At 50.0% G+C, this 66,150-nt stretch overlaps 3 protein-coding genes across 12 annotated transcripts; all 3 read left to right on the forward strand.

The window, feature by feature from the left end:
• Nucleotides 1-13,586: 13,586 nt before the first annotated feature.
• Nucleotides 13,587-36,213, forward strand: CHD4 (chromodomain helicase DNA binding protein 4). 5 transcript variants are annotated; one of them, XM_080612405.1, is made up of 40 exons: nt 13,587-14,238; nt 14,532-14,692; nt 16,637-16,764; nt 16,957-17,148; nt 17,545-17,663; nt 18,092-18,333; nt 18,417-18,544; nt 18,682-18,817; nt 19,293-19,474; nt 19,599-19,838; nt 20,776-20,979; nt 21,086-21,291; nt 21,541-21,672; nt 21,975-22,071; nt 22,445-22,636; nt 22,724-22,924; nt 23,902-24,039; nt 26,908-27,029; nt 27,154-27,327; nt 27,634-27,775; nt 28,243-28,374; nt 28,485-28,602; nt 28,806-28,930; nt 29,223-29,460; nt 29,632-29,804; nt 29,965-30,145; nt 30,222-30,332; nt 30,485-30,591; nt 30,674-30,807; nt 31,329-31,473; nt 31,664-31,829; nt 32,208-32,317; nt 32,556-32,691; nt 32,946-33,023; nt 33,140-33,277; nt 33,374-33,482; nt 33,808-33,940; nt 34,868-35,063; nt 35,168-35,343; nt 35,434-36,213. In XM_080612405.1, the coding sequence occupies exons 2-40, from the start codon at nt 14,596-14,598 to the stop codon at nt 35,449-35,451; spliced, it is 5,796 nt and encodes a 1,931-aa protein (XP_080468531.1). In that variant the 5' UTR covers nt 13,587-14,238; nt 14,532-14,595; the 3' UTR covers nt 35,452-36,213. The 5 variants fall into 5 exon arrangements, with proteins under 5 accessions (XP_080468531.1, XP_080468532.1, XP_080468535.1 ...); XM_080612406.1 differs by having other exon boundaries at nt 30,503-30,591; XM_080612409.1 differs by having other exon boundaries at nt 30,506-30,591.
• A 1,278-nt stretch (nt 36,214-37,491) lies between these two features.
• NOP2 (NOP2 nucleolar protein) lies at nt 37,492-44,701 on the forward strand. Of its 2 annotated transcripts, XM_080613813.1 has the most exons (16): nt 37,492-37,624; nt 37,708-37,753; nt 37,837-37,925; nt 38,863-39,125; nt 39,413-39,456; nt 39,618-39,781; nt 40,409-40,608; nt 40,699-40,788; nt 40,873-40,960; nt 41,057-41,197; nt 41,373-41,512; nt 41,788-41,877; nt 42,338-42,460; nt 42,542-42,639; nt 42,733-42,863; nt 42,972-44,701. In XM_080613813.1, the coding sequence occupies exons 1-16, from the start codon at nt 37,522-37,524 to the stop codon at nt 43,223-43,225; spliced, it is 2,064 nt and encodes a 687-aa protein (XP_080469939.1). In that variant the 5' UTR covers nt 37,492-37,521; the 3' UTR covers nt 43,226-44,701. The 2 variants fall into 2 exon arrangements, with proteins under 2 accessions (XP_080469939.1, XP_080469938.1); XM_080613812.1 differs by having other exon boundaries at nt 40,699-40,960.
• A 5,743-nt stretch (nt 44,702-50,444) lies between these two features.
• On the forward strand, nt 50,445-60,246 carry IFFO1 (intermediate filament family orphan 1; the record flags this gene model as incomplete). 5 transcript variants are annotated; one of them, XM_080612892.1, is made up of 9 exons in its annotated part: nt 50,445-51,142; nt 56,087-56,147; nt 56,234-56,329; nt 56,575-56,724; nt 57,618-57,802; nt 58,275-58,401; nt 59,082-59,174; nt 59,362-59,492; nt 60,128-60,246. In XM_080612892.1, 9 exons carry the CDS (start codon nt 50,445-50,447, stop codon nt 60,228-60,230), a joined length of 1,644 nt encoding a protein of 547 aa, XP_080469018.1. In that variant the 3' UTR covers nt 60,231-60,246. The 5 variants fall into 5 exon arrangements, with proteins under 5 accessions (XP_080469018.1, XP_080469017.1, XP_080469019.1 ...); XM_080612891.1 differs by having other exon boundaries at nt 58,275-58,395; XM_080612893.1 differs by having other exon boundaries at nt 57,642-57,802; nt 58,275-58,395.
• Nucleotides 60,247-66,150: the final 5,904 nt, after the last annotated feature.

Here is a 66,150-nt window from a genome sequence, read left to right on the forward strand (position 1 = left end):
TATGCTGCTGCTCTATTCCCTCCATGCTGTCCTTCCTCATGACATTTTCTAGACATGCAGTCTGAAAGTACTAAAGAAAACTATTCTCTTCCAAAAACCTGAGGCACTTTGCACCAAAAACATGATTCAGCTAGGAGAGCAACTCCCCAGGGACACCAAAACATGGGATGAAGCTGATTACACCTGCCTTTCCAGCACTTCTTTCTGTCCTTGGGTTGACTTCTGTAGCTCTCTGGTAGGGGGTAGCCTTCACCAATTTAAAGAATAATTTAAACCAAAGCAAAATGAAAATCAACTGTTTCCTACTGGCTTGGGTTTAGCACAGAGATGGCATTAGTGGTCCTAGGAAATAACCTCCTCAGCGCTGATGGTTTGATCCGGCTGAGCTTTGTACTGCTTTTCGGGCCTGTCTGGCCCAGCGGACTGGTGGGTGGGGATCTCAGTTTGACAGACAGCTCTTCCTCATGCAGCTTCTGGTAGCTGCGGAGTGCTGTGGAGGGTATTGTCCTGCTTTATGTTCCAGATTGCCAGGGTTGCCTGTGAGACATCAGACACTGCACTGCAACAAAGCCTGAAAAGAACAGGAAAGGCTTTGAGACCTGCTGGAGAAGGTGCTTGTGCTCATCACCAGAGGAGCATTTTGAGATGCTGACAGCACGATGACCCTACCAATAACACACAGTCTTCATAGCACTGTCTTTGTGCTTGGATGCCAGGGAAAATGTCCAGAACAGCCTTTTGTCTCAGCTCTTTGGCCTCATGCCACAGTGACGGATGTTTTTGGAAGCTGAGATGGGGCTTCGCTTGTGTCTGAACCTGCAGCCACTTGGAGCTTACAGCTTCCCAATCTCACAAGTTGATACTCTTTGTCCTGCACCATACCTGCATCAAATACACCTCAAGTTCCTTCCCCAGATAGCTTAGGAAGTGATTCCTGGGCTATACTTTTGAAGAGGAAGCTGGTCAAGGGAAGTTAGCATCTTTCTTATATTTTGTTGCTTCCACAGCTTCTCCGGCGGGATGGGGAATGGTGCAGAGAAGGAAAAGAAAATAAAAATCTCAAGCATCCATAAAAAGGGGCAAATTACAATTATAAAAAGGGGCAAATTACAATTACAAAAAGAGAGATTCCACTCGGCTGTACATGCAACTACTGCAGGGTAACCTGGAAACTTTGTTGGTAAGGTGCAGTGTCCCTATTTTGGGTGGCTGGTAGAGTTTATTTGGCTGTTGATGAAATAATGGTTTTAAAGATGATAACATAAGTACTTGAAGACCAATTTTAATATCTGACATTGCTCCTATATGCAGCTTTGCAGGGTTTCTTAATGCCTTCCTTGTTTCTAGGTCAAGTCTAGGTGACTGCATCTGCCAGCAAACATACCAGGTGTTGTTATAAAGACAGAAACACATCTGGAACGGCACACCTTGTAGGGCTCAGTCACTCTCAGCCTGTCCCACTTCATCCTCCGTGGCATCACAGTTTTTGAAGAGGATGAGTAAAGAAGAATCACAGACTTCAATGATTCTGGATGAACTGCATCCAGCTCTGGCATCCCAGTCATCTGCCCCATCAGCAATTCTGGTAAAATTGCTTATAGCCTGGGAAGTAGGCCAGTGTGGAGGGCAGGTATGGTATCTGTAAGTGGAATTGGGCAGAGCGTGTAGGAATTAGGAAGAGGTACAGCACAGACCTTGGGAGCACCTCACCCTTTTTTATATAAACAGCTTTCTATCTGGTCTGCTAACTCCCCCCCTGCCCTCTCCCCTCCCCCCCCCCCAAAAAAAAAACCCCAAACAACAAACAATAAAAGTTGGGTTTGTTAATCAAGGACTTAAACTATGAGTCTTCATAAATGAGTCTTCACTCATGTGGTTCAGTCTCCATGGCGTCACCGAGGAGTCTGGAAAGGGAGCAGATGAGGATGTGGGGACCAGGAGGGATGCTCTTTTGCCCATAGGATGGTCACAGGATGCCATTTATCAGGTGGTGAAGAAAGCAGATCTTTTTTTTAGGAGTAACATATGCTTTTTCATATGGAGAATGGCAGCTCAGAAGCTGCTGTAGAATCCCCTTCATCTTACTCTCTCTTTTTTTAATTTCTCTCCCTTAGCTCTTCAAGGTAGCAGTGCTGCCAGCCTCAGCATTCCTGAATCATGACTCAGGAATGATGAGATGAAGGAACCTGAGGGTTTGCTTATGCCCCTAGAACAGGATCGATGCTGGTTCTTGCGTGGTCAGTTCTTTGCCCACCCTTCCACCTCAAATCTCCTTGCTCAGTTATCTGAGCGCTCTTCCTGCTCTTTGGTCTGTCACAGCTTGTTATTTCCTATCTCCAGGAAGGGTTGTTACACCCTTTCCACCACTTCTAGCTCCTCTTTTCTCCTCATTTCACTAGCTCCTTACTCCTCTCGCCACAGCTCCCAAGCCTAGTGTGCTTGTTCAACATGTCCATCTTCCCTCTCTCTAGGCCTTGCTTCACCTACGGCTATTAGTCTTGACCTTTTTTTAACCCTGTGTACTCTGATTTTCAATCTAGTAATGTTTTCCACACAGTCAAGGCTCTTTTCTCCCACTTTCACCCCTTCATTTTCCAGTAACTCCTGTCTTAATCCCCACACCAGTTCTAGTGTCGTTACGCTCCTTGCCCTCATCTATTCCCTGTGCTTTCCATCCCCAAGGACTTAACTGTCCTTCTTGCACTGAGCTGCTTCTCCTTCACCTTGAGTAGTGTCACCCTGATGCGAGGACAGCTCTCCTTCATGCACTTCAGCTTCCTCCAAAGCAGGTAGGCTGGAGCTGTTCATAGGAAAGGGCTGTTCTTTTTAACATACAGTTTAATGGTCTAAACCAAAATGTGTTTTCCTTTTTTTTTCCCCGAGTAAATTAAATGAAGCCATATTTTAAGAGAAAAGAATATATAAAAAATCAGATGTAGGTAGACAGCCAAATGGAAAATTTCAGCTCCAATCATAAAAGTTATAAGCCATTCAATGTTTTAGAGTGGGAATGCCCAGACAGTCTAATTCCAGCTCTGCTGTTAAGTCTCTCCTTCCAAAAAGCTGCAGTTTGAACCTGCCACTCTGGGATCAGTTACATCACTGTCTCTGGTAGCTTCAGAATAAGGCGGGAACACAGCATTTGCTTTGCCTTAGATCATGCCTTCTCAAAAGCTTTGTCTGAATTGTAAGGCAGATGGAGACATGACGTCTGATAGCTGGAAACAGTTACTTTACAGTCAAAGCCTGCAATATTTCTGTGGGAAGAGAGAAGGGCAAACCTGGAACCTGTAGTTTTGCGTATGGTTGGTCTGTTAGCATTGTCACCAGTGTAAATAAACCCATTTAGAAACAGTCTTGTTACACCTCTAAAAATGGCTAATGTGGACATGTTCAAGCCTTGCCTAAGATGGACCATTTCAAATTGGTATAATTAATTTGGTGAGTTCTTAAAGCAAAGAATGAGGCACCTGTTAACTTAGTGCAATCAACCAGAGAGCCTTCAGGCTGGTGTGGCTCGCTGCCTGGGACACTAATGATGCTCCCGTGCCTGCCTGCAGCATGCAGGTGCCCAGTGCAGCTACTGCCCCTGCAGCAATACAGCTCCCGCTCCCCAGGGCAGCACTTGCGCTGTTTCTCTGTGAAAGGTGCAAGACAAAAGCTGCATGGCACAGAACCTGCTGTGGGGGGCTGAGGAGGACTGAAGAAGAGGAAGGAGGGCATACAGAGAGGAGGAAACCAGCTGTGCAGGCAGGCCCTGAAAAGTGGGGTGCCCTGTCAGGGCTGAGGTTGGACTAGATTCCTCAGCTCAGACCTCCTCCTCCTGCAGCTGTTGTGGCATGAAGTGCTGGACTTCATACTGAAGCAGGCATCAAGCATGCACAATTTCTGCTCTGTCACTAGAGCTGAGAGATAAACAACTACTACTGCGCTAGGTCAGCAGTGGACAGCCAGGGGACAAGAGCATCAAACCTGCAATGACTCCCACAAGTGCACAGAGCGTGTACTCAAACCACAGATCTATCCAATTAAAGCCAGGCTCAGAGCAGTTTAAGTTCCTCCTCTTCATTAGGTGTTCTCAGTGTTTTACTAAGCAGCTGTAACGTCAATCTAAATGTGTCACGTGCAGATGGTGTAGTACGGACCACATGTTGCAAACTAAAGCTCTGTGTTAGCTCAGCTTGACACAACCTCGCTTGTGCCTTCGGTAAAAGAAGCAAAAGACAGCTCTCTTCACGAGGGCCCGGGCTGGAGACCTGCTTTAGCAAGTGCCCAAGTACATGGAAATGTGAAAAACAGCAAAAAAGAAGGATTCTCAAAAGGACTCAGCACTGCCAGGCTCCAAGTCTAGAGCTCCTTTCTCCAAGACCAGAGCTCCTTTCTCCAAGACCATGGAGTGCTGAGTGCATTTGCCTGCTTGCTTGTTTCTAACTGATGCCAGATCATTTGCAAACGAAATGTATGACAGGCAGAAGAAAATGCGCAGCACTTTGTAGGCTGCATACTCCGCCGCAGCCCTGCACTCCCCTGCAGACGCTTTCCCTCCTGCTAACAGTGCTGCTGCAGGGGCACTCTCTGTAAAACACACAGCTTGCCAGGGGGCTCCTGCATCCACTGCTGGAAAGCCAACAGACAAAAGGACCACACCTCGCCAGCACTGCCAGTGCCGGTAACTGGCAGCCACTGGGTACACAGCCACAGCCGTGCTCCTGGCTGACCCCTTGTCCGGTTCACCCGGATGAGGACCAATAGCCTTCACCGTGAAGCAGCAGCAGCAGTGGGTTTCTCCCTGGGAAATCAGAATCCTTCCCACCTTTCATCGCAGTGGTGTCCAAACTTGCTGCTGCTCTAAACCTCAGCCCCGTGTTTGCTCTGTGGGGACCTGACTGAATGGATGCGTACCACCCTTATAGCACCAAGGGAATGCCTCGCTGCCATGCCACCGCCTATTCCTGCTTCCCAGTCCACCTAGGAACTTTAAATACACAGTCGGTCATTCTGGAGCCTCTGTTCAGGATATGGGAAATCACAGGGGTTTGGGGTTTGTGTTCTTCTCTGCATACAAACCTTTTGCATGTTGTTATTTCAGCTTTTGGGGTTTACGCTTTCTATTCCTCCCTTAGATATTGAGACACTTTTGCTGGCTTTAGCAAAAGTGGAAGTGCATCATTGGAAGTGCAAAATCATACTTGTAAGGATGGGTGGTGTGTCCAGTAAAACCACCAAGCAGCTACAAAGGCTACCGTGAGCAAGTAATAAACATTAAACACAACAAAAAAGCCCAAAAGCAGCAATGAAGCTGAAAGTAAAACCTGAAGGTGACAGTAAAAACTGTGTTCAGAAGTATTCACACTCATGTGAGCAGAAGGCAAGATGAGGAGTTATCTTCCATAGCAGATGTGTGATAATGCAGATGCAATTAGATAGCCATGCTTTCCATGAGCTGACCAGAATGTGGCATGCAGTGCCCACGGGTGAGGAGCGGGAGCCCTTTCGAACAGCAGCATAGCACCCACCTAAGGTGTCCACAACAGCAGTGCCAGCACAGCCCCAGGCCCCACGGCAGTGGGGGCTCTCTCCAGACCAGGAGTGGCCACATTGAACCTTGCCATTGAGCCCCAAGATGTGTTGCTTGCTCTGGCTCTGTGCTTTCCTGCAGATCCAAAGTGGCTGTGGGACAGTGGGCAGCGCCTGGGCAAGGCCAGCAGACGCTTGCAGAGGGCTGAATGGGGCAGGCACCGGGACAAGGGGCATCCCAGGCAAGGCTCTGCAAGGGCCTGGGGCCAAGGCTGGGGCGGCAATGGGGCCGGGGACACAGGGAGAGGGTGAATCCAGTGCAGAACCAGGCGGCAGGGCCAAGGCGAGGCAGTGCCAGGGGGTTGTGGGGAATGGAGGAGCCTGGCCAGGAGAAGCAGAGCCGAGCCGAGCGGAGCCGAGCCGGGCAGCCGAGGTCCAGTTAAGGGGGTCAGGCCTCAGCCGCGGATATTATGGGATGCTGAGGCCCGCGGGGTGTGTGTGTGTGTGCACGGGGTGAGGGCAAGCGGAGGGTATTATGGGATGGCAAGCCCGTCTGCGGCGGGGGAGGGCGAGCCAAGCCGCGACTATTATGGGATGGCGAGGCCTCCCGCGACCAGAGGGGGGCAGGTGGGTGGCGGGGAGTATTATGGGATGGCAGACCCTGCTTGCCGCCGGGGGAGTATTATGGGATGAGGATGCCCCATAAGGCGATGGGGGGGGGGGAAGAGAGAAGCAGGCGGCTATTATGGGATGGCAGGGACCGCGCCGCAGCCGGCGTGAGGGGAGTATTATGGGATGGCTCCATTCCCTGCGCGTGTGACCAGGGCGACTATTATGGGATGCCTCTGTACCTAGGGTGTGCTGCCTCCCTGGGAAATATTATGGGATGCGGCAGACAGACAGAGGAGGGAGGGAGGGAGAGGGGGGTTATTATGGGATGCCGGTGCGGAGCTGCCGCCTCAGTCACCCCTTGCACTATGGCCCCGTTGCCCCCGTCCCGCCGCCTGCCCCTTCACTCCCCCTTTCCCCTGCCCCATTGCAAGTCATAACCGATAAAGCCGGTGGGGTATTATGGGCTGGCTGCTCCAGCAGTGTGGGGACTGGGGGGGTGGGGTGGGGGGGTGGTTGCTATGGAGCGTTTCCCGTGGGTGGCTATTATGGGATGGACTCGCCTTTGTGAACTATTATGGGATGCGGCCGCCTCGGCAGGGTGGGGCCGCCCAGGAGGGCTGTGGGGACCTCAGGGCAGTGCGGGGAAGCGGGAGGGGGCAGACGCCGTCGGACACGGGCAGAGACAAAACCGCGGTGGGGACCGCGGCTGCCACCGCACGTGGGTTCCGTGGAAAGCCGAGGGTGGGTCCACGCCTCCAGCAGTCTGCGGGCTTCTGCTGACTCTCAGGGCAAATTGTGTTGCCTGTGTGTTTGAGGCCGGGGAAGAACACACAGTCCTGAACTGAGGCTTCAGAGCTTCCCAGTGACTTGCAGTAGCTTAAACCAGTGCTGGGCTCCTCAGGACAAGGAAGACAAAGAGCTAGTGGAGAGAGGCCAGTGGAGGCCACAAGGATGCTCAGCGTTCTGGAGCATCTCCTATGGAGAGACTGTGGGAGCTGGGTCTGGTTAGTCAGAGAAGAGCAGACTGAGAGGGGATCCCATCAATGCAAATCAGTATTTCAGAGGCAGGTTTCAGGAGGATGGTGCCATACTCTTTCTGGTAGTGCCCAGCAACAGGACAAGGAGAGGTGGCGATAAACTAAAACACAAGTTTCACCTCAACATAAGGAAGAACTTCTTTACACTGAGGGTGGCAGAGCACTGGGACAGGTTGTCCAGGGAGCTGTGGAGCATCCCTCTCTGGAGACATTGAAACCCACCATTGACATGTTCCTGTGCGAGCTGCTCTGGGATTAGACCTGGTGATCTCCAGAGCTCTCATCTAACCCAAATGACTCTGTGAAACATTGGTCCCAAATGTATCTTCTTCAAGAAAAAAACTTGCCACATAAGTCCATGTGTCAGCTGGGAGCTGGCAACTTCAAGAACCATGCCCATTCATGGCACAGAGCAAGACCCATCCCCAAGTAGTCCGTCTCAGGACCTGGTACGTGACCGCTGTTTTCTGCACTGAGGACACAGCCCAAGAGTTACCTGCTTGGTTGTTGCCTGTTAGGACTCAAGAGAAAACCTCATCCAGACACTCATGGCTCTAGCAGCTTTGCAAACCTCCAGCTGGTTTTGAGCTAAAGGTGACTTGGTAGGTATCACCACTGAGATTTGAGCTCTGTATGTCCTTTTCCTCTCAAGCAAGCCTGAGTCTGTCAATCCTGCTCAGCAGCTGTGGGGTTCACACCCAGCCAAATGGGGTACACAACCTCTAGGTTAATTTGCACCGTTCCCTGTAGCACAGTTGTTGCTGGGTGCAGTGCTGGAAATGCCTCTCCCAGATCCAGCTGAAGGTAGGAAATGAAAGAGAATTCTGTCCCAGCCTGTTTTTTCAGTATTTCTGCTAACTGAGATCAAGAGAAGATGTTTCAGTGATTTTTGCTAGCATGCACCGGCATTAATATAAGATGCAAAACCAGGTATCATGGAATTCTAAGGCGCTTTAGAAAAATAGAAACCAAAAAATGGTAACTAACAATCCTTAATTTTTCTTGTATTGCTTCAAGCCTTCATTATTCACGGTATACAAAATTCTATGTTGCAATTCTGTGTCTGGTAATGTTGCAAAGACAAATTTTTACAATTGCAAAATAACATTTGTTTCTTACTAAGTGCCTTTATCTTCAGGAAAATAAAGGTGAAGATAAACATGGAAAATTCAAACCTGAATGTCTCGTGTCTGGCAAAGTTCTGAGTAACTGAAAACAAACTTGTGATGGAAAATGTCGAGCAACCTTAGCTATAGGTGCCAGTACCAAGATGTGGTGTTTTTTAAAGCAAGCAAACTAGCAAAGCATACAGAGATAGAGATCAGCCGTTCAGATTTACAGGGGGCTGATCAATCCCCAATCTTCTCTATCTCTCCCCACGCCTCAGTTCTCTGCCGCTAGCACTGCCTCATGCACCATGCACGTCTGGCTGACACTGTGCAGCTCTGCCTGCATGGCAGTGCCATTCACCCTGCCCCCTCCTTCTCCTGACCGAACAGGAGACGAGGCTCATGATGAGCACAGAGCGAAGTCTGAACTGCTGCTCTTCTAACGGGAAGTAGATGCAGAGTCATGCTTGCATATGGGCAGCCCTCACCTAGGTGGCTGTTTGAGACTGGATCTGCTGTTGATACTTAGAATGTTGTTCCCAAAAAAGAAACACGCGTGGTTCGTTCAGTGGTTCTTGATCTTATCCTTGTTGTATACTCCCAAATTCTCCGTGTGCACGTCTGTCTCTGCCTCCTGTTCCAGTGGTGTTTTTTTGGTGCAGGAATAGCTTCTTGGACATGACAGGAACAGCTCTTGTCTCTTTCCTGCAAGATGAGGAGACTTTCTTGTGTTATTCCATGTCTGACACCAAAGCAAAGATACTTCCATTGTGTTAAATAAGATCCCACCTCACTGTGAAAAACAAGCAAAAAAATAGAAGGGGAGGGGGACATGATGAAGAAAGCAACAATAAAAATGTATCATTTAGATCCATTAGATCCATTAGCTTGCTATGGAGATTTTGCAGAAATTTGGAAGTGGAGAAGAGTATTCAGGGCAGAAGAAAGAGCTTTTTTTGTGTTAGGGAAGACTTGCAGAATTTAGGACAGTTGCTTTGGCTGGTATGGGGGACACAGGATCCTCACGGCATAGTTTAAAATGGGGGGGAAGAGGGTTGAAGAGACACTGACTCTGGGACAACAACTGAATATTGAGTGAATGTTTGGACCTGTTTCTTACTAATTACAAAGTAGGAGTTACTTATCTGGGACTTTGATACCTCTCCCTCTCAAAATGGTCTAAAGCAAAATTCTCTGCCTTACCAAAGAGAAACAAAAGGCAAGCCTTCTCAGAAATCCTGAGAGCCTCGAGGTTACTTGGCAGAAGCTGTAAGACCTCAGCTCAGGGTCACAGCAAGCATCGGTATGACCAGGAGAGCTGCTGAATAGAAAACACAAGGGGTAAGTCCATTCACATGAGCTACAAATGGTCAAAACTAGGTTAAGAGAAGAAGTGAAATGTACCTGCAGCCTTTGAGGAACAGCATCACATTTACAGATACATCGGATGATAGCAGTCTTACACAGATACTGAAAGATATTTTTTCATGTTACTGGTTGTATGTAACCTGACAAAACAGATATTACAGTCAGGCTAGAGCAATCCTCAGTCAGAGGAACAGCAAAAGCGAAAAAGGGTAAAACAGGTATGTCTGTATCCTAGAACCCAGCTGAAGCAATACAGTGGCACCCTCACAGCGTCCAGCACCTAAACCCATTAACACCTCTGCTTTATTATTAGACATGAAAGGAGCTAACAAAAAATAGCTTGAGAGACCATAAACTGAGCTTTCAGATCACATTGTCTGCAGTACCAGCAAGTCATGCTTGTAGTCTGTTATCTGTGTTCTAGACAGTTGAAGCTAGCTTGGAAAGTCACCCTTCATTCCAAAATGCTCTGGAGTCTCTTCCTGCCCCTGCCTCCCCGCCCCGGCCCTTGCCTCCTTCACAGGGCAGCACTGAAATATTCTGGATGGGGGTTTTTGGCCTGCATCCCCTCCTGAGGGAGAGCACCAAAGGAGTACGAGGGTCATGCTTTGCTCTCCTTGTTACTTTGGAGAAACGTGTCTCTGTCAAAAGTGAAACTGAGAAAGGGCTGTGGGCCTGATAAAGGCCTGGGCAGGAGAGGCTGCCTGTGGGGTGGAGGAAGGTGGGGCAGGGACCTGGACCCTGGGCGACTCACCATGCACAAAACCACAGAAATAACTGAAAGGCTGGGCCAGCACTGGGGCTGTGGGGATACAGAGCCCTCTTCGCGCAGTTGTCCTTGGAAGCACAGCGGGGGGGGGGGAGGGTGTGGAGAGTCCTCTGATTCGTTTGGATTTCCCTAACAAGGGTGCAGCACTGACATGAAGGGATGTTGCAGGCATTTTTCCCCAACAGAAGTGTGCTGTGGGTTTGTTAGGGGCACTGACACTCATCAGTGGGTAGGGAAGATTATATTACACAGATCTTGCTGTAATTGTTTCCAAGCCAAGTGCTATAAACTCAGAAGATTCAGTTAAACCAGGTAAGTAATCAAATGGCAGTAAGGTAGGGCAACTTCCAGGTTTAATGCAGCCAAACAACTGGAAATCTGTTTCATGGTGTTACCATCAAAGGAAAACATTTAGAAGTCTCTTTTTTTTTTTTTTTTTGAAATCCATTTAATCTACTTGGACCTCACAAACACAAAAAACCACCTTAATCATAATCACTTATATCCTGTATGGATCTTTCTTTTACAGTGAAAATTAAGGCATTTGCTGACAGAGAAACTTGAGTTACAAAGAAAAAGTAGGTGGAGGTGAGGTGGGGAACCCTGGGGGCATTCATGATAAAAATGTGCTAAAGGGTCATAAAAAGAGGGGTTTGAGGGAAGAGGTGGCTAATTGGGAAGCTTGGCTCTTTCGTGACCAAAGTGCTACCAGTTGCTTAACCGTTAGGAAAGAGATAATAACTCCAGAATATAACTCTGCCAGCAACAGTGTCAGGCTGTAGAGGCAGCCCTAGTGACTAACCCCCTTCAGTCATAGCATCATAGAACAAACTCAGTTGGAAAAGACATTTAAGATCATCAAGTCTAACCCACATCGTAACTCTTGCCATGTGGCCAAACCGCCAGAAGAGAGGTGTACACACTGAGTCCAGTGGTTGCTGGTTGGAGCTAGACTGCTCAGCACAGGGAATTCAGTGTGGCTGTCCACATGGCTCCCATTAGGATTACAACTGTCAGCACACAAAGGAGGGAATGAAGTCCTGCCAAGGTCCACGTGAGTTTGGTGATGGTGTTATTCACCATGTGTGTTTGTAGTGCTGTTATGCTTGATCCACATGGAGGGTGAATAGCTTTTTCTCTGTGGGATAAACAACAGCAGTCATTCAGGTGAAGGTACACAGACAGGGATGGTGCACATGTGTGTACCATGGTTGGGTGGAGGGTCAGTGGGATTTCTATGCATGCCAGAAGGTGGGTAACACAATGGTGTTTTGAGACATCAGTCTGGTCTTTGCCAGTGAGGGAGGAAGGACACGCATGGGAGAGGCAGCTGCCTGCGCATTTCGTGTTGCAGGACTGGGCCAGAGCACATGGCTTTGATGGGCACATGGGCGGGATGGAGCTTGATGGTACCTCAACAGACGGGTGCTGGCGCTAGGAGGTGGGCCATCAGGGGCTGCACATGCAGCTAGGGGAGAGCTGGCCAGTAGTCCGAGACACTCCAACACTTGGCAGAGGTGAGAGGATGGTGTTATGGAATACTTGCATGACCGGTGTACATGTGGACACATTTTTGGTGTGGTTTGGCAGACACAATGTGGATCATGTTGCAGGATCTGTGAACGACCCTTTGCAGTCTGTAACTGTAAATCCTCTGCTCGTATTCTGGGATGGATGTTTCACTGCGTTGGGACAAAACGTGCATGTGAACCACCAGGCATGGGACAGCGGAGCTGTTTGTGTGAGGAGGAACCTCACATTGACACCCAATGCTTTACCAGGAGAGATGGACAGGACTGTGCCTCTTGGTTGAGATTAACAGTGTTACTACAATGCTAAATGAGGGATATGCAGTATTATAGGATGTGATTTTAATGGGAAATTAATGATACAGTTGCACATGCAAAATTGGGGTATATTTATACCTATGGAGAGCTCATGTCTGTATAAAAGGATGAATCTCCTGGCAGAGGGCCTTGGTGAGGAGCAGTGTGCAGTGCTATGTGAGAGGGAGGGATGAAGTACACAGCAGCACCGTACATCCCTGAGGCACCGATAGTTCTGTAGGTACCAGCCGTTAGGAGAGGAAAGGCCTGGCCCTGTATGCAGAAGGGAGACAACAGAAGTTACCCGTGGTGGCTGTGCTGCGGGTGGGGATAGATAGCCTTGGAGCAGCCCTGCAGCCCCGCGGGCAGAGCGTGCGGGATGGGGCATGGCACAGGAACAGGAGTGAGCGGAGCACTCAGCCCCAATATTGGGTGCCACCGGTGGGGGCTCGGCGGAGGGTGGTGCCCGCTGCGGGCCGCCAGGGCCCTGTGTCAGCGAGCGGGCGTGCGGGCGGTGCGCAGGGGCCGGGCGATGCCAGAGCGCTCCGGGCTGCGTGGCTGGCCCCGTGCCCCGGGACCTTGACGGCGGCGAAGAGGGCGGCGGGCCGGGAGGGGTGGGGTGGGCGACAGAGGGTAATGGCAGGGGGAGGGGTGGCGGGCGACGGAGCCCCCTGGGGTGCGGGGCGGGCGGCCGCGAGTATTATGGGATGCCTGGCTGGACGGTGGCTCCCGGCGACTATTATGGGATGCCTGCCTGAGCGGGGGGGGGGTGGAGGGGGTGTATGTGTGACTATTATGGGATGTGCGCCCGGGGTGTGACTATTATGGGATGTTCTGGGGGATATACAGTGTGCCCCCCGTCCTCCTTCTCCCCACCGCCGCAGGGGGGTGTGCCTATTATGGGATGGCAGGCCGGCCGGCACGCGCGCGGGCGAGGGGCCGAGCCGCGAGGGGCGCCCTGCCCTGGCGCGGGGTCCCGGGTGCGGGGGGGGGAAGGAGGGCGAGTATTATGGGATGCCGGAGCGAAGGGGTGCGAGCGTGGGGAGTATTATGGGATGTTTCTCAGGGGGGGTTGGGGGGCTTATTATGGGATGTTCCCGGCGGGAGGGGTTATTATTATGGGATGCCGGGCCGGGCAGTGAGTGGGAAGTTCTGAAGGGAGGGAGGATATTATGGGATGTCTCGGGGGGGGTGGTTGCCGAGGAGATAGGGGCGTGGCCTGTTGCTGGGGTCCGGGGGCATATTATGGGATGGAGGCGGGAGCGGGGCGTGGCCTGGCCGGGTTTTTTCCCCTTTAAGAGGCGGTGCCGGGGTCGGAGCCATTTTCCCTTCAGCAGCAGCAGCGGCGGTAGTGGTGAGAGCGGAGCCGGGGTCTGGTGGTGGGTGAGGAGCCGGGAGGGGACGAGGGCGGGAAGGGCCTCCTGCCGCCTCTCGGGGTACTCCTGCGGCCGGCCACCCCCCCCACCTCCGCAGGACGCGCCGTTAGCTCCCGGCCGCAGCTTCCCCCCCCCAGGGCCGCGCTGTGCCCGTGCCCGGGCGGCCGCAGGGCATTTCCCCTCCCCCACCTGGTCTCGCACCGTCAGTCCCTGCCGCCCGTCCGGGGGGGGGATCGGCCCCTCGCCGCACGCTAGCCGGACTGCCCCGGCCCCGCCCCGCGCCCCCGCCCGGCAGACGCTGCCCCCTCCCGCCGCCCCCGCCCTGCAACCCCGCTCCGGGCGGGGGAAGCCGGGGGTGCGGCGGGCAGTGGAGCGGGGCTGCGCCGCGGGCGCCGCCGAGCCAGCACTACCCTTTGTGTGGGGCCGCCGGTGGAGCTGGGCGACGCTGTCCGGCCTCTGCGGCCGTGTCAGCCCGGGGCCGACGCACCAAGTTGGAGCGGACGAGCTGGGCAGTGCCAGTTCCGCCGCACCGGGCCCCGCGTGGGCTGCCCCTTCCTCCGTGAGGCGGCTCGCTGACGGCGTCCCGGTGGCACAAGGTCTTCTTTGGAAGCCTTCCCTGCCAAGGTAGCAATAACCGAGGGCAGCTGGCTAAAGGGGATGGGAGAATTTTCCTATAGGACAGCTGTTTTGGCTTCCTCGCCAGGGATGAGTTGCTGACTCAGGTTAATATCTAGTATCTTCAAAGCCTGCTTCATCACAACTCTCAGATGATACTTGCTGCCAGTGTTTCTATTATCTGTAGGCTCCAAATCCAGTGAAGTTGCTGTCTAAGCTTTCTCATGGATCTTGGTAGCACTAATGCTTGCGAAAACGGAGTTAGGTTTGCTGTAACTTTCTCTTTTTTCTTTTCAATGAAGTACTGGCTTGACTGGTGAGAAGGCGACACCCTGTGTAAGCCCAGGCCTCCCCCAGTTGGAGGACATGGCATCGGGCATTGGATCTCCATCACCGTGCTCAGGGGGCAGTGATGATGATGAGATGGAGATCCTATTGAACAATGCTATCCCCCAGCATCCAGGTATGGAGAGCATGTAGGGCGTGTATGTGAAGTGGGGGTAGTGCTGATCTTAAGCTGAATATGTGCAATACACTGTGTGCTGGGGAATGTCTTTTTATTTTTTTTACTACAAGTTACACACATGGCTTTGATAACTGAGTCCCAGGGTTACTTCAAAGTGTGAGGCTTATGGCTTTATGTCAGGTGGAGCTGACTTTGTTCCAAGGTTGTTGGAGCCTGTGTTCTGAGGAGGTGTAAGGGATGGAGGCAGAGTGTCCAGTTTTGATGGGATACCAAAATGCCTGCAAGTGTTGTATTTTATGACTGAGGAGGGGAAAGGGGGGAGTATGTAAAAGGGCAGGGTGCCTGGCTTGCTTTCATCTGGGAGCTCAGACCGGCTGACATCCAGAGCAAACTGCCCTGGGCTGTTGCATGACCCACTTTCGTTCACCACACCCAATTATTGAGGTTTCTTGTGGCTCTTGCTCGGTGCTATTTGCTCACCTTTGTGTTTCTTGTAGTCTTTGTACCTTGCTTTTTCCCTCATGTTTACATCCTCATCATCAACGTGAGACTTGAGTTGGAAGAGCTCTGGGTACTCTTCTGCTGGGATTTTTGTTCTTGTTGCTGCTGTGGTTGTTGATGGCTTGCTCTGTGGATCTATATCTGGATTCTTTGCTTCCTTGTGAAAAGCGATAATGTCTGTCCTGATGTGCTGGATTGTAAGACAAGGTTGAGTTTTCCTACTAACTCGTGCTGTAGTGTCTTTGTCACATGTAAGAGAAATGTTGCACTGGAAGTGGGAAATGGTATTGTCTGCTTTGGCTTATTTTGTTTGGTGTTTTTTCTTAAAGCTTTAACACTGGGGTTTTTTGGCATCTATAAAACCTTAGAAGGGGACTGTTAGTAAGCCTTGTAAGGAAAGTCTTGGTGAAGAAAAACTGTTAAAATCCCTGCAAACTAGAGAGTTTTAGGTAATATGCTGGAATGGATGGGACACTAGAGGCTGTAAATCAGAACTTGGGGGGAGAAGAAGAGGTGGGATTCCTGAAGGACCTGGCGTTGCAGGACTATGGTAGTGAAGAGATCTCTACCGATTGGGAATATGGCAGCAGCCAGGTGTGGGACTCCAGGTTCTGAGAGCTCAACCTGTGCAGCTTCAGCCCTGGCTGTGGTAGCTCATCTGACCTGTGGCTTCCTCCATCCTGCCCAGCTCCTGTGGTCAGGAGGCCATTTTCCCTTGGAGGGAGAAGGAGTGACTCTGGCTGTGTGCGGTGGGCGGGGCGGCAGGGAGGGCGGGTGGCTCCTGCAGGCTGCCACAAAGGGAAGGGCTCTGTGGCTGCCCCTCGTCCCAGGGGCAGGCAGGGAAAGGGGGGCAGTGCAGATGAGAGCTGGCATGCATTCCTCTGGCTGGGCAGTGAGCTTGCTTAGCTGTTGGTGCAGAGGGAAGGGCTTGGGGGAAGGCTGTGTCAAATCTGGACTGGAATAGAGTTGCTGAGTAACAGCTTTCCTATGGAGGAGGAGAAGTAGTGGCTTGCTGGCCTCTATTTTGCATGTGGCTGTATGATGCTCTATACTGCTAAATAGTGAGTTTCTTTCCTGGAGATCCGTGTACCGAAATGCCATCCTAGTCAGATTCTCAGATGTGTTCACCATTATGTCTCCTTTAGAATAGATGGCCACATCTATCATTTTTCCTCTTCTTGTTGGATTATGGCAAGATCCAAGTGCAGCTCTGCTTGGAGAAGGAATATTGTGGAGATAGGTGGCCTTGGAGGGAAGGGGAAAACTGTATACAGTGGTAACTTAAGATTTCTTGGCATCTGTTGTGAACAGTAACAAAGTAAGCAGTTGTCTACTTGCTACATACTTACATAGAAGTGTTCTGGGATCTTGTAAGAAGTGGCTATGCTGTAGTGCATAGATGGGGTTTGAATATGAGACATGTCATCTCTTTCCCTCCAGAGCCTGAAGAAGAGCCAGAAGAAGAGCTTCTGTCAGAGGCTGACACCCCCAAAATCAAGAAGAAGAAGAAGCCCAAGAAACTAAAGGAACCCAAAGTGCCCAAGCTCAACAAGCGTCAGAAGAAGGAGGTAAGGAAAAGAATGCCTGAGGTCACACTCTAAAATGTGGATATATGGGGTGAGTTTGCCTTCTGTTGTTGTTGGCCCATGGCAGCAATTCTTTGTATGAACCCTCTCAAGCTTGGGGAGAGTGTGCTGTTTAGTGCTTATCCAGGGTATTTTCTCACAGCTACCTGATCTTCTCTCTCCCTCCCTCCCCAGCTGGGGGACAGCTCTGGTGAGGGGAATGAGTTTGTGGAGGAGGAAGAGGAGGTTCTGCGCTCTGACAGCGAGGGCAGCGACTACACACCTGGGAAGAAGAAAAAGAAGAAATTAGGGCCGAAGAAGGAAAAGAAAAATAAAGCCAAGCGCAAGGAGGAGGAGGAAGAGGAGGAAGAAGATGATGACTCAAAGGTGAGAAGCTACCCTTGCTGACTGACTGCATGCTCCTTCTTCCCATGTATCTGATTTTGGGGATCATTGTGCTTTCAATTTAAGATGGTATGTGGAGTTGGGACTGTTAAGTTTCTTCTTCCTCCACTAGACCTGCTTGACTTGACCATTTTCGCACCTTGCATTCCTTCTCTTCTGCCTTAAACATGCCTAGGATGTGTGTTGAATCCAAAGACTTTTCCCACCTCCACTGATGTTCTATTGAGGATGTGTCATATGGTGGTGATAAGTGGACAGGAGGGGAAGAATCCCCTGGTCCTGACACATTGGGTCTTCTGTGGATGTATGGAAGTTCAGATCTTTCCTGGAGCGGAACTAGAGCTTTTTCTCACAGTTGCTGTGATTCTTTTTGCATAGGAGCCGAAATCATCTGCTCAGCTCTTGGAAGATTGGGGCATGGAGGATATAGATCATATCTTCACAGAGGAGGACTACCGCACTCTTACCAATTACAAAGCTTTCAGCCAGTTTGTCAGGTAAACTGCAAGCCTATATTTGGAAGGACTCAAGCAAAAAGAGAGATGGGACAATGACTAAGTTCCTTTGGCTTGAAACTCAAGACACATTAGATGCACCACTGTCCTACCTAGCGAAATATGAGGCAACAGTGAAATAATTGATCCACATAATTTTTTTGTTTTAGTGTTGGAGATGATGAAAGTCCTCATGCCCTGTCCCCCTTCTTCCCTAGTATGCTAAATTCTGTTTCACCTTCCAACCCCCTGAGTATTTGCATCCTCCACACAGAGTGAAGGACGGGAGTGAAGAGACTCATTGACTGTTGAGATCAGAGATTAGAAAGGAATGTGGTTTGAGATAGAGATGTTTATGGGGGTGGCAGGGAGGAATAATGATTTGGATTTCAGGGTGGTCTGGTAACTTTTCTTTCTTTAAATGTCCGCAGGCCACTTATCGCAGCCAAGAACCCTAAAATAGCAGTGTCGAAGATGATGATGGTACTGGGAGCCAAATGGAGAGAGTTCAGCACAAACAACCCCTTCAAGGGAAGTTCAGGTGCATCTGTGGCAGCTGCTGCAGCTGCAGCTGTTGCAGTAGTGGAGAGTATGGTGACAAATGTGGACACTGTCCTGCCACAACCCCCTGTAGATGTGCCACTCAGGAAAGCCAAGACGAAGGAGGGCAAAGGTGAGATGAAGAATCTGACAGGATGGTAGAAGGTGAGTGGTGTCAAGGCAGTAATCCTGACTTGTAGGCTCCTCTGTTTCCAGGTCCTAATGCCCGGCGGAAGCCAAAGGCCAGTCCTCGTATTCCTGATATCAAGAAACCTAAAACAAAGAAGGTGGCACCTTTGAAAATAAAACTGGGAGGATTTGGTTCCAAGCGTAAAAGATCATCAGTAAGTGATGCTCCTTCCTTGACCTCCTGAGGAGGAGGTGGTGATGTGCTAGAAATTCTGGGATGCATGTCTCATATCTCTTTGCTGTTTCCAGTATGCGTGCCTGAATAGCACAGTGTTTTTCTTATCTGCCTCAGAGTGAAGATGATGATCTGGATGTGGAGTCAGACTTCGATGATGCCAGCATCAACAGCTACTCTGTTTCAGATGGATCTACAAGCCGTAGTAGCCGCAGCCGCAAAAAACTCAAAGCTGGGAAAAAGAAGAAGAAAGGTATGGACGTTTAGCTGTCAGTTGGAGACAGCAGCGCAGCTAAGTGTGTGGAAAGATTACAGAAATGTCTATGCAGAATTTTATATTTAACAGCATACTTGAGGGAGGAGAATTGTTAAGCAAGAATCTGATACTGTTTTTAATAGGAAAAGGTTTTCAGTTGTTTCAGCACTGTGTCTATTCCTCTGCTAAAGGTGAGTTTTCCTCACTTCAGTTACACTGTTAATTTCATAAGTGGAAGGCACAAAGGAGCTTACTTTACTCCTGTTCTAGCTCTTGCTCCTAGCCCTGTTTACTTAAGTAAAACAAGAATAGTTCTGGATTCTGGATCTTTATGTTACTATGTTGGGAGAGTATTATATATTGTGTATATATATTATATATGTTTATATTATACTTTTGGGAGAGTATTATCCCTTACTATTGGAAGCCTGTACCTGTGAGTTGTATTGTAACTCTTCACCATCCTTTGCAGGTGAGGAGGACTCCACAGTGGCTGTGGATGGCTATGAGACTGATCACCAGGACTACTGTGAGGTGTGCCAGCAGGGAGGAGAAATTATACTGTGTGATACCTGCCCTCGTGCCTACCACATGGTTTGCCTGGACCCAGACATGGAGAAAGCCCCAGAGGGCAAATGGAGCTGCCCACACTGTGTGAGTACTGGATTCCCCAAACTGCGCAAGAGATGATAGAGGAGTGTAAAGTGACGCGGGGTTGCCTTTCTCCTGTAATAATTGCAGTTGTGCCATTTGGTTTTCTGATTTCCCTCTCCTATAGGAAAAAGAGGGCATTCAGTGGGAAGCAAAGGAGGATAACTCTGAAGGTGAGGAAATCCTGGAGGATGTTGTGGGGGATGCTGAGGAAGAGGATGACCATCATATGGAGTTCTGTAGGGTCTGCAAGGATGGAGGAGAGCTGCTGTGCTGTGATGCCTGTCCTTCATCTTACCACATACACTGTCTGAATCCCCCATTGCCAGAGATTCCCAATGGAGAGTGGCTGTGTCCTCGCTGCACTGTGAGTTTCTGCTAGTACCGTTCTACTGCAGGCAATGATCAATCTAATCGCTTTGGATCATTTTATTTTCTGGGGGAGACTTAGTTTTCTGAAGACTCTTACCTCCTCTCACACTTTTGTTATAAAATATCAAGGCCTCGCTTTCTGTGCCTGGGTCACACCTTGTCAGTTGGCTGCTTTTTCCAGCCAGCAGGAAGGACAGGATTACAGCCATTGAGTCTCATGGGGTTTGCCCTTGTGCAGAGTAGTTGGGCAGTTTTGGGTCCAGAATGACAAGGCTCAGTTTTCTCAGATCCTATATGTAGAAGCAGGAGAATGAGTGCAAGCAAATTCAGTGATTTTAAAATATATTTTAAAGTAATGCAGAGCCAAACACTTTACTTGGACTGTAAACTTTATAATGCCAAGCGCTGTCTTAGTAGGTGGTTGGCAGAAATGTCACGCCTTTACAGAAAGCTCACGAAGTATTATAAATGGTGTTAGGTGCTTTCAGTAAGTGATTTTAAGATGATGAACACAAAAGCTGCTTCAGGATGTATCCATAGGCTGGGCCAATAATTCTAAAGCAAAATACTTTTTGTACAAAGTTCCCTTGGGACTTGTGGCTGGATATATTACTGGGGCTCACCAAGCATAGCAATTTCTGTATTTCATGTAGAATTTCTGAATTGCTGTGGCCCTGGGGAGACAACTGAATTGAGATTCTGAATTCAGTTTGGGGTTTGTCAGTCCTAGAAAAAGAAGACAAACTAGGGAAGGTTCAAACAAATGCTGGAGATAAGAGGATGAAACCTTTTAAGTCCAAAAAGCAAATTCCATCTGCATAGTAAAGCTATAGTTAAGGAAAAGAACTGTGACTCTGTGCTTCTATTTCTCAGTGTTTGTGTGTTGCAGAGTATGTACACTTTGATGTAACAAGCTCTGTTTAACTTTTCAGTGCCCAGCCTTGAAAGGGAAGGTGCAGAAGATCTTGATCTGGAAATGGGGTCAGCCACCAGTTGGCCCACCACCACCACGTCCACCCGATGCTGACCCTAATGCTCCACCCCCTAAGCCTCTGGAAGGTCGGCCAGAAAGGCAGTTCTTTGTCAAATGGCAGGGCATGTCCTACTGGCACTGCTCTTGGGTCTCTGAGTTGCAGGTAAGTGGAGAACTTTAACCACACCGTGTGGCTGGTTAGTTGAGGGGAAGTATTTTGGATAGTTAGTGGGGAAAACGCCTACTAACTGCTTCTGTCCCTATTCCAGCTGGAGCTGCACTGCCAGGTCATGTTTCGTAACTACCAACGTAAAAATGATATGGATGAGCCTCCCTCAGGGGACTTTGGAGGGGAAGAGGAGAAAAGCCGAAAGAGAAAAAACAAGGACCCCAAATATGCTGAGATGGAGGAGCGCTTTTATCGATACGGGATCAAGCCTGAGTGGATGATGATCCACAGAATCCTTAATCATAGGTAGGGGACGTAGCAAAGAGGATTTTCCATAAAGACCTTGAGTAGGGCTAAGGGAGAGTGAATGAGCTAAACTGCATTATGACTGGGGGAAACAGTGGGAGTTCACTTGTTCAGGGGAAACATTGAGTATGACAGAGTTCTTTTGTTTCTGTTGCTTCACTAAGGGATCCTTTCCTTCTCTCCCATTGGAGTGGATTGGGTGAATATTGTTGTTTCACTGTACTTAAGACTTACTGTTTTTTATCACAGTGTGGATAAGAAGGGGAATGTCCACTACTTGATCAAATGGAGAGACCTACCCTATGATCAGGCATCCTGGGAAAGTGAAGATGTGGATATCCAAGATTACGACCTCTACAAGCAAGCCTATTGGAATCACAGGTAAGAGAAATATCTAGAGCTTGTGTTCTTTTCCCTTCTTTCAAGAGAAAACTAGAGTATTTCAGTCCCTAGCACTGGCTGGATTAATATATGGAGATACCCAAGAAGCATTACCTTGTTGGTGACTTCTTATTCCTTTCAGCAAGCGACACAAGGTACCTTGTGTCTCTGCACCAGTTCATGAAGGTTCCAGTTGTTTTCTCCTATTTGAGTCATTGCCCTCCTATCCTTTGCAATAGTTTTCCCTTGATCTGTTACAAAAGCCATTAAACTTGCATGTTCTTGGAACTGTCTCTGCATAGGGAGCTGATGAGAGGTGAAGAGGGCAGGCCTGGTAAGAAGTTAAAGAAAGTGAAGATGCGTAAACTGGAAAGGCCCCCTGAAACTCCCACAGTAGATGTAAGTTACTGTTTTTATTGCTTAGGAGCCATCTGATACATCTGCTTATTTTGAGGAGGGAGCAGGTAGATGAGAAAGTGGAGGCTAAAGAGCATACGGTTTAGAGTTTCTTCATGGGCTGAAGAACAAATGGGTTCTAGAGCCTTCAGGCAAAGGCCCACCTTCTCCTTTGGGTGAGACACTGGCTGACTCTTGGTGAAAGGCTGTAACAAAAAAAAAGGTTTTGGGTGGACATTTAGGAGTCTTATCTGCTGATTTTTTTGTCTGTGAAATCTCATCAGCACTAGGGAATATATGGGTGACTGGAAAAGGGAGTCTTGGTAGCTGTCTAGCTAAGGTACAAGATACCAACTTTTCTTTCTTTGAACTGTAGCCAACAGTGAAATATGACCGGCAACCAGAGTACCTTGATGTAACAGGGGGGACTCTGCATCCCTACCAACTGGAAGGACTGAACTGGCTGCGCTTCTCTTGGGCCCAGGGCACAGATACAATCTTGGCAGATGAAATGGGTCTGGGAAAGACTGTGCAAACAGCTGTGTTTCTATATTCCTTATACAAAGAGGTGAGAGCTGGGAGGTTACTGTCCAGGTTGATTCTGCCTGCGTTAGTGGTTGTATTCATCTGATGCTCTTACTGACTCTATTTGTAGGGCCACTCAAAGGGTCCCTTTTTGGTGAGTGCCCCACTGTCCACGATCATCAACTGGGAACGAGAATTTGAGATGTGGGCCCCAGATATGTATGTAGTGACCTATGTTGGGGATAAAGACAGCCGGGCCATCATCCGGGAGAATGAGTTCACTTTTGAGGATAATGCAATTCGTGGAGGCAAGAAAGCATCCAGAATGAAGGTACAGAACTCTGAGGGAACACAGGCCTGAACTGAAGGAAGAGATGCACTGCCCTGGCTTTCGGCAGTTGAGATTCAGATATTCTGGTGTCCCTGGGAACTGATCATAATTGCAGTTTCCAAGGGGAAATAACTGCAAATCGATGACTGGTGGGCGTCTAGACTCTTGCTCTAGACTATTTAACACTCCTACTAGTCTGAACTAATTCGATGCTGGAAAAAGAGGGTTGACTTAAGGTAATACTGACCGTAGGCAAGTCTCTCTTTCTTCTAGTTAATCTGTGAAGTTGTGCAGCACTTCTGCAGATCAAAGGCAATGTCAGAATTGCCATTCTATGGAAAAGATAAATATACAAGAAGTATGAACTTTCTAATCTGAAGAACTTGCTGATAGTGAGGCCATACCTAGACATCTGAGAAATTGCATTCTGTGCCCAGACAGGAAGGAAGAGCCTGATCTAGATTGCTAATGTTTGTAGAATTTTAGTCTTGCTAGTAAAAGCAAGATGGGAGCTAAAGCTTTTCCAGTGGCAGAGATAGGTAAGAACTCATTTCCTTACCTTGAAATTGAACTGCATTAAGTATTCATAATAACTTAAAGTTCCGTGATGAACTGCTAATCTTTTTAAGTCTTAGTTTTTTGATGAGCCAGTCTTCTCCAAATCTCATTTCCCTACTGTGCTTCTCTTCACTGCTTATTTCTTAAACTTCTCTGTTACGATATTTGGCAGCTGCCCAGAAGTAGCAGGTACTGAAGGGGTTGAGGAGACTCTTGTGTGTTGAGGGTAATGAAGGATTAAAAGGCTAGGATGGTTTAGGTAGCATTTTGAATCTTGTGACAGGAAACTGGGGATGTGAAGAGTGATGTACTGTTTGACCAGGGCTCGCCAGAATAATTTGATGGAGAAATACTGCATCTGCTTGGTTCTGGGGCTTTCCCCTATCCCCTTACCATGTTCCTTTCTGTTTCCTTTGCAGAAGGAGGCTGCTGTGAAGTTTCATGTGCTTCTCACCTCCTATGAACTGATCACAATTGATATGGCCATACTAGGCTCTATTGACTGGGCCTGTCTCATTGTGGATGAAGCTCACAGACTGAAGAACAATCAGTCTAAGGTACCAGAGAAGCATAGATGGCTTATAGGCATGGCATATGTTGAAGGGGGGGATGGTCAGGGAGCATTCGGAAGATTAGATAGCTGCTTCTAAGCATGTAAGTTTATCTGTCAGCTCTTAGTCCATAGTAAGTTTGATGTGTTTATTTAAAAACCAAACCAAACACAGCCTTCATTTGGAGATTAACTATCACTGGCAACAACTTCACTTTATCACTGGTTAAAACAGCCTTCTCTAGGTGAATAGGCACGTGGTACGTGCTGGAAAAGAGGAAAAACCTGGATGTTGTTGGTACTCTGAAATACAAACTGGCTTCCTTGAAAGCAGATCATGTATCTGCAGCACCTCTATTCTGGAAAGGTTTACCATACTGAGCATAAAACAGGTTGCATGAGTACAGTTATCCAGCTTCCAGAGTAGGCCTCCTCTCTGCATTCATCTAGATTTGTAGGAGAACTAATTGGATGTTATAGAAATGGGAGAGGTGGGAGAAATGGGAGAGGTGGGCAAGGGTGTTCAAGAATCATAGAAGCATAGAATAGTTTGGGTTGAAAAGATATTCAGAGGTCATCCAGTTCCAACATCCCTGCCACGGGCAAGGACACCTTCCACTAGATGTGGTTGCTGCAAGCCCATCCAACCTGGCCTTGAACACTGCCAAGAATGGAGCATTCACAGCTTCTCTGGGCAACCTGTGCCAGTGCCTCACCAACCTTACAGTGAAGAATGTCTTCCTAATCTCCAGTCTGAATCTACCCTCTTTCAGTTTAAAGCTATTCCCCCTTTTCCTACCCTTACATGCCCTTGTAGAAAGCCCCTCTCCAGGTTTCTTGTAGCCCTTTAGGCACTGGAGCTGCTGTACGGTTTCCCCAAAGCCTTCTCTTCTCCAGGCGGAGCCAACCCCAACTCTCAGACTGTCTTTATAAGAGAGATGCTCAAGCTCTTTGATCATCTTCATGGTTGTTTTCTTCTGGAGTTGCTCTACCAGTTACTCCACCTCCTTATGTTAGGGGTCTCATAGCTGGACACAGTACTCCAGATGGGGTTTCACAAGAGCAGAGAGGGGAGGAGAATCACCTCTCTCAACCTGCTGGTCACACTCCTTTTGATGCAGCCCAGGATGCAGTTGGCTTCCTGGGCTGCAAGTGCACACTGAAGCCAGCTCGTGTTGAGCTTCTCATCAACCAACACCCCAAAGTCTTTCTCTTCAGGGCTGCTCTCAATGTATTCTCTGCCCAGCCTGTATTTGTGCTTGGGTTGCCCTGACCAAGGTGCAGAGCCTTGTGTTTGGCCTTGTTGAACTTCATGAGGTTCACATGGGTCCATTTCCCAAGCCTGTCAAGAAAATGCCTGGGTAGATGCTGAAAGCTGTATAGGTGTTTTTGTATGAGGCTGCACCTTAACTGAGCTTGTTTGAATACAGTAGACCTGACTGTTCTTTCTTAATCCCGCCCCTCCCTAAGTCCTTGTGCCTTAATTCTCTATTATTGATTTATCTGTCTTCAGCTGGGTTCTAGTATGCCAAAAACAATTGTTGTTGGAAATCTGATTTTATAGGTTCTTGGTGACTGTGTAAGACAAAATTGCGTCTTGATTTCTTTTTGTTTAAATGGCTTTAGCTTTCTGGATCTTGGCGTGAGGCATCTTTCAGAAATGTCACAGCTGTGTTTGCAGTCCAGTTTCCAGATCTGTTATTTTTTTATTGTGGGCATTAGACTGGATGCCACTGTATGCTTAGCATTGAAATTATTGGAAGTAGTAATGAATGCTTACTATTAATATTCATTAATAGAGAAAGGATGTAAAGGCTCAAGGTTACACTATGACTAATAGCTACAATTGGTTGTTTACCAAGACTATTAAGTCTGTGTCTTTCTAGAGCAGCTTCCTGTCCTGGTAGGTGTTTGGCTGCAAGACAGGTCAGATGCTTTTTGACAAAGTGCAGTTATCTGCTAAAGTTTTGCTAATATAATCAGTAACTTCCATATTTGATTCCAAAATAGTGTTTTGGGTTGTTGTTTCTTTTTCTAGTATTACTATGTAGAAATATAAAACCCCATGGAAGTCATGAGAAGGATGCTTCTGGTGTGATAACCAAAACTGAAGTGGTGATGGGTTTCTCTTTGAGGTTTTATTTTTTTGTTATTGTTGTTGTTTGCCATCTAGTACAAGCTACTTTCAAAAAGCTTGACTTTATATTTGCTAAGTGTAAAGGAAGCAAAGAAATGGCCATGTTCATAAATAAATTATGGTTTTATTGTCAATTTGTGCTGGTGAGCATGGTACCCTTGTGCTTTTCAGTTCAGTACTTTATCTGCTCGCTACCTCTGTCTGGAATTCCTTCATTGTGAAAACCAGCACAAATTACCTTAAAGACACATTGGAAAACTCTTAGGTCTTTCTCTCCTCTGCTTGTTCAGAGCTCTGGAACATTGCCCAGATTGATATGAATGGGAAGAATGACTTAGCTATTTCTAGAATTCTCAAGTTGTAAGGATGTGGAACACTAATTTAGCAAGAAAAAGTAGGTAGCATAGCAGTCTGGAAATGATTGGTGGTCTCAGAGCTTGTAACTTGAAAGAGTAAGAATAGCCTACTAGCACCTGATGGTTTGTAGGGCTTGCTGCAGTCACATTTTAGCTATGCAGAGCAATGATCCAAATGAGATCAGTCTAGTGACCCTGACTGGAATGTGAGCTACTTGGAGCTCTTGTCCAAACAGCTGATGTGATCTAAACCGTACCCTAGCTTGGTTGTCAGCATTAGGGGTTTTTTTTGTAGGCCTATGACTTAATAAGCCTCTGATATATTTGTGTGTGTTTTTTTCCTCCCATCGCTACTATTTCTTCCCTGCTCTCTACTTCACAGTTCTTTCGTGTGCTGAACGGTTACTCCCTCCAGCACAAGCTGCTGCTTACAGGAACTCCCTTGCAGAACAACCTGGAAGAACTGTTCCACCTGCTGAACTTCCTCACGCCAGAGAGATTCCAGTATGTCTTGCAGTGCAAGCTGGCCTGCCTGTTTTGTCACTCTGTTCTGTTCCTTGTGGGTTTCTTCCCCTCTCCCCCCTCCTTTTTCCTTTGTGGCTTTTGCTGAGTGTCTGTTTCTCTGCAGTAACTTGGAGGGCTTCCTAGAAGAGTTTGCAGATATTGCCAAGGAAGATCAGATCAAGAAGCTGCATGACATGCTGGGCCCACACATGCTGAGGCGTCTCAAAGCTGATGTTTTCAAGAATATGCCATCTAAGACTGAACTCATTGTCAGAGTGGAATTGAGCCCCATGCAGAAGTGAGTATGGGGATGAAGAGAGTACCTGCTGTTGTTGCTCTGCTCTTCTGTTTCAAAGAGGATGTTGAAATAGCCTCATCCTCACTATAGGGCTTTCTGCACAGTGGATAGGAGGAAGATTTCCTGCTGCCACTATAGCAGAGGGTGTACTAATCCTGTGCTTTGATGTAAGGAATAAAGGGACAGTGAATGCCAGTGGCAGAGCCTAGGTAGCTGGCTGGTAATGCCAGGAGCTGTGCAGAGTTTAGCAAGAGAATGTGTTAGTCGTTCTCCTGAGGGGTGTCTGAGCTGTACTTTTCTTTTCAGGAAGTATTATAAATACATTCTGACAAGAAACTTCGAGGCACTGAATGCACGCGGTGGTGGTAACCAAGTCTCCTTGCTCAATGTTGTTATGGATCTGAAGAAGTGCTGCAACCACCCCTACCTCTTTCCTGTGGCTGCTATGGTATGTCCAGTTACTCTATACAAGCAAATTCCCTGCTAGCTGTTACCAGTGAGCCAGTTAGCTCCCTCGTGAAGCATAGAGGGGTTCCCCTTCCCCTCTTCTATTTTTTCTTTCCCATCCTGTCTTTATGTAGACCCAGCATGCAAGAAAACCTTTCTTTTTTTTCAGTGTCTTTGTATGACAAGTAGAAGCTATCTTGTGACTCATGCAAGATGATGAAGACAGTAAAAGTAGGGACTAAGTCAATAAGAAAGACAAGGGCACCTAGGAGTCAATTTGAAAGAGAAGAGGCAAAGGGTAGCACTAATGTTTCGTATAAGTAGTGCTGTACATTGTGGTTGTGCCAAGCTAAGTAATGATGTGAGTCAGCATCTGATGAACACTTCTAAGGACTAAGAGCAAGCTACATCCCTTCAAGCAGTTTTCTTCTCCCACCCTATACTACTTTTCTTCTCTCCTTTTCTCAGGAAGCTCCAAAAATGCCAAATGGCATGTATGATGGTAGTGCTCTTATTCGAGCCTCTGGAAAGCTGTTGCTGCTCCAGAAGATGTTAAAGAACCTTAAAGAAGGAGGTCACAGAGTGCTCATATTCTCTCAGGTATATGGGGAAAACCCCAAAGGCTGGGAGTGCTTTTTCTGAGAAGGGATCCTGTTGATCTGGTATCCTGTTGTTCCTCACTCTTTTGTGGTGATGTTTTTGATATGCAGATGACTAAAATGTTGGACCTTCTAGAAGACTTCTTGGAACATGAAGGGTACAAATATGAGCGGATTGATGGAGGAATCACAGGGAACATGCGTCAGGAGGCTATTGATCGCTTCAATGGTATGGAGTCTCCTCCCTTCTTTGCAGAAGGAAAACTGTCGCCTTGTGTGCACTTTGCAGTCACCAAAGGATTGTTGTAGCCCAACTCTTCCATTGCTCTCCTGGAATGTTTAAATTAGAAGTGATTCCTCCTCAGGTGATGTGTGTAAGATACAAATAATGCACTTGCCCTTGACTACTTCTGTTCTCTTCTTTCATTTAAGCTCCTGGTGCTCAGCAGTTCTGCTTTCTGCTTTCCACTCGAGCTGGGGGTCTTGGTATTAACTTGGCCACAGCAGATACTGTGATTATTTATGATTCAGACTGGAACCCGCATAATGATATTCAGGTGAGTCTGAATGAGACCACTTGCTATGGAGTAATCCTCATGATGAGAGGAAACAAAATCATCAGGAGGACTGAAGGAGTGCAAGACTTCCCCTCTAGAAATATGCAAAATTAGAGCAGTGAGGACGGGTAGAGATGGGAAGTGAAATAGTGGAGGGTTCTTCCAGGGGCCTGCCTTCACTAATGTTAAGAGCAAGCATGAAGGCAGCTGGGAAAATTGTTGGAGGTAGGTGGGGTGTATCAGACTACTACCTGTGTAGCTCTAGACTGTTCTGAGCACATCTCTTTTCTAGGCTTTCAGTCGTGCACACAGAATTGGACAGAACAAGAAAGTGATGATATACCGCTTTGTGACAAGGGCCTCAGTGGAGGAGCGTATCACTCAGGTGGCCAAGAAGAAAATGATGCTAACTCATCTGGTAGTGAGACCAGGGTTGGGCTCCAAGACAGGCTCCATGTCCAAACAGGAACTTGATGACATTCTCAAATTTGGCACTGAAGAGCTCTTCAAGGATGAGGCTACTGAGGGGGGTGAGTGCCTGGGAGTAGAACTGAAAGAGGTGGGGAGGTCTGGCTCCTTACTTAGCAAGTGACTGTAGGCACAGTGCTGATTATAGCTCTACAGAGAGGTTTAGGGTGGCATTCCCTTTCCTTGGATCCTTGGAGATCCACACAGCAACTGTACCTATGCTCTTCCCTCAGGGGATAACAAAGAAGGTGAGGACAGCAGTGTCATCCACTATGATGACAAAGCAATTGAGCGTCTGTTGGATCGGAACCAGGATGAAACAGAAGATACTGAACTTCAGGGCATGAATGAGTATCTCAGCTCCTTCAAGGTGGCTCAGTATGTGGTTCGTGAAGAGGAGATGGGGGTGAGTATAAGGTGGATGTCAGCTAGTATCTTCTGCTGAATGATGTAGGATCAATTAAGCAAATTGAGCTCTGATGCTTTTAAGGGCAAGCATGCTTATATCTGCTTGGACAGGCTGAGGTTTGGAACATGGGGCTCTAAATTTGTTACCTCTCTGGCAGGAGGAAGAGGAGGTTGAACGGGAGATCATTAAGCAGGAAGAGTCAGTAGATCCTGATTACTGGGAGAAACTGCTTCGTCACCATTATGAACAGCAGCAGGAGGATCTTGCCAGGAATCTGGGCAAGGGGAAACGTATTCGCAAGCAAGTTAACTACAATGATGGCTCGCAGGAGGATAGAGGTACAAATCCATGGGAAGCTGAGGGAGAAATGGGTGTAAGTATATGTTGCTGGAAAGTAACGGAGTAGCGTCTCAGGCTCACGTGCTGTTTTTCTTTCAGACTGGCAGGATGACCAGTCAGATAATCAGTCAGACTATTCAGTTGCTTCTGAAGAAGGAGATGAGGACTTTGATGAGAGGTCTGAAGGTAAGTTCTGGTGAAGCCAGAGTTCCTGGGTTGCTTTCTCTGAGTATGGGAACAGCTGGGACTTGATTTGGGTGATTTATACGCTTTGCAGTGCTGCTCTGCAAGGGAAATATTCACACAACAACATGCTGTGCATTGTCTCTCCTCCTTAGCTGCATTTCTCTCTCCAGCAGCTCGTCGGCCTAGCCGCAAAGGCCTGAGAAATGATAAGGATAAGCCTCTGCCTCCCTTACTTGCCCGTGTGGGAGGGAACATTGAGGTAAGTAGTACCAGGGTAGGTGTTTGCATCCTATTTGCTTCTCTATGGCTCTTGCCATATCTGTATGTCTTCTCCTTTCTAGGTCTTGGGTTTCAATGCCCGCCAGCGGAAAGCCTTCCTCAATGCTATCATGCGTTATGGAATGCCACCTCAGGATGCCTTCACCACTCAGTGGCTTGTTCGGGACCTCCGTGGCAAGTCAGAGAAAGAGTTCAAGTGAGTCTGTGTTAATCAGAGTTGGAAGACTGGCAGCATCTAGTCCCTTTAGGGAAGAATGAGAATTGTGCCTTTCCTGGCCTTTCCTTAGAGACTGCATTTCCTTAATGTATTAGTTGATTCTTTGCGAGGGAATGAAATATAAGCTAGGAGAGATTAGGGATTGTTCCTTGTTCTTGTCCTTGGACTTGATTTATCAGTCACCGAAAGCAAGTGCTTTTAGAGGAGTAGTGTGGAGTAGTATGGCAAGTATGCAGTAACTACTCTCCCAGAGTCTTTTTTTTGGCTTACGGTTGTTTCTGACTCAAGATCATCCTGAGTTGGCTGTGTGTACCCTCTACATATGTAGCAATTCTGTCAAGAAATTCTCCCCTGAAGGAGCCTAGAATCCCAGAACTGTTGTTACTATGAGTTAGGATTTCTCAGGTGATTTCCCTTTTATGTGTTGAAAGGGGTCTGATAATGCATGTCTCCAGCTAACCTGGTTTGTAGTCTAATTGCTTGTCTCTGTACTGCTCCAGGGCCTATGTCTCGCTGTTCATGCGCCATTTATGTGAACCTGGAGCTGATGGTGCAGAGACCTTTGCAGATGGGGTCCCACGGGAAGGTCTGTCTCGACAGCATGTCCTTACGCGCATTGGGGTCATGTCACTTATACGCAAAAAGGTAGGTGCCGAGCAGAGCAGTGAAGCGTTGGCCCTCCATACAGTCTGTAGTCACTGGGGTCCTGTGTTAGTGAGCTAACTCTCCTTTCACACCTATTTCTGTTGTGTGCCAAGTGGCCTGCCTTTTCTGGTTTGAGGACGAGCTTTGTGTGACTCTTCCAATAATACATTTTTCTCACCCTCTCATGCAGGTGCAGGAATTTGAGCATGTGAATGGCCGTTGGAGTATGCCGGAACTTGCAGAGATAGAGGAGAACAAGAAACTTTCACAGCCAAGCTCACCCTCCCCCAAAACTCCAACTCCTTCAACACCAGGGGATACGCAGCCAAATACACCTGCCCCCATCCCTCCACCTGGTGAGAGCTCCCCTCTTGCACATTGCTGTGTCCTGACCTCATCCTGACTGTTCCCCTCACCGGAGCTGTGGTGGTGGGGTCTGGGGGTGGACACAGATCAACTTACTCTCTTGTTAGGAGGGCTGCCAAAGATATGTGAAAGCCCTTAAAGGCAAGAGAGGACACTGGCTTTCCTTGGATGAGCTGTCATCAGTGAGAAAAGGGAGTGGGCAGGAAAGGGGGTGGCAGAGGGGATATAATCTTGAGTGATATTGGTCCCATTTTGATGGGCCTAATCTCTGGAAGCAAAGGAGATGTTTGCTTGGTAGCAGTGAGGGGAAGAACTCACTGATGCTTTTCTTCTGTCTACTCTGTTCCTGTTGGATGGTAAATACATAGAAGAAGGAGTAAAAGTAGAAGAAGGAGCCAGTGCTAAAGAGCAAGGAGAATCATCTGAACCAGAGAAAGAGCTCAGTGCTTCTGCTACTGAAACAGAGGTTCCTATGGAGGTAAGTGTTGTGTCGCTGCTTTGCCTCATGCAATTGCAAATGTCTCTACTTCTGCCACCTCTTCTGTGGTAGTTCTGCTGCTGAGGCAGAGGTGAGTTCTCGGAACGATATTTAAAGATAATTCTTAGGTTTTTAGAGATGGCTTGACACCTTTGTGCATCTTTGTTTTCCAAACTGCTGTTATTGTCTTGTGTTTCAGTGCACTGCTTTACCTTGCTTCTCATTGATTTGTCCTCAGCAGTGTACCCAGCCTGTGGAGACATCACCACAGGAAGCAAAATCCCCAGTGAACCCCACAGAAGCAGATGAAAAAAAAGGAGAGGAACCGGAGGTGAAGGAAAGATCAGATGAGCCAATGGAAGTAGAAAGCAAAGGTATTTCTAGGGAGGTTATTTAATACTTTGAACATCAATAAACCCCTCTCCCCATGAAATACTATTTTCCTAAATCTGCATCTTCTTTGCTTCAGCACTTCATCTTAAAGAAACAGGTGTAAATGTAGATAATCATTGGGGTGGTTCAGGACTTTGATCAGGGAGTTAGGGAACAGTGTTAGTTTTCACAGGCTGAAGAACAGAACCTTGGACTTCCCATGTTCCCCTACATCTCTTGTTCTCTTCTCCTGCAGCCGATGTGGAAAAAGTGGAAGACAGAGCACCTATTGAGAATTCCTCTGACCCTCCTATAATTACTCTGGATGAGAAAGGTGAGTCATGATCATAATTCCATTCTCTTCCTTAAATCCTGTCCTGCAAGGATTCTTTGTGGGACCGACTTGCTATGGTATCTGCCATGTTCTGTAATAATTTCCTGTGTGTGCAGATGAGAAAAAGGATGATGATAAGAGAGATGTGGTGATGCTGCAGAATGGAGAGATGCCAAAAGAGTCAGTAGATGAAAGGCACAAGAAGGCGGTGAAGCAGCGCTTTATGTTCAACATAGCAGATGGTGGCTTCACTGGTATGAGGAATCCTTATATGCTTGAACTTGTTTGCATGTTCCTGGTAGTGTTTGTGGAATAACTTTCAGCTGTTCTGTTGTCTCTTGTCTTTCCAGAACTACACTCCCTGTGGCAGAATGAAGAGCGGGCTGCAACTGTCACAAAGAAGACCTATGAGATCTGGCATCGGCGTCATGACTACTGGCTCCTTGCTGGGATTATCAAGTATCCTTACCCTGGTGGACCAGTTCTCTCTCCTTCTACATAAATTATCACAGTGAAGGTGACCATCCTGGGTCTGATTGGAGTATATTAATTGAGAGAGTGCTTTATCTTTTCACAAGAGTGAAAGTAATTATGGGAGGAGGAATTTCCTGTCTGCGTAGTTGACACATAGCAGGACATAGTTCTCATTCCTTTTCCTTCAGCTCCGGTTCCTCCCCTCTCTGCACCCCCTTTCCCCACCCCCTCTTGAGAACTGTATTTGCCTGGGCTGTGTATTCCCTGGTTCTCTTACTGCCTTTGTTTGCCTGAGCTCATCCCATCTCAGTCATGGCTATGCCCGTTGGCAGGATATTCAGAATGATCCTCGTTACGCCATCCTCAATGAACCCTTCAAGGGTGAGATGAACAGGGGTAACTTCCTGGAAATAAAGAATAAATTCTTGGCAAGGAGATTCAAGGTAAGGCTTTATCTTCAGTGTAATAAGTGCCTTTCAGTCAGCTGGACCTCTGAGAACAAGAGCATGCTGTTCTGTGTTTCCACTAAGAAAGCAAAGGTTTCCATCTTAGGGGGGTGTGTGGAACTAGTAGTATCTCTCAGGATGATGCATGGTAACTCATGGTTACTCTAGAAATGGTATTGGGGAGCTTGGTCCAGTGTGCTCTCTCCAAATGTTTATTGAACAACTGGTATGCAGGAGGCTTAAGGTTCAAGTGGCTGTTTCCATCACAGCTTCTCTTTGGTGTGCTGCAACTCACCCAGTGTGCCTAAGCAGAACTTAGAAACACTGTATGGGTTGGTGGGAGGGTTTCTTTCAGTCTCTGCCTGAACTTACTTGGGAGTGACCACAGCTTAGTTCTGGGAGTGATAAAGGTCCTGTAGTTCCTCTCAGTTTTGGGGCAAAACATTAATTCAGTGTAGTCTGGCTGATCAGTCCTGCACTAACAGCATTCAGACTGGTTTCTCCAAATGCCCCTGACATGAGTAACATTTTTAGACTCTTCCTGTAAGTAGCATTGGACTTGGGTTCAAAGAGGAAGCTCCCTGATCTTTGCTTCCTAAAGAAAGAGTAAAATAGCAAACAACTCAGTCTTGAAAAAAAATTTGAGGAGAAATGAGACTCTTAAAGAATTTATAGTAGTCTTTCATTAAACTAGTTGTGGCCTGGTTTTCCTGTGTACCTGGCCTAGGTTAATGGAGCCCTTAATAGTTTTGGGGTCTTCAGGCTTTGGTCAGTTTGAACAGAAGCTGGTGAAAGGAGGTTCAGCTGCAGAATTTCATCTCATGAGATAGTAGAGAAGTGGACTAGGAGAAACCAGGGGTGCAAGTAGGCTGCTTTTCAGGCACCTGCTGAAAGATGACTTGGCATTGCTGTCCCATCTTGCAGCTCCTGGAGCAAGCACTGGTGATCGAGGAGCAGTTGCGGCGAGCTGCGTATCTGAACATGTCAGAAGACCCATCTCATCCATCTATGGCTCTGAACACCCGTTTTGCAGAGGTGGAGTGCCTGGCTGAGAGCCACCAGCACCTATCCAAGGAGTCAATGGCTGGTAATAAACCAGCTAATGCTGTGCTGCACAAAGGTAATGCAGTGTGTTAAATTGAGTGGGACACTGCTTTCCCCTCTGGTCTTTGCCTTTTGGAGTTGTCCCTTTGCCTTCTAAACAGATACGCCTTTCTCTTCCAGTTCTGAAGCAGTTGGAGGAGCTTTTGAGTGACATGAAGGCAGATGTGACTCGCTTGCCTGCTACCATTGCCCGTATCCCACCTGTGGCAGTGCGCCTTCAGATGTCCGAGCGCAACATCCTCAGCCGACTGGCCAACCGCAGCAGTGAGCCCCCTCCACCACCACCTCCCCAACAAGTATGTACCCCCTAGAGCTATCAGGGGCAGGTGAGGGCTCTGGGGGAAAAGCCAGGGTCTCCTAACTGCTCATCTTCTCTCCCCTTACAGGTGGCCCAGCAGCAGTGAGTCCCTGGCCCAGTGCTGTTGACCTTTTGGCCAAGCCGAAGTGACCCACCCCCCGCCCTTCACACTCTGCGCCTCTGCCTGACATTCCTGACTGGGTGCTGTTTCCCTCAATGGAAGCTGCTGTGCAGGTCTCGGGGAGGAGAATGAACTCCTTCATCTGCAGCCAGCCTGTTGGAGCAGGGAGTGTGCTTGGGAGAGAGGGGGGATATGTATGTTGGACTCTGTACATAGTGACTGGAGGCCACAGCGCCATGTCTGTTACACAGAGAACCTGGCTGCATCGCTCGCTGCCTCCGCCTGGAATTCCAGTTTTTGGTTTTAATTTTATTTTGAGTTTGTTTACTGAGATGAGTGCACAGGCAAGACCAAGTGAAAGCCAGGACAGAGACAAAGCTACCTCCATCAAGATCCTTTTTAATACAAAAACTGACCGGACTTGTCCACTAATAAGCAGCTTGAAGACAAAAACATAAAAAAACCAGAGCAAAATCTTGGTAAAACTGAAAAATAAAGTTTCCTTGTATTTTACGTTATGTCTATTTAGGAAATGCAGGGTAGTTAAGTGTAACAAAGGAGGTTAGAGGGCTCCCTTACCTCTCCTGTGTCTTTTGTAGAATTACAACCTCAGCCAGATTGGAAAAAACCTTTAAGATCATCAGCTCCACCCCTTACGCCAGCACTAACCCATATCACTAAGGGACTAATCTACACACTTCGTGAATGCTTCCAGGAACAGTGGCTCCACCACTGCCCTGGGCAGCCTGTTCCACTGCCTGATTATCCTTTTGGGGGAGAAGTTGTTCCTAATATCCAGGCTAAACTTCCCCTGGTGCAGTTGAAGCTGTTACCTCTTGTCCTGTCACTTCTTACACGGGAGAAGAGACCAACCCCCTCCTTGCTACAACCTCCTTTCAGGTAATGGGAGGGAGTGATAAGGTCCCCCCTGAGCCTTCTCTAGCCTGAAACCTACAGGTCCATCAACTGTTCCCCATCACACGTGTGCTCCAGGCCCTGCACCAGCTCCACTGCTCTTCTCTGGCCCTGCTCCGGCACCTCAATGTCTCTCTTGTAGTGAGGGGCCCAGAACTGAACACAGGATTCAAAGTGTGGCCTCACCAGTGCCCAGTACAAGGGAGCAATCACTGCCCTGGCCCTGCTGCCACACTCATGCTGATACAGGCAGGATGCTGTTGGTGTTCTTGGCTGCCTGGGCACAAGCTGCTCATGTTCAGCTCTGTCAATCAGCACTTTCAGGTCCTTTTCCATGAGCAGTTTCCAGCCACTCTTCCCCAAGCCTGGAGCATTGCAGGGGATTGTTGTGGCTCAAGTGCAGGACCCAGCACTTCACCTTATTGAATCACATACCACTGGCCTCAGCCCATTGATCCAGCCTGTCCAGATCTCTTGCCAGAGTCTTCCTGTCCTTCAGCAGACCCACACTCCCACCCAACTTCTTGTTACCTGCAAACTTACTGAGGGTGCCCTCGACCCCCTCATCCAGATCATCAATGAAGATATTGAACAACGATGGCCCTAACATTGAGCCCTATGAGGGATGCCACTAGAGACCAGCTGACAACTAGCTATGACAGTATTTACCACCACCCTTTAGGATCGGCCATGCAGCCAGTTTTTACTTACTAGCACCCGTTTCCGCCTATCCTACACCTCCATGAATTTCTGCTTCCCCCTCTCACAGGCACCAAGCCCTTCATCTCCTGCCTGCTTTGGCAGTGATTACCTTCCCCCAGTCTCCCGCTTACGCTGCAGCCTGCTCATGCCTTCAGGGAAGGCGTCCCGTCGCCCTGGAAAGTCTGCCCCAGTCCCCCTCCGCTTAGAACTGCGACCCCGCGGCAGCCGTCCGCGAGCACCTCCCCGTGCCGAGGCCCCTCCTGCAGCAGGCCGGGCGAATTACGTTACCGGCTGAGCCACTCAGCGAGCAGGAGCGGCGGCACTAGCCAATGGACGGAGGCGAGGGGGGCGGAGCCTAGGTCGGACGCATGCGCGGGGTGGCGGGGAGGCCTGCACGTGTGGCGGTGGTCCCGGTGCTGCCGGAGCTTGTGGCGCAACATGGGGCGGAAACTAGACCCGACCAGGCCGAAGAGCGGCCCTGGGCGCAAGGCCCGCAAGCAGAGGGGCGCTGAGGTGGAGCTGGCCCGCTTCCTGCCGCCAGGTAGGTCTGGCCCGGTGCCGCCTCACGGCACCCGGTGCTGCCGGTGCGGGTTGGCTGACTGACCGCCGCGTGTCTCTCTGCAGAGCCGGAGACCGGCAGGAAGAAGCTTTCCAGTCACGGCCGGAAGAGGTGAGGGGAGCAGTCTGGCGAGGCGGGGACGCGGGGCTGACCGGGCCGGGGCTCACCGCTGCTTCCCTCCCGCCCCGATCCAGGGCTGCGAAGAGGCGACTAGGAGCGGGCAGCGGCCCCACGGGGAAGAAGGGGCCGCTCGGAAGAGGAGGAGGAGAGCCAGAGCCGGCAGGTGAGTGCCGCGTGCGGGGCCGGTATTTGCCTGTCCTGCTGCCCCCTGGGGCGCCCGCTTCTTTTTTATGTTGCGGGACAAGTGAGGTTAATTGTTGTTTTATACGATTTTGTCCTCGTGTTTGGTCCCTGCAGTGCCAGGCGGTGATGCTGCCTGAAGAACAAACCGGCTCTTCTACATATGGAAGCCACTTCTGACTTACCCTCCCTTCACAGCAAGGCTGTTGGGGCAGGTTGGATAGCCAAGGCTTTTAAGCTCACTGCTTTGTCCTATGTAGCCTCGGAAGGTGTTGCAGTAGGAAGAAGGAAGGATAAAGATTTAGGAGGGAGTACTGTAGTATGTTAATGCAAAATTGCTTTATATATAGCAGCTTTCAAGGGTGCTACAAGGATGCTGGAGGGGGACTCTTCATTAGGGATTGTAGCGATAGGGCAAGGAGTAACAGGTTCAAACTTAAACAGGGGAAGTTTAGATTGGATATAAGGAAGAAGTTCTTTACCGTAAGGGTGGTGAGGCACTGGAATGGGTTGTCCAAGGAAGTTGTGAATGCTTCATCCCTGGCAGCATTCAAGGCCAGGTTGGACAGAGCCTTGGGTGACATGGTTTATGGTGTGATGTCGGTGCCCATGGCAGAGGGTTGGAACTGGATGATCTTAAGGTCCCTTCCAACCCAAACCATTCTGTGATTCTATGATCATGAAAAAATTGTAGCTGTGGGGTTTTTTTTAATAATTCTATTTAGGTCTCTAAAATTTGGTGGAGAGATGAGAATGTGCCTTTGTTTGTGATTGAGAAAACTGATCTGGAGAGTAAGGAGTCCCCTGTCTTGGACAGGCAGCTCAGGTCTAATGGGGAGGCCTCTTTTGTCTATCAACTAGAAAACTAAGATAGTAGGTTTTGAGAATGCCATCTAACTTAATGGTTCTTCTGCCTGTAGCTGAAGAGCAGGTATCCCTGCAGAAGAAGAAACATGCTGTGAAGGCAGCAGGACAAACCCCTTGTGGCCGGTCTGGCTTCAGTGATGGCAATTTGAAATGGCTGGCTCCAGCCAAGGCCAAGAAAACTGCATCTAAAAGAAACAGCATGGAATTATCCAGCGATGGTGAGGTGGAAGAGGGCAGCTGGGAGATGGAGGAGGAGGATGGGAGCAGCGAGGAGATGGTCGATGATTATGGTGCCTCATCATCAGAGGAAGAAGAGGTAAGAGCTTTTTTGCTCTTACTTGCACAAGAAATGCTTGACTTTACTGCCTGAAAGGACACATCAGGGCTGTGGGAAAAGGGTGACTTTGCTAGGGGGTGGATGGTGAGGTAATGGAGAGCTTTCCTCTTCTTACTTTCACAAGAACAATTACAAGTTTAGCAACTGATCCCAGCATAACATTCAGGGCTTTTGTTTGTTGTCCTTTTTAATCAGAACAAGTAAAATTCATGGGAGGTAAGGGGCACATGGGGATATTGTTTCATTTATCTTTTGTCTCTGTTTAGTTGCTGCCTATTGAAAAAGCTGCCCTGAAGCAGAAGCCTGACAGGTGAGGATCTGAGAACTTTGCCAGTCCACAGAATATTTCCTGTTCAGATGAGGAACCTGCATTCATTCTTGTGCTCTCTCTGCCATCTAAGAATGGTAGTTGTGAGGTGCCTCTGTGATACTGTTCTTGCATAAAACGTTCATCCTGTTCTTTGTCCTTAGGGGAGACCTCAGTGAGGATGACAGTGAAGAGGAGGAGGAGGAGGCAGAAGAGGAAAGCAGGCAGAAAATGGGACAGAAAGAGGAAGAGGGCCCGGATCTGCAGATCAACCTGGATATAGATGAGCAATTTAAACTGCCAACTAGTGAACAGATTGAGAAAGAGGATATCCTTTTTATCTGTAACATCCATAAGTCATGCGTGCACAAGCACGAAACCTGGATACAACCAAAGAACTTCATTTGGACTTTATCGCGAGTATTGCTTAGCAGGAGTGTTTTGTGCATGACAAAACATTAGCTGCCCTAGTAGCTAGTATGCACTTTGTGCTTCTGTACTGTATAGTTAGGAGATCTGTTATGCCCTGTATGGAGCTTGTCTCAGTTTCCTTTCTAGTCCTAAATGCATATATGTATTTTATCATGCAATTCATTCCTCTCTACCCTGATTTTCCTGGCAGGTGTTTGTGTAACCCGTTCCTAGAGCCTCTGGTGAGCACAGTTTCAGCATCCAAAGTGCTTGCTCTTGGGTTTGTTGATTTTAAATTTCCTGCCCCATGTTTTTTCTGTTTATTTAAAGTAACTAACAAAATTCTTTTAAATACTTTGTAGTTTTGTCCAGTTTCATCTTTTGAATCCCGCTCTCTGCTGAGCTCTGATGAAAGTATATTCCAATGAGACCTTTCTGCTGCAGGTGTTGTTGTGATGCAGGAGTCCTGCATGACCAGTTGCACTTCTGAAGAGCTTGTATGTGAGTTCCTTGGCTGTTTATGATTCCTTAATGGTCTTTCTACGTGCTGAGCCACCTGACCTGCACACCATTCACCAGCGCATCAAGGGCAACATGGAGGTGCTGCAGGACTTTGTGGTGAAGCGGGAGGAAGGGCGCACACGACAGGAGTACCTCGCCTTGTTGCGCAGGGACATGGCTGCCTACTATTCCTACAGTGACTTCTTGCTCACAAAGCTCATGGACATCTTCCCACTCCCGGAGGTAAGATCCTGCCCTGCTTACTGTTGAGGATTTGGCTGCTTCTATGGGTCTTTGTGTGTATCTCTATTCTCTGTCCCTTCTTTCATCCAGCTGATAAACTTCCTGGAAGCCAATGAGGTTCCCCGCCCTGTGACCATCCGTACCAACACGCTCAAGACACGGCGACGGGACCTGGCACAGGTGAGCAGGAGCCTGTGGCAGTCTCTGTGCTGCATGTCACATGGGGTGATGTCTCTGTCTCAGACCCATCTCCGTCTCTTGCAGGCTCTAATCAACCGTGGCGTGAATCTTGACCCTTTGGGGAAGTGGTCAAAAACAGGACTTGTTATTTATGACTCCTCTGTGCCCATTGGTGAGATCACCTTTCCTGTCGTAGGGCTGAGCTGACCTGCTCTTAGCTCCCTTACTTTCACATGTCATCTTCCTTTCTTCTCCTTTCCCTGGCCAGGTGCCACCCCTGAGTATCTGGCTGGGCACTACATGCTGCAAGGAGCCTCGAGTTTTCTCCCTGTCATGGCTTTGGCTCCACAGGAGAACGAACGCATCCTGGATATGTGCTGTGCACCAGGAGGCAAGACCAGCTACATAGGTACCATCCTGGAGCCTTGGGTGGTAGCTTGGGAGGGTGCTCTGTGAAGTGATGAGTTCCTACTGGCCTATACAGAAAGGGGGAATGAACTTGTGGGAAGGTGGGGGTGGCTGTACTACAGGTACAAGTGCAGGAGGTTTTCAGCCCCTTGCTGATGTGCTTCACCCTCTGACAGCTCAGCTTATGAAGAACACAGGTACGATCTTGGCCAATGACAGCAATGCCGAGCGGCTGCAGAGCGTGGTGGGGAACTTGCATCGGCTGGGAGTCACCAATACTGTAGTGAGTAACTGCGATGGACGCCAGTTCCCCAAGGTATGTTTGTGCCTGCTTTGGGTGTCCTTACCTACCTTGACATATGCTTACCTGGAGCTGCTGCACTGTTTCATAGTAAAGCCGTGTTCTCCAGAGACAGCTGACACAGGAGGGATGAGCAGGGCTGCCAAGGAGTGTGTGTGTTGTTTGGTATGGAGACAGGAAGGTGGATGTGGAAGAGTGATGGATCTTTCCTGCCTTCCCAGTCTTCTGGTCTTGGTCTTGTTTTGTGTCCCTGCCTATGAGCGTAATTCCAAATGTACATCTGCCTGCAGGTGCTTGGAGGGTTCGACCGTGTCCTGCTTGATGCTCCTTGTAGTGGAACAGGTGTCATTTCCAAGGATCCTGCTGTCAAAACCAACAAAGTGAGTGACCAGTGGGGACACCAGATAAGGACTTAAGTATAAGTCACGAGAGAAAGGGCTTTGAAGCAGCTTTGTTTCTGAGAGACGTCTGCAATAAGGATGCTGATTTTGCCTTCTCTTTCCTGTTGCTTTCTCTTTCCTTCTTCCTTTCTCTTTTCCACTTTTCCTCTTTCAAGGCCAGGTTGGACAGGGTTTTAGAAACCTGGTCTAGTGGAAGGTGTCCCTGCACATGGCAGGAGGGTTGCAAGTAGGTGATCTTAAAGGTTCCTTCCAACCCAAACCATTCTATGATTCTATTCTGTGTGTTGTACCAGAGCTATGTTCTTTGAGGTTAGTTCTGCAGAAATCTTCTATATCAAATGTGCTTTGTTCTCCTCTCATCCATCCATCCGTCCAGTCACACAGCAGCAGAGGCCTGGGGTGCTTCTTTCTGCCTCTGGCATCCTAACCTATCTTTCAGGATGAGAAAGACATCCTGCGCTGTGCTCACCTGCAGAAGGAGCTAATTCTTAGTGCTATCGATTCAGTCAATGCTGCCTCAGAGACAGGGGGCTACATTGTCTACTGCACTTGCTCCATCATGGTAAGTCCCTTACATGCTCTGTTGTGCACATTTACTTGGGAGACTGGTGAACTTTTGGTCCTAATACTTAGTCTCTGGCAGGTGGAGGAGAATGAGTGGGTTGTGGATTATGCCCTGAAGAAACGCAATGTTCGCTTGGTGGCCACAGGCCTAGACTTTGGCAAGGAAGGCTTCACCAGGTGCGTGCTGCATCACAAGCTGCACAGGTGACTGTTCCTTGGTGGCCAGGTTTGACCAGAGGTGTTCTATCACTTCTCACCCCACTTCTCCAGGTTCAAGGACCGTCGCTTCCACCCCTCCCTCAAGTCAACGCGGCGTTTCTATCCCCACACACACAATATGGATGGGTTCTTCATTGCCAAGCTCAAGAAATTCTCTAATGCCATCCCCCAGGCACAAAAAGGTAACCTAGTGTTGGATTTCAGCTGAGCTGCCTGAGCTTGCCCTCACAGGCTGCTTCCTCTGCAGAAGCCATGCAGGTTCTTCTTACCCACGTTTCTCTCCATTTCAGATGAAGAACCTGCTGTGGAAGCAGCAACTCCATCTGCTGTCCCTGATACTGCCATGGAGCCTCAGCCAAAAAAGAAGAAACTTGAGGGATCAAAAGCTGACAAAGAGCAGAAGCTGCCACAGCCTGCTTTGAAGAAGAAACGTTCATTGCAGGCACAGAGGAAACCCTTGAAGGCTGGCAGGCCTTCTCCCAAAATGATGCGTTCAAAAGTCCCTACCAGGAAGAAGCATAGAATGAAATCAAAAGGACAGTGAGAGGAACTGCTTTTTCAGGTGTTGGTCCCCTCCTTAGAGAGCATGTACCACCTGACTTTGCTGCTCTGTGTAGATAATCTCTGCAGCACTGAGAGCCTGGCAGTTACAGCCCCGTTTGCTCCTTTCCCTCTGCATCAAGAACTGATGCACTGACCCATCAAAAGTTTTATACTCTGGCTCAAGTATTGTCCTTTTTCCCTTGAACATGGAATACAGAATTCTGCCCTGTCCCCTTACTCCTGTGCAACAGAAACCCCTTTGCTCCTATCTGATGCCCTGGCATTTCTGGTGTTTATTCTTAAACTCTGCAACATGGGTGTTTGTGATGAAGCAGTGGGAGCTCACACCCTAGCTGCCTGGTTGAAGTTTGTATTGTGTGGTGCCTGTAAGCAGGGTACTTAATCAGGTGGGCATGGGGCAGGGCTGGAGCTCCCGGGCCTGTGGCCCTGTGCTGGTCCCCAGTTCCCTGTTGTCACTGTGTGCTAATCCAGTTCACTGTTGTGATTGTTCCCGTTTGACCCTTGTGCTGGTCCCCAGCAGTCTCAGATGTGGTTGATTTACCTGGAGACATAACAAGCAGGGGTCTGGGGTGTTTCTATTTAAATGTCAGCTCAGGTCCCTTTCTCTTCTTTGATTCTACTCTATAGTCAATAAATCTCTTTCTAGAGCCAATTCATTAATAAGCTTTCTACCATGTGTGTTTCTCCATCAGCAGGTATGGAGTTGGGTCTGGAAGAGACCTTGAGGCATAATTCCTGCACTTGCCTTGCTCAGCTCACGTGAGGCTTTGACTTATTTTCCTTGCCAAGCTTTGGGTTCATGGGAAAATTTGGATGTGCTATTCTAGTGTTTGCTGTTAAGGATAGCTGAATGCAGTGGACTGTAGGATCTGGCGAATCCTTTCTGCCCTGGTCTGCTACATGTGAGGCTGCTGCTTTCCCATGTTAGCAGGTTCAGCAAGCATTGAGGCTGAGTGTGAAATCCACCAACCTCCCTCAGACACATGCTCTCAATGCACCAGATGGAGACTGATAAACAGAAATGGAGTAAAAGTGCAGTAGCAGGTTCCCAGGAAAACAGCACCCACAAAACATAAATGGCAAAAAAGGCCCTAATCCTGTTCTTGGTCACAAGCCCATCAAAGCTAGTGCATCGTGGGCGTACATGTTCATAGATCACATAGATCCTTAGACTGCAGTCTGACCAGTACTGGCTCTCAGACCTCTTATCCAGGGATTTGTCTAGCGGGCAGTTTGCTGGCGGATCACAAATGCACATGCATGCAGAGGAAAAAGCCAGGATTAGATTAATATAAGGCCAGGTTGGATGGTGGTAATCGGGTGCAGGGCTCAGCCAGGCACATGTGCCGACCAGCAGCCAGTCCTGTGTGACTGCCCCCTTCTACTTATTCCTCCTCTCCTTTTCCCATGCTCACTTTTCCTGATTTAGCTTGATGCCTCTTTCCCCTCCTTTGATCCTTCCCCTAAAATCCCAGAGTAAGTTTTGCTCCCATAATCTTCCTTAAAACATTGCATGATAATCCTTACACAATCCCAAAGTTCCCCTCCAGCATCCCATAATAAATCTGCCATTTCCCATGAAGCCTACAGTAATTTTGCTTTCTGGTTTTTCCAGTTGTGAAGTTCCTGGCTGAAGCAATTCAAGGCTGTACTCGAGTGCTTCCTGCAATGGTTCAATCTGTCAGTGTCTCAAGAGTCCTGGTCACTGTTACAACCCATGTTATCTTACCTGCTTTTTAGGGCTTTAGTATTTGTGCAGTTATTATAAGTCTGTTTTGGGGAGGTGGCTTTGTCTTTTTGTGTTGAATAGCCATTAATTATATATCCTTATAATGGAAAAGAGCTTTTTCCCCATGCTTCCCAGTGAATTAGGGCAGGGAGGAGCCTCTGAATGCAACCGTCTCACTCCAGGCTTGTGTGGTGAGGTCTCTGACATACAAAACCCAAGGGAAGTTTTCTGGGGTCTTTCAGAAAAGCTAAATAAAAGCAAGGTGCTATTAGGAAATAAACTACTCGATAGCAAAACGGAGACAATTATTACAACCCCCTGTACATGTACTTCAATACTGTGTTTCTGGTGCCCCCCATCTTGAATAACGACTTTAAAACTAGGAAATGTTCAGGGAGGACAAATACATCCCAAGTTATGGAATGGTTTGTAAGAGGAACAGCTAGGATCTAGGCCTCTAAGCTTGGGAAAGAGGCCATGGGGAAAGAAGTGATATAACAGTGTGTAAAATCGTTAGTGGCATGGAGAAAATGAACAGGGAACAACTGCTCTTTTCCAATAAACACAAAACCCAAAAACCCCAGGACCCATCAAATGCACCAGTGGTGCAGGTAGCCATACAACTCCTTTCTGCAGGGTATGGTGGGTGCTAGAAGCTTAAGCAGGTTGAAAACCCAGCTGTATGCACAAGAGGCTGGTAAACAACTGGCTCAGAAGATCCTCGAGCCATGAATTGCTAGAGGCTGGGAGGGATTGCTGCTTACTTGCCCTGGCTGCAAACCCCTCTGTCCTCACCCTATGCTGGACACTGATTCCTGGGCTGAGATGGACCATTGTTCTGACCAGCTTAGCAGCTCTTGCGTCCCCAGGAGGTGGTCCCACTGCTGCGCCTGCCCCTTGGTGTTCCCAGGGCAAGTCCTGAGCTCTGCCTAACACCTTGCATCCTTCAGCTGGGCTCTGGCTGCACAAAGCACATATTGCTTGTGGCAACAGTAGCCTCCAGACAGGCTGAGCCCTGCCTCTGCTCCTCCAGCCTTCTGTGTTTTCCAGTTCTAGCAGAATTCCCCCGGAGTGAAATACAGGATGTTAGCATACAGCTCAGAACTGGAGCCAGATGGCAGTCTTCCAGCTATAGGTGACTTGTACCTAGAAGGACTTTGGCGAGCGGTGAGCCTGTCCTCTCAGAGTGGTGCTAACGCTTTGCTGCTGCCGCCTATTGAGGTTCCTGTGTAGTCTTGGCTTGATAACCAGTTTATCTTGATAACCTTAGCGGCAGCAACAGAAAGTTGTTGGTTGGGATCCCAATGTAACCGTCTGGTTTCTAGTGGATCTCCAACCTATGTCAGACCCCTCTGAAAGGTGCAAATAGATGCTGCTTTTAACCAGGCTTCCCTTTGTGTTCTGGTATGCGGCTGCTGCTCACATCAGACTTGTGTTTGCAGCTGCCTTCTTACTCTGGGATCTTTTGTCACCTGAAAGATGAGATTTTTGGAAAATATGACTACTGGGTAATATTTTAGTACTTTCCTTCAATGTAGTTGAATATCTGACAATGTGGCTTGCGAGAGCTGAGGCAGAGCAAAGCAAGAACTGAGGCAAAGCAAGGGTTGAAAGCAGAGCTGAGGAGGAAAAATGCTGTATGCTATAAATTAAAAGCTGGTTGAGAGAAGTCAGTGCAATGTGTTGTATATGTTCCTCTGTGCTGTGCACAGATGTCACAGGGGTGGCATTTAATGACTTGGAGGGGAAAAACAAAAAGGGTAGGTAGGCAGTTCTAGAATAGAGCTGCCACATGCTGTAAAGTTATTTAGGCTAAACAAGGCCAGAAGTGTTCAAAACAAACCTGGTGCCTGGGAGAGGTGAAGTTCTGTGTCCGTGACTGCCAGCGCAGGGGGAGAAATATCATATATGTAAGATCATGGATTCGGTGGGGATTCTTCAAATCCTTCTCCCCACATAGCAGGGGATGAGTCTATCAGAGAAGCCTTATCAGGGCACAGTGAGACAGCCAGCTCCTGCCTGCCTGGCTCCAGAGTGCTGCCAGCTCACATCTGCAAATCAAGAGGGAGGGAGGAAGGGAGGGAGAGGCAGGGCACTGCTGCACCCTCAGCATGGTGGAAGACAGAAAAGGAACACTTCTATGGACAGTAATGTGTAATGGAAAGAGAAGGGACTCCAGTAGCAATGCAGGTTGGTCACTAATTCCAGTGATGTCATGTGCTGTAATATCTGCTCTGTGCCGAATAGGCAGCCTGCAGTGGTGTTGTCCCATGTTGGGCTGTATCCAGAGGAAGGGACTGAAATCATGCACTTCAGGGACCAAACTCCTGCACTTTAGGGACCTGGATATAAAATGTAGATCATTGAGCACACACTCCGTTGCACATAACCCCATAGATGTATATACTTCTGTAGGGGCTGAATCTACAAATGACCAAGCTTGCATCGGGAGGTTTTGCTCCCCCAAGCTGTCCATCCTGCTAGGGAGGAGGTGGAGGGCCCCCAAAAGGATGTCTGCAAGTCCCACCTGCCTGATATAGTCAAAGGGGAGTTGCTGAGAATAGTAAGGTCAGTTAGGACCCTGGCTCTTGGCTGTAGTACCTAGCACAACCTTCACATACACGACCTGCCTACAAAACTCCCTCCTGGACTGGTGTTTGGGGCTTCTTAAAAGAAAGTCTATTCTTGCCTTTGCTGTTAGACAGGCACATTTTAGTGTGTGGGGTCAGTGTGGTGATCCCAGATCCTGCTGGCAGCTGCTCTTCTGTGCCAATTCCTCCCCACTCACACCCAAATCTAGACAGCTTTCTCTGCACTGCTGGCTTTGCTGGGAAGCATAGTGCCCAAAAGTTCTTGTGTGCTGCCCAGAGAAGCTGTGGCTGCCCCATCCCTAGCAGTGTTCAAGGCCAGGTTGGATGGGGCTTGGAACAACATGGTCTAGTGGAAGGTGTCCCTGCCTGTGGCAGAGGGTTGGAACTGGAAGAGCTTTAAGGTCCCTTCCAACCCAAACCACTCTATGATTCTGTAAGTATCCCGAGCAAGGGAAGTTAGTTAAAAAAAGGAGGCTGCACACCGCCCTGGCCTCTCCAGGAGACAGGAGGAGTGCTGGTAAGAAGAGGCACTGGAGCTCTGTAGCCCAGCCCCCTTTGGTAAATAGGACTGTCTGGGCACTAAGTCACATCGCTGTGGCTTTGCACAGGTGAGCCCTGAGAACCATTGAGGATGGAGATCCCACCACCTGCTCCAGCACTGCACTGGCCTCCTAGTGAAAAAGCTTTTCCTGATGGATGATGATGCCCTCCTCCACTGGCACTTCATTAATCAGCTCCATCTGCCAGGTTTCCCCAGCAGGACAGAAGCAGGACAAGGAGGGCTGAGGAAAGCGCTTGCTCCACATTTTGTGGCATTGCTCTTGGCAGGTACGGGGGTAAAATCAGGGGTATGTGTGGGAGGATGCTGGCAGAGAGCATGGGATGCTGCATGGGCAGGGAGGCTGCGGCGCGTGTGGGGAGAGCAAAGTGACATGTGACAGGAGGGAGTCAGCGATGGTTTCCAGGGCGCATGCTGGGAGGTTTCGGAGCTGGAGCTGCTGCTTCAAAACAAGCCTCTTGACCAGGATCTCTTTTGTCCTTCTGTCCTTCCCTTTGCCCTGGCTGTTTATTTGGCAGTATTGCTGCTGGGCGCATGGCTCCAGCTGCTGTTGCAGCGAGGGTTTTTGGAAGACAGAGATCTGCTCCCGTCCATTAGGAAAGCCTTCCTGCGCTCCTCTCCCTTGACGAAAGCATTGATTGCAGTAGCTCAGCCTCTCTGGCCAGTTGCTTTAGAAGAGGAAAAGTGTTTAAAAGGAGGTGACAGAAGGAGAAGGAAAGCTCACTTCATTCCCACCCTAAGCCCGTATGGGTGGGAATAAAATCCCATGGGTGTGATGGGAGGATGACATCCATGGGAATCATGGGTGTGCCAGGGAGAATGCAGCCATGTTACTGGTAGGAGAAGAGATGTTAAAAATGCAAATGGAGAGCCCAGAGTCAAAGGCAGGACAGGGGAGACAGGCAGGTCCCAGGACAAAACTGATGCTGGATGCAGCAAGGCAGGAGAAGGGAATGAATTTCATTTGGTCTGCTCCCAGGCAAGGAAGGCAAATGAGTAATGGAGGCCTGGAGGAGAGGCAGCAGAGAAAACGCAATAGGCAGACTCCCAGTCAAGACTAGCAAAGCTGGTCACCGTCAGTGAGTCTAGGATGTTTCTGGAAATGTGGACTGAGCCATATCCCAGATCCAAGGGAAGGGCTGCAGCAGCCCACTGGAGCCTGCCCACATCCTGCCACGGAGTTCAATGTAGGGCAATTCTGGGCATCTCATTTAATTCAAACCCATTGCTCGCTTATCCTTTGCCGGTGGCTCAGCTGAGATCTTAGACGCTGCTTTGTGCAAATGCCATGCTCAGCTGTGCAGGGGAAGTCCTGAGGGAATGGGTCATGAGCACGCAGGCAGCAAGGTAACACAGATGTCCACATCCGTAAGTGTTGATGCGTGCAGTCTCATCCCAAAGGGATGAGGGACTATGCCCATGCTTCTTGCAACATTGACCTGTGGTTGAGATCAGGGCCAGGAGGGAAAGACTGTAGGAAAAGACCTAAAACATGGGACAGGAAACAAGACCCGAGGCTACTTTGTGAACAACAAAGAAGAAAGCCAGCCGCAAGCCAAGCAGGATATTTGAGAGGCTGGCTGCCTCCACACATCCTCCTCTGCCCTCTGGCTCGCCATTGTCTGGTATCAGCTCTCCGTAGGCGACTGCTGATGGAGCAGGGGCACGGCTGCCTTGGGAGGGAGGCTCGAGTGAGGACAACGAGGGGGGTTTCAGGTTGCAGAAGGAAAGTAATGTCCTTTTTAAGGGGGGGCAGCACTGGGGAAAGCACGAAAGCTATGCAAATATTACTAATAATTAATAAATTAAACAAAAAAGCAGCAGCACCGGCACACTGGGTTGGCGCTGGGTTGGTTGATGATGGGAAACGGTGCCCGGCGGGACTTCAGCTTGTGGTGCTGGAGAAGGACCCCCCCAGCCTCGCTGCTCCCGGGCCGCGCACGCCGGAGTCCCGCTGGACCCGGCCGCGCTGCCCGCCCGTGCCCCACCCCTTTGCCTGGGCAGCCCCGAAACCCGTCGGAGCGGACGCTCCTTCCCCCCCATCCCCGGCTGAGGAGGGGTGGGGGCCGGGCCTGGCGAGGAAAGGGAGGTTTTCCCCTTGTCCCCTCCTCTGCTCGCTCCGCCTGGGGCCGGGCAGCGGGGCGCGGGGCCGGGCGGGGGAAGCGTCTCTCCGGCCCCGCCGCATCCCCGCCGCAGCGGAAGCCGCACCCCCGCCGCCCGGGCGCAGCCCCCGGCGCATCCCGCCCCCCCGGCGGGGCCCTGATTGGCGCCGGCGGTTTCAGCTCCCCCCCCGCGATCCGCTCCCCGTCCCGCCGCCGCCATGAACCCGCTCTTGGGCCCCAACCTCTTCCTTCTGCCGCAGGAGCAGCAGGGGCTGCCGGGCCCCGAGCTGCCGCCGTCGCCCGCCGGCCGCCCCGCCGAGCCCCTCGGGGGGGAGCTGACAGCCCCACCGCCCGCCGCCCCCTTTCCCGCGCCGCCCGCCGCCATGGCCCTCCGCAACGACTTGGGCTCCAACATCAGCGTCCTGAAGACGCTGAACCTGCGGTTCCGATGCTTCCTGGCCAAGGTCCATGAGCTGGAGCGGCGCAACCGGCAGCTGGAGAAGCAGCTGCAGCAGGCGCTGGAGGAGGGCGGCGGGAGCCGGGGCCGCGGACCTCCGCGCCGCGACCAGGCGGTGCAGACCGGCTTTATCGGCCCCATCCGCTCCTTGGGGCTGGGGCTCGGGCTCGGGCTGGGGCCGGCCCGGGCGCTGGGTTCCCCCGGCTGCCGTCCCGGCGCGCCCGTCCAGCCATCTCCCTTCCCGACCGCGTCCCGCTTCATGCCCGGCACCATCTGGTCCTTCTCGCAAGCCCGGCGGCTAGGCCCGGGGCCGGAGACCACCCTGGTGCAAGGGCCGGGGGTCTCCTGGGTCCACCCGGACGGGGTGGGCGTGCAGATCGACACCATCACCCCTGAGATCCGGGCGCTCTACAACGTGCTGGCCAAGGTGAAGAGGGAGCGCGACGAGTACAAGCGCAGGTAAGAAGGGGCAGCAGGAGCGCGGGGCCCGAGCTGCAGCCGCCGAGGGACCGAAACTATCGCAAGGGAGGCTGCGGGGCTCTACCCGGCGGACGCTGGTGAAGGAGAAGCAGGCGAGGGGGAGAGTCAGCCCTGGCCTGGCTTCCCGGGAGCGCAGGCTCCAGGCAGCGAGAGGTGGGCTCCTATGGCAAAACCAGACATCCCTGAAAACATGTATCTGTGGCAGGGTCTCCTCGCTTTCCTCCTGGTGTTTGAACCCCGTCGGGATGGTTGCTGAGCCTTTTTCCATCTTACCAACCCGGCACGAGGGACTAGAAATGCTTTTCCAAGCAGAGAAAAATTAACATGACTCCAGGAGCTGGCGTTTTAAAGGGAAGGGGATCTGGAAACACTAGTGAAGGAGGAGCAGCTGGAAAGTAGGTGAGGAAGGTGAATGTGCAGTAGTGAGCGGGTTTGGGTTGGAAAAGGCTGCTGGGAGAAGCCTTTGGATACGTAGGAAGGTGCCAAGAAGCCCCTCAGCCAGGTGGCTCCCCCAGGCCCTTCCTACCTCCAGTACTCTCCCAGGCAGTGCTTCAGCAGCAATGAGCAGTGTGGGATCACCCCACTCCTCAGGGGCTTTCCTCCTGACCCAAAATAGCTGTGGCTTGACATGTGCCTCAGAGAAAGGCGCAGCAGAATGCAAAACTAATCTCTTGGCTGGTTCTTCTTTCCCGTGCCAGGCAGCCGCCACTCTCATATCACTTTTGTTTCAACCCAGTTTCCGAAGCTGCTTCTAGATCTACCTGTAGGATGAGATCAGGCAGGGGCTGGCATCACTCTGTCAGGGTGTGGGGCAGAGTGAGACCATTGCTGGAGACTACCCAAGTGACTGCTTTTTCAGAAGAGAAGTCACCTTAGGATGCATTAGAAGCAAGTTGAAAGTAACCGATTATGTACGTGGAGTGGTATGCTCTACCCGCAGGAGCCGTGCTGATGACCCGTGCTTCACAGCCATGGGCTCTGGTGCTAAGATCAAGGCCAGGAATCCATGATGACATCTTATGTCTGTGGCTTTATAAGGCTTTGGCTGAGCAGACTTGCCTGTCGGACTCTCCAAAGGCACTGAACAAGGCACATGGAAAGGAAGAGTTGGCATCTCTTCTTTCCCACCAATTGCTGCATGTACCTAAGGCCTTTTACTGTTAAGCCAGGAGTCAGGCTCCCTCTCCAGGGGTGGGCAGCTCTTCTTGCTTTGTGTTTTTAGATCAGATAGCAGAGAGCTGGAGCCAGCTTTTTGGCCAGGAGGGCTCAAGACTTAAAGCTGGCCAGCTGGAGGAGACCAAGTTGGGTTTGTTGGTGCTGCTCTGGGAGAAAGGGGAGCTTTTTGGAGTTGTTGTGCTCTGGCAAGTGGCCTTTGGGAAGACTGCAGGGAGGTCTTGGAGGGAGCAGGGATGCTGGGGGCAGGCAGTGGTGCACCACAAGCTGCTGCTGGCCAATGTTGTTGGTAGGATCTATTTTTGGACTGTGTTACCAGGAGCTGGGGGAAAGCAGACCCCACCCCCAGACCCTTTCCGGCACTGGGAACTTTCTGATGGGTGCAGCCAGGTCCCAAACAGGGGAATGGAGTAGGAGGATCCCATTTCCACATGCTTCCCCATGCTGAGAGCTGATACCGGGGAGCAGAGACTTCCCCACCATGACTGGCTCTGATCTGGAACAGAGTGGCTGGTGTTATCCCTTTTCCACCTGCCTGGGAGCAGAGGGAAGAGGCCATGTTAACACAGGACTTCCCATTTCGCTGACCTATGGCTTGGGTGCTTGAGCTTGCGCTTCAGGGCAGTGTTGCCACTGTGCACCCCACAGCACTTGGAGTGGTGCCACAGAGGAGCTTCTCTTTGCATATGCAGGGCCTGGAATTCCAGTCTGGGATCTAGGAGAGGTCTAGGGGCAACAGGGTGGGGCAAAAAGAGATGCAGCAGCAGGAGAGAGGCTCGCAGGAGCTGTACTTGGGAGGAGCAGACTGAGGCTGGGTGGCTTGCAGAGGGTCAAAAGGTGCCTGTGAGTGTCATATAGACCTGCCAAGTGCTGTGGATCTGAAAGTCTCATCAGGTTTGTGCTGTCTGCTACATCTGTATTCTCAAGTAGTTTCTATCTTGACTGCTACAGGGACATGCTGGAGGTGTGGGGCGAGTGGTGTTGTGGCACAGCGTGTAAGTCACAGGATGGTTTGGGTTGGAAGGGACCTTTGAAGATCATCTAATCCACCCCCCTGCCATGGGGTTTCACTAGATCAGGTTGCTCAAAGCCATGACCTTGAACACTTCTATGATGGGGCATTCACAACTTCTCTGGGCAACCTGCTCCAGTGTCTCACCACCCTCATCATACAAAAATCCTTATTTATGTCGCATCTGAATCTGCCGTTTCAGTTTAAAACCATTGCCCCTTCTCCTGTCACTACAGGCCGTGGTAAAAAGTCTCTCCATCTTTCTGATAAGCCTTCTTTATATATTGAGAAGCTGCAAGAAGGTCTTGTTGATGTATTTACCTTCCATGGAGGTGCACCAAGCTGCAGGGCATTCACCATTAAGATGAAGCTCAAGCATAGTCCAAACATGGCCAGAGGGGGAAACTTCAAATTCGAGCTTCAAGCCCCAAATTCGAGCTTCAAACATTCAAGCTTCAAGTGTGCCCCGCGGCACTGGCAGTGAGGCACCCCAATGCCTTTTGCAGCAAACAGTGGGGTTTAAAGATCCGGGGGAGGTGTCTCTTTTACTAAGTGAACTTCTTGAGAGGACACACCCCGGGGAATGGGTAGCGGCTGTATGCACAGCACTGCATCATCTTGTCACATCCCCTGCTTTCGGAGGCATTCCCTGTAGCTGGCAAGAAGATGGTCGGGTATATCTGCTGCTGGGACCCTCCTGCTCTCACTCTCTGCTTTCTCCCAGTGTTTCAGCCTTCAGGCAGGTTGTTGCTGTCTCGCAGCAGTGCAGGAAGGATGCGTGTCTCCCCTTGGCGTGGGCTGGTGGCCGTGGGGTTGTGTGGGTCTCTCCATGCTTCCAGCCGGCAGCAACCTGGCAGCGCTGAGCAGCACAGTGGGTGCAGTGCTGCAGGCAGGTTATTATTAGGAGTGGTGCATTGCAGGAGGGAGCAGGGAAGAAGGAGCCAGGCGGGAGGCGAGCAGGAGAGAGGTTTGGAATGGGTGGACGTGCAGATTCAGCACTGGCGGGGTGAATCGCTGCTGCTTCCCGCCTTTAAATCAGTGTTTATCTGATCTGTGCTGGTGTGAAATGAATTCTCTCAAGGATTAGCAGCTGTGCTTTACTTCCTCAGTCAGTGCGGGCTATACAGGACCCGGAGGGAGGCGGGGACCAAAAAAGAGGAAGTGCCACGCTGGGAAAGATGGTAAAAATTATTTCTTACGATGGAAGACGTTTTTCTCCCTGGGGAGCGAGGCCTTGTTTGAATGGTTCCCATATAAGGGCAGTTCTAGGTTTTATCTTTCTCCTTCCCTCTCTCTTCATCTCCTTTTCCCCCAAAGGGATGGGAGCCCCCTTTGACTCCCCTTCTATAGCTGCGGTGTGGAGCCAACACCAACAAGAGGACTGCACGCTTTGTCTTTGAGTTACAGCAGAGTTGCCAGCCTTAACAGCTTAGTAATACATAAGCTGGGACTCTCCCACATCATCAGCTGTGGGATACCCCAAGACATAACAAGTGGGAAGGCTTTTCATGCACTGTCTGGTCTCCTAGGCCTTAGGATTTATTTTTTGGACTTGGTGTGAGTAGGCTAGAGGAGAGATTTTTCACATCCTCGTGCAGGGTCGCGGTGCCTGTATTGGTGCTTGCAAGCATGAAATAGAACCTGGAGATCACAGCACAAGGCAGGGCCCAGCTCTGGTTGCTTTCCCAGAGAAATCTCACTTTATTGGAAAAGCCTGGCTCTCACAGAAGAGCCGGAAGCTGGGTGAGAATGCAGCAGCCCTGCCCTGTGCCACATCGCAGCACGCACACCAAACTGCTCTATGAGATAGTCATTTAGCAAAGAGCAGTACAGCCTGGTGGCCTCCCAGCAGATGATGGACTGGGCCAAAACTGCAGCATAGGCCAAAATGATGATCTCACGCAGCTGAAATATAATAATTGCTAGGTGATGTATATAGCAAGGCCGGGCACCTTGAAGCTCAGCCTTTTGCCGAGCCTAATACAGTGCCTACCAGCCAACCTGGCACAAACTGGGGAATCCATCCTGCTCCCTTGTAGGATGGAACAGTGTTCTTTAATCCAACCTGTTATGCGGCAGTACAGTCAAGGGGACTTGTGCCCTGTTCTGGGTAGTGTGGCCTGGCGCAGGGCAGCCCTCTGCATTGGTACAGGCAGAAAAGCAGCCCTTCATTTTGGTGCACATCATGCTGCAGCATGGCTTGCTATTATGTTGGGGTTTGTACTGCTGAACAGCCCGAACTGCAACACTGCAGCCATGCAAATGTCGTCCCAGATATGATGGAGATGGGGGCAACTCTGCTGTATCTGCAATCTTGTTATTGAGTGTCGGAGCTGAACCTAATATGACCCAAGGCTGAGGGGCTTAGGGAGGAGATAGAGAGGCTGGTGGGGATGTGTTGGGCCATGGGCCAGCCCCAGGGTGGCAGGGCATGCAGAGCAGCTGCTGCATGCAGCCTGTGGTTGGTGTCCCCAGCTCCCCCCATTGCAGAGCAGGCAGCTGTTGGCCAGCCCCCAGCAGGGACAGTGGAGAGCTGGTGGGGCAGGGTTTGTGGCCAGGAGGGGGGCTGATGGGCTTGGCAGCTGCCGTCCTCTGCAAACAGGCAGTGATGCATTCCTGGGCACGTTCTCCTTCCCATCATCACCCCCTCTTGGATAGCTTTGGGGTGAGCAGCTGCTGCTCCCTCCTCTCTCTTTGGCAAGGCTGGTGGGATCTGACCAGCGTGTTTGTCTCCCTAGATGGGAAGAGGAGTACACGGTGCGTGTCCAGCTTCAGGACCGGGTGGCTGAGCTGCAGGAGGTGAGCATCACTGTCCCCCTCCTTCCCCTGCACCCCAGCTGCCCTGTGCTGATGCTGATTTGCACATCTCCCTTTGCCTGGTGCAGGAAGCCCAGGAAGCTGAAGCCTGCCAGGAGGAGCTGGCCATGAAGGTGGAGCAGCTCAAGGCAGAGCTTGTTGTCTTCAAGGGACTGATGAGCAATGTGAGTCCCTAACCCCTCTCTGATGCAGCAGCAGGGTCCTACTCAAGTAGTGGGGCTGCAGAGAAAAGCAGTTCCTTGGTGGGGCATGTCCAGCACAGTGGTATTCTTGCAGGGTTGGTCCAGGGTGCAGCGAGCAAAGTGGGGATGCGGATGGAGTGCTGCAGCACAGGGGATAATGTGGGGCTTGCTATTTGCCTTGCCTAATGCTCCTCCTTTGTCTCCTTCCTGTGGTGCTGTGGGTTCAGAACATCACAGAGCTGGACACCAAGATCCAGGAGAAGGCCATGAAGGTGGACATGGACATCTGCCGGCGCATTGACATCACTGCTAAGCTGTGCGATGTGGCACAGCAGCGAAACTGTGAGGACATGATCAAGATGTTTCAGGTGAGAAGCGTCTGCTGCTGCCCCAGGCTCAGCCACTGGCTCTGGGGAGGAGAGTTCCTGAAGGAGGTAGAAGAGACAACACCAGCCCCCTGCTAGGGGAGACGCTTGGTCACCCTTGCTCCTTGCAGTCCCTTGCTCTTTGTCTCTCTTGGGAGGACCAGGTAAAGGGCACAGAGAGGAAGTGGAAAGCTCCAGATGTTGCTTTGGGCACCGAGATTCCCCTCAACCTCTTGCTGACTTGTTGCTCTGGGCCCAGGGATCCCGCAGTGGTAGGGGAGCAGCTGCAGGAGGGAGATGAGTTGCTTGAGTGTCTGTCTCTAACTCCATCTCTCTCCTTCCCCTTCCCCTCTCCGTCATCTTCTCTCTGTCTCTCTTCTCTGTCCCTGTCTCTTTTCTCTTTCTGGATGTCGCTGCCTTTCTGTCTCGCTCTCTTTGTCCTTACAGAAGCAATTGGTTAGTTCCATTCAGTTGGGAAAGTGTACAAATTTTAAACTTTGTGTAAATAAGGTCGGACTGTAAATACTGACATATGTCACCTTCTTCAGACTCTTGTCTTTTTTCCTGTTTCTGTCACTGTGTTTCCCTGTTTCTGTACGGGGCTGGTGGGTGATTTGAGTTTTTCTGCAGTAAAGCCACATTGTTATTTTCTCATCAGATTCATAGATCCCATCTTTAGTTGCTTAGTTTTAATTTTAGGAAATGCTAAAACCATGTTTTATCCATTGCACCATCTTTAACCTGATCATAATGAGCCCATCTCTCTCTTTCTCTCTTGCTTTTCTTTCTTCCTTTCTCTCTTTCTTTCTCTCTTTCCCTGCCTTTCTGTCCCTCTGCCATTCCTTTCCCCTCCATCTCCTCCTGACTGCCTGCTCCCGACCTCGGACCCGGCCTCGTTTCTGTAGTCTCTGCACTTGTCTCCCGTTAAGGTCCCAGCCTCGGTGGGGCGGAAGCGGGAGCGCAAGCAGGTCAGCGACGAAGACACCTCACTGTCAGAGAGCGATGCCTCCCGAAAACCTGAAGAGGAAGAGGAGGACGAGACCACGGCCATGAGTATCAATGAGGAAATGCAGAGGATGTTGAACCAGCTGTGAGTGCGGCTCTTCCGCACCTCTGCCACTGGCACAGAGCCAGGCTCCAGCTCCAGGCTTCCCACTGCTGCCTGGGATGGGGAGGGCAGGGAGGGCTGCGGCTCCCCTACAAGGGGAGGGTGAGATGGGAAATGCTGCTGCAGGGTGCATATACCCTATGCTCTGCAGCACAGTGGGACTAACCACGTAGGAGACCTGAGCCCACCCATGCTGTGAGTGGAAACTGGTCCAGTTCCTTTCCTCTTACCCCCTTCCCACCTTTTGGGAGTCCCTGCCTGAATTTTCCAGGGCTCCTGACCAGCCCATTCCCATTCCACTGTTGGGTTTGGGCGCACTTGAGCTCACCCTGGCCAGACCTCCAAGGGCTGCAGCCCTGCCTGTTAGCAGGGACAAGGCTTTCAGCACCGATGCAGCCTTCTGCCTGCTGGGGTTTTCCTGCTGTGTGCTGATACGCTGTTCCCTTGCCCCCAGGAGGGAATATGACTTTGAGGATGACTGTGACAGCCTCACGTGGGAGGAGACAGAAGAAACGCTGCTCCTCTGGGAGGACTTCTCCGGATACGCCATTGCAGCCGCAGAGGTGCAGGGGGAGGTAACGGTGGTGTCAGGTCCCCTCAGTGGATCAGCCTTGGGTTGGGACACTCTGTCCTGCCTGAGCCTGGGAAGATGCTCCCTCAAAGACCAGACTTCAGAGCCTCCATCCCTTGCAGGCCTGAACAGATGCTTCCTCTCTGCATCACATCTTCTCTACGTGAATACGTTACTGCATCCTTGTGAAGGTCTTCTTGTTAGACAGACTGGGGATGTGTAGCATGAAAGATGTTCTGGGGGCATGGCCCACATGTGGGGAGAGCCACAGCCCTCCCAGTAGAGAAAACCTCCTCTGGTGGGCTGCTGTCTGGTGGGCTCTCCAGCCCACTGCCCACTGTGCAGCAACTCTCCCCAGAGGCCTCAATGTCTGGCCAAATTCCTCACCATTTCACATCTTTGGCTCTCAGCAGTCTCTATGGGATGTGTTGTGCTTGGGGATAGTCTGTGCTCTCCAAAGCTTCTGGGCAATGGCTGGGCTTATTCTGGTCTGACGTGCTCACTGCCCAGTGTGGCAAGTCCTGGGTCTCTATGCCATGTTGGCAGAACTTTCTTGTGCCTTATTTATACTACACTGCTTATGTTTTCCCAGTGCTGCCAGTTCTTTCTCTGATTTCTCTCTCTCTTGCTTTGGTTCCTCATGTCGGATGCCTCCCTGCCTCTAAACATGCCATCTCCTCCCTCCAACAGCAAGATGACAGCCTGGAGAAGGTGATCAAGGACACAGAGTCACTGTTCAAGAGCCGTGAGAAGGAGTACCAGGAAACCATTGACCAAATAGAGGTAGGAGGAGGAAGTGGGGATGGCATGGCTCAGAAGGGGGTGGAGTGGAGTGGATCTCCAGGGAGGGAGACACCATGCTGGAACTGGTGGTTGGTGACTGGGGGCAGCAGCTTTGGGTCTGGCCATGACCCCTGCCGTGCACCGCACCGTGCCTTGGGCTTATCTCTGCACCATTTCCCTTGTGCAGCTGGAGCTGGCCACAGCCAAGAATGACATGAACCGCCACCTGCATGAGTACATGGAGATGTGTAGCATGAAGCGAGGCTTGGACGTGCAGATGGAGACTTGCCGGCGGCTCATCACCCAGTCTGGGGACCGGTGAGCTTCAGCGGGAGGGCTGGGATACCCCTGCTCTGGGCAAGGACTGGAGCCAGGGTGGTGGTGAGTGGGAGCTCCATGGGGAGCCCACTTGTGCCTTTCCCTGGTGTGGCACAGAGAGAGCGCAGTTCCCAGGGGCTGTTGAGTTCCTGGTGACCAGCCTCCACACAGGTCATGGTGGCACCTCTGCAGAAGGTGGGTTGTGCACAGGAGTCAGTTTTGACAGGTGGAGCCACCTCATCTCTATCACACTCAGCTGGTGAGAGGAGCTGCTGTTGCGCAGGGACATCATAAAAGTCCCTACAGGCCTGTGGAGCCAGGGTGGCTTCAGGCAGGGGCCCTCTGTGGTGGGCTTTCACTGACCCCTCTTCTCACTTGCCTTGGCAAGGTCATCCTCTGGGCAGACCCCTCCAGCACCAGCTCTGCTTCATGCTCTGGACCTCACTGCTGGTGTCCTCTGGGACACCATTACCAACCTCTAAGGATTCCCACAGACCCACACATGCCCCAGAGGAATGAAACAGACACTAAAGCTTCTCTTGTCGTTGCTCTGGTGCCCCTTGCTCACAGCGATCTGGGTCCTTTCCCTCCCTCTGGTCAGTGCTGTGACTGTTGCCCTTTACTCTTCTCCACAGAAAGTCTCCTGCCTTCACCCCAGCCTCCAACAGCGAGTCAGCCCCGAATGAGGAGAGTGAGGAGTCCGACCGTGACCCTCCCAGTGACGCTTCCATCAGATAATGAGGGGAGGCCCTGCTCTGTTGGACACCCTTCCTGGTACAGGGGTGCCTGAGCCATGCCTGAGAGAGACTGTCAGGGCCATGGAGCTGCTGGTAAACGCCTGTCACCCAGGCTCACTCCAGTTTCGCGGAGCTTGGCAGATCCCGCACCCCCCTGCCACCAGATATCTCGCAAATGGGAATAGCTAGATAGACCTGAGGGCCCTTGTTGGGCCTGCTCAGCCTCCAGCCCCTTCTCTATTCCCTTTCCCTGCTTTGGTTAAACCACGGTTTGGGCAGGGAGGCTTCAAACTTGCCACGGTGTCATTTGCCAGGACCTGTTCCCAGGTTCCTCCAGACTCACCTCCTCCGTCCTGGTACGCTTTGTCTTACCCCCTGCCCTCCCTGCACCACATGGAGCCGAACAAGAGCCGTCTCTTCCTGCAAACTGGACCTGACACTGGTGCCAACTGGACCGAGCCTGGGACACTCTCTGTCCTTGCTGCTGGCTGGGTGCCTGGGTGGTCCCCGTGCTGAGCCGGGCACCCCAATCCCCCTCTGCCTCCTCCAGGGCAGGGGCTGAGCTCCGCTCACAGTGCACTTTGCTTTGCCGCACATTGGCGGTGCGCTCACGTCTGTGTTACAGGGACAAGAGGTCATTAAATGGGACAGTTTCCTTTTCTACAGCTTGGCTGGGTGTGGGCTTTCCTTGTGCTGCGTGGCTTGAGGTTGGGGTTGTCCTCCACTGGACCCCCAAGCCCACGTCAGTGGGGGCCTCCCATCGGACATTCCTGTCCTTTGGGTGTGCTAGATGGGGCAAGATCCCTGTTCTGGGAGCTGCTGGCTCTTGATGGGCCAAGTATAGCACTGGTGCTGCATTGGTTGCCTTATTCTTAACCTGTATCATCACTGGTGCTGAGGTTGTGGGATTGAAAATGAAGCCAAATGTGGCTCACAACTTGTGGACCTTCCTCTCCCAGCACTTGGTCTCCTCTGTCACACCAGGGTATCAATCCCAGAGCATCTTCTTGCTTGCCCTCAACCCCACATTCAACTTCTGTGTAACCACAGTGGGGGTTCCCCTGTCCCACCTTCTCTTCTGGCATTTGCCTGGCTGGGCCTGCACATTCTCCTCTGGTGATGGGAGGCTGGGGTCTGGCAGGGTGGCAGGAGTGGGTGAGCAGCCTGCTGAGAGGCAGTGTTCTGCAGGGCTGTTTGCTGACCTGGGCTATACTGCCAAGGCAAGTGACACTCCAGAGAAAAAAGCTGCTCTCAAGGTCCTGAAGGGAAGAGAAAGTAGATGACAGTGGAGGTTTTGGATCATCTCTAGATAAGAAAGGTAAAATGAGGGCTGAGGGATGCAACAGTTTTATCTCTGTAGGTTTGGCTTGGGTAGCTAACACTGACGTGCACTTGAGCTGGAAGCACAGGCACATCCTCACACTGCAGTGCAGAGGGTTGGTGTTTGGGCAGGATGAGGTTTTTTGCCTGTGCCTGCCAGACACGTTAAGGCATGTGCTGGCATTTTAGCATGGGCTAAGCTGGCTGGTTACAGCCGGCACCGCGGTGAGGCAGGAGACATGAGGAAACCCCAGGGCAGGGCACAGCTCCTGAGAGAAGGGCCTGCTGTGGCTGAGCTCTGACTCACAAGTGCCATCTTCACCTCTCAGGGAAGGCATGGGAGCAGCAGGATAGCAGCAGAAGTGTGCTCCCTGCCCCGACTGTGAGAGAGAGTGGGAGGTGAGGGCCTCTGCCCACCCTGAGACAGGGTCTTCATCTCTTCATCTCCCCTCCATGCCCCCTTACCAACTGTTTCTGCTTCTTTCCCTGTTCCTTTTTATTTCCTAAAGGAGCTAAAGCCAGAGGAAATTCTGTAATCTGGCCTTTTCCTTTGAGTGGTGATGCCTCATGCACAGTAGATCAGAGATCACATTCTGTCCTGCCTGAAGGATCTTCTGGTTCATGCAAATCCCCTTTCCAGTATGTGTCTGTGCAGCATTTTCTGTTCTTTCTCTGCTGTGGAGATCTCTGTGAGTGGCTGGCTAAGCCTGCCTTCCCCTATGCATAACCCATGACGTGTGCCTTGGCCTCTCGGTACTGCTTAAGAAACCCACAGGACTGTAGAGCATGTTCCCTGAGAGATTTCAAGTGTGAAGCACGGAAGGACTGAGTGGTGCTGCCAGATGCCTGTGTGCCAAGACACATGGGGACCCCAGTCCCACACTGCTTGTCAGAGCTTCATTTGCAGTGAAGCTGAGACCTATTCTGCCCATGTATTCTCTGTATTATCAGCAGTAGGCTCAGTTCCCCCACCAGGGTGACAGCCCCTGACATCTCACTGGCAGGACATGCAATGCTGATCCTTTTCCTCAGCAATTGCTCAGCCTGAGAGGCAAAGCCCAAGGCCTGCAGTATTAGCCAGACCACCTTTCCTCCATCTACCTGTCCATCAGTGGTGACCCCCTAACTTTGATGCAGGATATGAGGAGATGTGAGCTTTCCATCTGTTCTCCGTGGGCTCCTCTTCATTCCTGGGGGAGTATCTAGCCTGCTTTTCTCCAACAGGAGCCCTGCTGGGAACCATGGAGCCTAAGAACTGCTCAGCACTGTGTTGCTTCTCACATCCCTAACCTCATCCCTTTTCCAGGATGCTTCTTGGCAACCTCTGCTCAGGAAGCGATATCAGAAGAAATTGTCTAGCAGAGACCTAGGTTGTGGCTGCTTGATCTTTCTGAACACCTCCTGGTCTGTATTCATCTCACAGGCAATAATTGTATCTCATTTCCCCTTAGGCTCCAGCCCACTCAAAAATTTTTGTTTGGCCTAGGCTTTCTGAAAGACTTGGTTGCAGGGGCAGCTTGGCCATGGGTGGAGTGGGCCTTTTCCTATTCTTGATCAAGATGATAAATTGATGAAAAAACTTTGGAGGAATGGGACAGTTACTCTTTCCAGCTGACCGTGTTCACCTGTGAGCGTGTTGCAGCTGAGTCTGATAGGTCCTTAGTGCACCAGCACAGACCCTGGCATGCAGGGGACTAAGTCCTGTCTCACTTGGTGTACATACATTAATGTTTACTGCCTGAGTACAATCTGTGCGTTGATGTGTTACTGAATGGGGTTCAATGGCAGGATGTATCCAGGCCATCCCTCTGTCAGCATCTGCCTTTGGGCTGTGGCTGCTGCCGTTGACCTCCATGAACATTTGTCCAAGACCATCCTTACAGAATTATGTCTCTCTGGACTGGCAGTGAGGTCTTCCCACTGAATATTTAGGCAGGGTGATTCAGCTTCCCCACCCTACAGAAGTCCATGCTGATGGAGACTTATTCAAGCAGTCTGGAGCCATGCTGGTGATTGTTCTGGCTTTTCCCTCCACAGCATTTGGACCATTGTGTCTGGATGAGGATGACCACAACTTCTGTATCAGCAGTGGGAGTGGCACAAAAACCCCTCCCTTGAGTCAAGAGCTGTCCCTGGGCTGGGACAGACTCACTTGTGAACATCCTACCTCCACAAGGCACAGAGGGAGCCAATCAGCCTTTGAGCTGGGGGTGAAAGATGCAGTTTGCTGCCATCCCCACTGTGCTCCATGCTCCCTGTGCTGAAATCAGCCTCTTGGCAACGAATGTCAGACTCTGCCAGGCATTTTGCAGAAGTGAGTCTTGGCTCCCTGCTGAATTCATTTCTGATCTTGTGGATGCAGAGTGGCCTTCCCTGCCCCTTTGCTACTGAAGTTCCCTAGGACTCGTCTGAAAGGTGAACTCTCGTTCTCAGAGGCTATCTATGGCAAGATAGCTTTGAGACCAGCCCCACTGAGTTTGTAGATGAAGACTATCAGATCTTCTCACAGAGGGGATGGGAAGCATCACCTTGCTTACACCTCATCATGTGGATGTGGAATGTTCTCAGTGGCTGTAGAGGGTTCAGTCAGACTAACTACTAAGTAGCCCAGATCTTATTCCCTGTATTGAGCAAGCGTGCTCCCTGCCTTCACTCAGTCTTGGATCCCATCTATTTTAGATCGTATCTCAGACCTGTAAGAGTCTGACTTGTCCATCGACTCAGTTAAGGTCCTGTATTTTCCACCCTGCACCTTTCTACTGAAGGTGGTGTCCCACATGACTCAGTTTTGTGTGAGTTAGCTTTTCCCTGTTCCAGAATTCCTTAGATGGACCTAAATGTGATGCTGACAGCCTCTGCTGAAGCAACTTTTGCTTCCCTGGTAAACTGTTTCTTATTCTGTTTATCCTGTTTCTTAACCAAGATGTAGAAGAGATCAGAGCTGCATAGAAAGTTGTTCTTATTTCTAGCTTTGAGATGCGAGATTGGCCTTCCTAAGCCTTGTACCTCTGCTACAATACTTTGTTTGTTCTCAAGAAGGCCATATTCTTTATGGTTTATGCTGTCTCAGATGCCTGTGGCACAGTGTCCCAGAACTTGCACATGATGAAAGATGTCAAATACTCTGGTTACAGGCAAGAAGCTCTCCTTTTGAGAGGTCAGAATTAACACAGAACACAGTGGAGTGCTGTGTCCTTGGAGGCGCACCTGGATGATGCATGGGCAGGCCTCAGAAAACATCCAGCAAGCCCCTGTGCATGGTAAATAACACTGGGAGCAGTAGTAAGATAGCATGGAGAACTGGGCGTGCTACAGACAGCTTTCAGGAAGCCCAGTCACCACGGAAAATCCTCCTATGAGATTGTGAGAGGTGTTTCAGGTGTGAATTTTCTGAATGCTTGGGACACTTAAGATGGGAACAGGGAGAGGATGCTGTAGGTCCCCTGGCAGTGAGGGTTACAGATTTCCAGCTTGGGGAACAGCTGTAAGAGCTGGGAAGGTTCTAAGGTAACGCTGTGGAAAAGGAGTTCAAGCAGCCACCAAAAGGCATCACCATCATGCTGGACCAGTATCACAGTAGACGGGAAGAGGCAACGTTTTCACCTTCAACAGCAGACTGCATCTGGAGAAGGTAGAAATAGAAGTTCCCAGGGTAGGAGCAAATGTGGGTAACTGGTATTTTTAATGTTCACAGCCACATCACAGAACTCCCAGCTCACCAGTCTGACTTGTTGGGTAAAGGTGGAATGGGCAAGAACAATTGTGAATTGAGGTTGCAACCTGTGCTAAAAATCAGAACCCCACAAATATGCTCTGACATACAATTGTGTCAAGGCATTGAAGGGTCTTTCATATACATCTGAATTCCTAAACAAAAGGTGGTGATTTATTTTCTAAGTGCCTCTGCTTTGTGTGAAAGGCAAATTATGTTGTCATGGAAGTCTTTGGCTGGGGATACTGGAGAATATGCTGTGCTGTGGAGTTGCTTATCAACTTAGAAATGATGGCATGCCCAAGTAAGGCAATGATGTTAGGTGTCCTTATGACAGATGAAGACTGGGTTAGGATTGATGCTTGCCTAAAAGACAAGGGATCAACTGAGAAACAAATCAAGATACCACCCAGGACAAAATGCCATAACAGAGTATTGTGTTGTGCTATGTAGCCATTTCTTACAGTGAAGTTGTTTAAGGGAAGTGTTAAAAAATGGATATATTTGGAAAGTGGAGAATTTTTCCAGTTATCCAGAAAGCTGTGATTTAATCTGCATGAGAAGATAGCAGTCAGTCAACTACTTCTGGAATAAGTGGCCATGTGACAATAGTACTTAGAAGCAAGAATAACTAATAAAAACAGTAAAGGCTGACCCTGCTTAGTAATAATAAACATTGTAACATCTGCACCAAGTATGGGTGGGGGAAAAAGGAATAGAGGGACAAAATAATTCAGCTGTCTAAAACAAGGTCTTCAGCTACTCATATCACCTCAAGGAAAAAACCTATGATAGCTGCGTGTCTAAGGACACTAACAAGTTGTTCTAGTTATATTTAAAGAAAAATCAGTCCCAGCAGTAATATAAACCTATTGACTTAGGTGAAACT

Source organism: Psittacula echo (genome assembly GCF_963264785.1).
Source record: "Psittacula echo genome assembly, chromosome: 3".
Classification (NCBI taxonomy): domain Eukaryota; kingdom Metazoa; phylum Chordata; class Aves; order Psittaciformes; family Psittacidae; genus Psittacula; species Psittacula echo.

Coding starts and splice junctions, on each gene's coding strand:
- CHD4 (XM_080612405.1), top strand. CDS start 14,596: ATGGCATCGGGCATTGGATCTCCATCACCGTGCTCAGGGGGCAGTGAT. Junction 17,664..18,091: donor GCTTTCAGCCAGTTTGTCAG/GTAAACTGCAAG, acceptor AAATGTCCGCAG/GCCACTTATCGCAGCCAAGA. Junction 32,318..32,555: donor AAACAGAGGTTCCTATGGAG/GTAAGTGTTGTG, acceptor ATTTGTCCTCAG/CAGTGTACCCAGCCTGTGGA.
- NOP2 (XM_080613812.1), top strand. CDS start 37,522: ATGGGGCGGAAACTAGACCCGACCAGGCCGAAGAGCGGCCCTGGGCGC. Junction 37,625..37,707: donor GGCCCGCTTCCTGCCGCCAG/GTAGGTCTGGCC, acceptor GTCTCTCTGCAG/AGCCGGAGACCGGCAGGAAG. Junction 40,961..41,056: donor TGACTCCTCTGTGCCCATTG/GTGAGATCACCT, acceptor TTCCCTGGCCAG/GTGCCACCCCTGAGTATCTG.